At 36.9% G+C, this 72,089-nt stretch overlaps 1 protein-coding gene across 1 annotated transcript; it reads left to right on the top strand.

The window, feature by feature from the left end:
* The first annotated feature begins 25,032 nt into the window (after nt 1–25,032).
* On the top strand, nt 25,033–49,542 carry Dyro (Dpt-YFP repressor by overexpression). Its single transcript, XM_073980290.1, has 3 exons — nt 25,033–27,649; nt 38,782–38,850; nt 48,860–49,542. The coding sequence occupies exons 1-3, from the start codon at nt 26,303–26,305 to the stop codon at nt 49,460–49,462; spliced, it is 2,019 nt and encodes a 672-aa protein (XP_073836391.1). The 5' UTR covers nt 25,033–26,302; the 3' UTR covers nt 49,463–49,542.
* Nucleotides 49,543–72,089: the final 22,547 nt, after the last annotated feature.

The raw sequence follows: 72,089 nt of genomic DNA, 5'->3' as shown, positions 1-72,089 counted from the left end.
AAAAAGAGCTTCCACACAAAAAGCTTTTAAAGTTTTTTTCAGAACTTTTGAAAATTTTTTGAAGTCACTATAAGCAGATATTTCACTGAAGACAATGTATGGGGCTCACGACATAACCAAAATGACATAACCATTTGTTTCTCACTAATTTTATCATCGTTTTATAACATATTATATATAACTTTATTTTATATATCATAAAAATTAAAAGTGGTTTGTGCGGGACTTGTTTTAAAATTTAAATGGAATAAAAGTTTTTTTAGTCATTAGAAGGTAAAAGACCATACATTCGTGCAACAGGAAATAATTTATTGAGAAAAAAATATGAAATAAGAATTAAAAAAAAAAAATAAGTGGTTTGTGCGCTATGTACGTCCAATTTGAATAAAATTTGGAATGTGTGACGGAATTTGGTGTAGGAAGAAGTATGTCAAATTATATTGAAATCGATTGAGATTTGGATATAGCTCCCATATATATTTTCTGCCGATTTCATGTATTTGATGCACAAAACACACTATTCGTATCCAATTTGATTGAAATTTGTGCCGGAATTTGATGTAGAAATAAATTATATTGAAATCGGTTCAGATTTGGATATAGCTCCCATATATATTTTCGATCCATTTCATGTATTTGATGCACCAAACACAATTTCATTGATATTTGAAATGTGTGACTGAATTTGGTGTAGAAGTAAGTATGCCATAGTATATTGAAATCGGTTCAGATTTGGATATAGCTCCCATTGCTAAATCGCCTGAAAGTAACATTGGCTATATAAGTCTTTGAAATTCCACGTTGATCAGGAGATATAGCATCGGAATCGGAGGTATCTCCAAAAAAATTTTAAAGTGGTATGCGAATATCTATAGAACGGTAACAGATATAGTCTCCAAAATATTACGCGTGACGCGAAATGATTTGGAAATAAGTATGACAAATTATATTGAAATCGTTTCAGATTTTAATATTGCTCCCGAACATATTTTCGAGCGATTTTATGTATTTGATACCCCAAACACGCTACGTATGTCCAATTTCATTGAAATTTGAAATGTGTGACGGAATTTGGTGTAGAAGTAAGTATGCTATAGTATATTGAAATCGGTTCGGAGATATAGCATCGGAATCGGAGTTATCGCCAAAAAAATTTAAAAGTGGTATGCGAATATCTATAGAACGTATACAGATATAGTCTTATGTCAAATTTCAATAAAATTTTGAATATGTGACGGAATTTGCTGTAGAAATAAGTATGACAAATTATATTGAAATAGGTTCAGATTTGTATATAGCTCCCATATATATTATCGGCCGAGTTTATATATTTGATGCACCAAACATGCTTTGTATGTCCAATTTCATTGAAATTTGTATTGTAAGATGGAATGTGGTTTAGAAATATATTTGCCAAATTATATTGAAATCGGTTCAGATTTCGATATAGCTGTCATATATATTTTCGGCCGATTTCATGTATTTGATGCACCAAAACACTATATATGCCAAATTTCAATAAAATTTGGAATTTGTGACGGAATTTGTTGTGGAAATAAGTATGTCAAATTATATTGAAATCGGTTCAGATTTCACGTATTTGATGCATCAAACACGCTATGTATGTCCAATTTCATTGGAATGTGAGATTGAATGTGGTCTAGAAATATACTTTCCAAATTATATTAAAATCGGTCCAGATTTCGATATAGCTCCCATATATATTATCGGCCGATTTCATGTATTTGAAGCACCAAACACACTAACGGAATTTGGTGAAGAAGTAATTATGCCAAATTATATTGAAATCGGTTCAGATTTGGATATAGCTCCCATATATATGTTCGGCGGATTTCATGTGTTTGTTGCATTAAACACGCTATATACATATGTCCAATTTCATTGAAATTTGTTTGACGGAATTTGGTCTACAAATAAATTTGCTAAATTTTGTTGAAATCGGCTAAGATTTGGACTTTGCTCTCATATATACTTTCAGACGATTTCATGTATTTGATGCACTAAACACTTAACCGGATTTACCTAGTGGGTTTGGGTTTCAAATGTCAATTCCATAATGCAAACCTCAAATAAATCCTCATGAAGTGGGTTAACCCGACATAAAAATCTAATGTAACCGTACTATTATGGTCCTGACTTCAAGGATTATCGTCGACTACAGTCGCCGAAATGGCTGTAATGCCCATTTCGTGATGCGGAGATCCGAGCAATTGTTAAGTGTCAGAACTGGCTTAAAGCTTACTTGAAACCCACTACTGACAACATAAGATAATTACAGCTGTAATATCCAACCCAGTAAAATCAAGAACTATGTTTGATTGTAAACAGACAATTAACAGCTACTCTCAACATGGCTTAATTAACACTATTTGAGTTCCGTCAGACAGGGATTTAAGGGAATTATCGAGCGAACTTGCTAGCAAAAAAGCGCAACTAACGTGGCATGTTTTGGTTAAGTCCCAGTCAAAATAATTTACGTTGTTCATATGTGCAAATTTATGTAACTATCCATTTATCCATCAAAATGAAGCTTTCGAGCCAATTAACTTTTCCTGCAATACATTCCGTTCAAAAGATACGCATAGACAAGCAATTATATCTTTACATTATTTACATGTATTTAACATGCATTATTTATTTGATGCATTTTGACAGGATTTCCAATTAGATTCGTGATATGCAATTTAATAACAATGCAACTTTGTTGCATTCCTAGTTCCCTGATTAGCGAGAGTTACCTTCCATATGTAGCAGCACAACAAACAGTTGCAAAACCAACAAAAAATGTTTTTTCAAAGACCTCCATTGGTTGTTAATGCAACACATTTTTGTCACACCACATTACGTTCAATGGCTTGGAATGATCTGAGGGCTCATGTTACGAAACCGAATGGACGGAATGTTGAAAAATGCTGCCACAAAAGAAAACAAAAACTGTCACTCAACCAAAGTCAACGTCAACAACTTTGATAGGCAATGAATGGTGTTGATTGTGGTCGGCTCACTTTTACATGATTGTGATGCAAAAAGGGAGCGGCAAGGTTTGCTTGATTATACCGATTAGAAATACAGTACTTGTTGGATATTTTTGACCGGAATCAATCTCCTATAGTTAATATGATATGTGATAAATTGCACCACAATAATAATCTTTTTTCGGATCAAAATTTCTTTTAGGGTGGTACTAAAGTTATTCGACGCTAACTGAACCGAAATAATTAAATCGGGCTTTCGAAATCAATATATTTTTATAAATGTACATCGAATACTGTGTCCTACAGAATACTCAAAGACCTGGGCCAATAATATCGACATAATTTTATTAAATGATGAAAGTATTCAAAGAACTTTGACTAAATAATGTAAAGTTTTTTTTCGAATTCACAAAATGAAATCTTTAAGTAGTCAATAAAAGTCAAACAAGTAAAAAAGCCGAACGAACTTTTTATACCCTCCAACAAGAAATATTCTGAAATAAAATATAATTGGTTTTTTCTGTTACGAAAGTACCTAATTTGTGGTGGGGAAGTTTCCTGACCACTGGGAATAGGCCAGTTGATTTAAAAATAACTGTTGTGCGATTCTCTTACTCATTTTTCATGTTAACGACAAAAATCGGTAACATCAACAAGTGATCCAAGGCTTTAGTCGGGTCGGGGCCGACTATGTGATACCCTACACCACTACCACTGTGCATAAGCTTTTGACTGGTAAAATTCAAAATATTAAAATTGGGATAGCTTAGCGCCTTTGCTCCGAACGCCTCCATTAATACAGGTCAATTTTATTGAAACGCATTTAAGTGCATCGTCAAATAAAAAAGTAAGAAAAGACTATAGTCGGACGGGGCCGACTATTTGATACCCTACTTCACTACTTTTGCATGATCTTTTGGCGGATAAGAATACATTTGCATAACAATTTATAATGAACATATGGGCCGCCAAACATATATTTACTATTGAATAAAACCAAAAGTAGCATAAAAACGTTAAGACGCTGTAGATAAATGGAAATCTAGAATTTTCTCTGTCACGATTCAGACAATTTCTTTACCGTCATATAATGACAAATTGTCGGATGGAAAAAATATATATTTCTTTAACAAGTAAGAAAGCACTATAGACGGACGGGACTGACCATGTGATAACATATACAACTATATCTGGGCGCTATATCTCTGCGTAATTTCGTTTTCATGATTGCGACTTGTTGCTGCCGTCCGGTCATATATACATAGCATTTTGTACATTGTCATTACTAGAAGGTCCCAGAGCTAAATTGTGTATTCTACACAAATTATATGAAGATCGGTACCACCAAATGTGTGTCTGGATACAATATTTCGATGTGTTACATGATTTTTTTAACAAACTAATGCCCTCTACGCATTGTGGTGTAGGACATGATATATAATAAGAAATGGAATGAACTTTTCTCCCAAATTCAGGACTAAGAATTTACGAATGAGTTGTTTTATCCATGTGTGACAGTCGTAATCATTATAGTTTATAGTTTATATACATATATATTAATACGTTATATTTACCCGAAATATTAGGATCGCTATGCTTAAGGCACCAAAATTTCAAGATATAACATAATGTTTGAGCAAAATCAAAAATTATACAGAAATTTAAAGACCCTCAGCATCACCTAGATATTCCGATTTCTTTCAATGTTAAAGCGTGGAATTTCTCTGTCGTGGTTTCTGCACCATGATAGCGACAATTTCTTAGTAATGAAAGCGAAATAAAAATCTAGGTTTTTACACACAACAAAAAAACTGCGGAACCCACCTATATATTAGGGAGCAGTTCCGTTATCAAGCCGCTGCATTATTGCAATAAACAGAAAGTAAAATATCAAGAGTTAATTTTGTCTATATCAGCTAGTTGGTAGAAATATGTCTCCAGAAATTTAAATTTGGACTAAAACTTGAATTTTAATATTTTTCACACCAAAGTAATGGCCAATTTCACACGCTTAACACCATTCGATCATCATCCAAAATTATTGGTATTTTCATTGACCTAAACTCAAACCTCGTACAAAATTTTGTTACCATTGAACTATAACTACGACATTTTCGTGAATGTTACAAAGAATGTAAATTCCCCGGATGGTGTTATCATAGTAAAATTTATGTCGCCCTATGATAAAAACTTCTTTCTGAAGTCACTTTCAATCTTCAAGAAAGCCAACAAAAATAAACTTTTCTTGAATACCATTGGATTTTCGTCAACAGCTCAATTTTACGTCAACGAAAATCTCTCAAACACTAACTATATACTGCTTCAAGATGCTATTCATCTAAAAAAGAAGGGGATGATTCAATCAGCATATACATTTCGGGGCCTGGTTTACATCAAAGGTCCCAACTGCAATGATCCAATATGCGTGTATGATCCTAAAATACTTGATCAATTTCGTACAACAGAAACCTTGTCGACTATGGTGTCGCAAAATCAACAATAATGAAATCCTTACGCTATGGAAATGTTTTTATAGTTTTTATATTTTCTCTAATATTTTATTCATTCACAAATTTTCAATCTTATTATTAATTACATTTTTGCATAAAAGGTTTTATATATGTCAATGTTTATCCTCTTATTTTTCAACATTTTTAATTTCAAAAGTTTATTATGTATCTCCGCCTTTTCACTTATGTAGATCATTTTTATCACATTTCCCAGTTATACACAGTGCTGTTTTCTGCCCCTCCGGTTTATTTAATAACAATGCAATTGGGTAGATCAAGAAGTAATTCCAGAGACGTAAGTTATAACTTAGTTAGAATCCTAGCTAAGCAAAGAGAAGGATTAAAAATATGTCATTTTAATTCACAGAGTCTAGTCAATAAGACTGACGAATTTAAGTACATCTTTGAAAACTCAGGCATAGATATAGTGTGTGTTTCTGAAACTTGGCTCAGCTCTTCAATTCCTAATGCCCTAATCGGTTTAGATGGATATACTATGTTCCGTTCAGATAGAGAACGTCGTGGAGGAGGTGTAGCTATTCTCACCAAAAACAATGTTAATGCCAAATTTATTACTAAGTCCAATGATGGCGATAAAATTGAGCATGTGTTTATTGAAGTCAAATCTGAAAACAAAAAAATGTTAATTGGTTGTATATATCGCCCAAACAATAATATCAGCCTTACCATTCTCCAAGATACTCTCCGAGAGTTAACACTGGGTTATCACGATGTTGTAATCACAGGTGACTTCAACTCGAATATACTTGTAGATTCCACTTTGATCAACAATATGTCGGAATTAGGCTTATATACTGCGAATAAAACCACCCCTACCCATTTTTCCTCTACATCCAACACCCTCCTAGACTTATTCTTTACTAATAACCCCCCTAATATCCTCCTCTATGACCAAATTTCTGTACCTTGTTTTTCAAAACATGACCTAATTTTTCTCACCTACAACTTTGATACTCTCCCTTCTGAACAAATCTATTACTATCGTGACTATAATCGATTGGAATACACGGTGTTAGATAATAAATGGCATCAAATTAACTGGGATGAAATATATAACTTAAATTCAGTTGATCAAATGCTACAATTCATTCAACAAAGTATTATTTTTCTTTACAATGAGGCCATACCTGTAAAAACTAAACGTGTTGCAGCAAATAAGAAGTCCTGGTTCAACTCAGATATTAAAACTCATATTGCGGATAGAGATAGAGCATATTACAGGTGGAAACGTTATAAGACACCTGAACTCTATGAGGAATTTCGTTCAGCCCGTAAGAGAGTAAATTACCTCATTAACCTTGCCAAAACGGAATATTATTCAACTAGGTTCAATCGTGCATTAGATTCCAAGAGTAAATGGAAAATCATTAACGAAATTGGTATTGGTAAGAACAAGGCGTCTACTCCTTTCCAAGGTGATCCTGATGACCTCAACAAATCCTTCGTCAATATACGCACAATACCTGCCAATCCTTCTTTTTATAACACTCATAACACAATATCTGATGATAATATACTTGCCGATGGATCTTTTGAGTTCAGATGCGTTACCTTCGATGAAGTAATCCGCAGTGTTGGAAATGTCAGGTCTAATGCTATTGGCTCAGATGGCATTGATCCAAAGTTCATACGTCTACTACTACCTAACCTCTTACCTTACTTAACCTTTTTCTTCAATACTATTTTGACAACAAGCCATTTTCCCACCCTTTGGAAACATGCCAAAATTTTTCCTGTTCCAAAATCACCTAGTGAATACCGGCCTATTGCAATTTTGCCTTATTTATCTAAAGTTTTTGAGAAACTTCTACATATGCAAATATCTGAATATCTTCATAGAAATTCATTGTTATCTGATGTGCAGTCAGGATTTAGACCCAATCACAGTTGTATAAGCGCGTTACTAGAGGTATCGGAGTCAATAAGGAGTGATATCGACCAAAACAAGACATGCTTTCTTGTCCTATTAGACCATTCCAAAGCCTTTGATACAATCGACCACGGTAACCTCTATATTAAACTCCAGCGTTTTTTCAACTTTTCTAATACATCAACGAATCTTATAAAGTCGTATTTGTCTAACCGGTCGCAATCAGTTTACTCCAGAGGATCTATATCCAAACCTCTACCAGTACGCAGGGGTGTTCCACAAGGATCTATTTTGGGTCCTCTACTATTCAGTTTATATGTAAATGACCTCCCCAGTCAACTAGACCACAGCAATGTGCACATGTACGCAGATGATGTGCAAATTTTCCTAAGCACTAATGAGTACGATGTAGATCACACTATTCATAAACTGAATGGTGATCTTGACAAAGTCTGTAAGTGGGCCAGCGCAAATGGCCTTCTCCTTAACCCAAACAAATCAAAATGTCTAGTTATACATAAGAATAAAAAACAGCAAATGGAAAACTTTGATATACTTGTAAATCAAGAAAAAATTGAAATTGTTTCGAGTGCCAAAAACCTGGGTGTAATATTTAACTCTACGCTTAGCTGGTCAAATCACATTAATCAGGTGGTGGGACAAACATATTCAAAATTACGTGCCTTATGGCTAACGCACTCCTATACCCCCTTCCATATTCGACGACTCTTGGCTAAAACGTTTCTGGTACCTGGCTTGATATACGGCTCTGAACTTTATTCAAACTGTGATTCTGTTTGCAGACGTAAATTAAATGTGGCTTTCAATAGCATTATACGTTACGTCTATGGACTGAGAAGCACTCAGCATATGTCCCAGTACTCTCGTTCTCTTTACGGTATCAGTTTCAACTCCTTTCTCCATATGAAATCTTTATTATATCTTCACAAAATTATTGTTAAAAAAATACCATTATACCTTTTTAACCGAATACAATTTGCAAGATCCGATAGGGGAAAGATAATTACTCCTCTTATATGGAGAAGTAGACAATCACAGTGGCATTTCTTTATCAGAACAATCCGTCTCTGGAATACCCTACGCCATGATCTGCAGTGTATCAGCAGTGTGTATATCTTTAAGGAAAAGATTTATTGCTATTTTCAAAGATTGGATACAGTTACATAATATACTTTTTTCACTATCAATGTATTCATTTATATATAATTAATATTTTAAATTACCTTTTTATTTATATAAATTGCATTCAACTCAAATTAGATTTTGTATAAGTTTAAGCTGGATATGTATCTTTTTAATTGTAATCCTGCACTTTAATTTATAAGATATTTTTCTTGTTGTGCAGGAAGAAGAAATAAATAAATAAATAAATAAAAAAAAAAAAAAAAAAAAAAAAAAATAATACACTACGTACTGTGAGATCCCTTTATACATTAGGCTGTAACTGCACCATCTGAACACCTACGTCAACATAATTGCCATCAATGGAAAGGTCAAGAGTTCCTCTTCTAAATAACACTTACTGGACCGAACTGGGTCTTCAAAGAATAAAGATACAGGCTGTACATTAAACATTTTTACAATTTTCACACAAAAGTTTTGGTCCATTTAACCTGCTAAATATTTTTGGATCATCTTCTAAGATTGCAAGCTTCTGCTTTGTCATGAACTCAAACCTAATTTAAAATTTCCCTTCGATTGGACTATTATTGCGACCTACAGAGCAGCTACAAAAAGGGGTAAAAATTTTGTATTTGGTCCATTTCACCCGCTAAATATTTCACGATCATCACCAATTAAAATAGCGATATATTCTGATGTGAAACCGACCTCCATACCAAATTTCGTTACGATCAGTCCATAATTGCGGCCTGGAGTTTGATTACAATTTATAATGGACAGACGGACGGACACACATCGCTGTATCACTTTATTTCGCCGAGATATGAAAAATGGTATATAACATTGGGGGTCTACGACGAATATTTCGCGGTGTTACATAATTTTTTAGCAAAACAAACTTATAATACCCTTCCCACATTGTGGAGTAAGGTATAAAAATGGAAAAGTTAGATGTACGCCAACCATCAATAGGGTTCTTTCTCTGTGAGACCCCCATCAACCCCCAAAATTTCGTGAGGATCCGATCAAAATTCCGACCTGTAGTGTGATTGCACAAAAAATGGAAGGAGGGATGCATTACCGACTATTGCGATATCTCTGTTGTTTGACCACCTATGACAACCTACTTCACATCGTTGTAAAGGTGGTATTTTCTACTTTCCTTGCTTTCGATATACCTCTTACAGAAGAGAGATATTCGCTTTAAAATAAAACGTTGGCCTTTTCTCCAAATAAGTTTTTTTTTTCATATTCCGACCCCTGAAACATATCGGACCATTACCAAAATCAATAGGTCTTTTCCTCTGTGGGACCCCCATTAACAACCAAAATTTCGTGTCGATCCGATCAAAATTGCGACCTGCAGCGTGATTACAAAAAAAATGAAAAAATGGGATGTATTACCGCCTATTGCGATATCACCGTTATTTGCGCACCTACGCCAAACTACTTTGCATCATTGTAAAGATGGGATTTTGTTGGGTTTTATTTGCTGCTATTGCGATATCTTCGTTATTTGACCACCTACGAAAACCTACGTTACATCGTTGAAAATGTGATATTTTCTACTTTCATTAGGTTTTGCTTTTGATGTATGTCCGCAATTTTTTGTGGAGAAGAAATCCCTCATCATGAAATTCTGAATATTTATTACAACAGAGGCAATATTAAAACGTGGACCTACATCTACAATTCTCTCCAAAAATATTTTATACCCTTTACGAAGACTAAATACCAGATTGCAGCACTTTCAATTGGATATACCCCCCATAGAGCGGTACCATCCGATTTTCGGTATTTAAAACGTCGTGGCCTCAGTATCCCACCAAAATGGCTGAAATTTCGTATTTAATATTAGTTAGGGTATACGATTTTCCACCTGAAATTTGTTTGTATAAGTTAGGGATACGCAAAATCGATTTCGGTTAATCGATTATTAGCCGCAAAATTTCTAAAAGTCGTAGTCGACTATTGACTGTACGAAAACCGGATAATCGATTTTTCTTAATCGAATTTCGGAAGACGGAGTCAACTGTTATTCGTAGTCGACCATTAGTCGTAGTCTATTATTATTCGTAGTCGACTATTAATCGGGGACGACTATTAGTCGTAGTTGAATATTGGGTGTGCAAAAACCGCGTAGTGAACGGTACTTTTTTATACATGTGTATATACATCATGCAGTGCATCAACGAAAATGGTCGATTATATTCGATTATAATCGGTTTTCGGCGATTAACGAATAATCGAAAGTCGACTTTTAGTACACTCTCAAATAATCGACTAACCGAAAATCGAGTTTGAGTTTTTCACGAAAACCGTATAATCGAAAAACCTATTGCATTCCACTGTGTATCCCTAGTATAAGTCCATGTCTGCCTATTGCCCCATAGAGCGATACCTCCCGATTTTCGGTATTTTGAAGGCTGTGGCTTCAATATCCCACCGAAAAGGTGAAATTTGCTATTTAGTTTTCGTTGGAGGTATAAAACCCTCCGCCTGAAAGTTGTCGGCATAAGTCAACTCCTTCATATAGCCCCCATAGAACGGTATCTCCCGATTTTCGGCATTTTCAAGGTTGTGGCTTCAATATCCCACCGAAATGGCTGAAATTTGGTATTTAGTCTTCGTTGTGGTATAAAACCCTCCACCTGAAATTTGCCGGCATATATGCACGCCTTCATATAGCCCCCAATAGAAAGGTACCTCCCGATTTTCGGAATTTTAAAGGTTGTGGCCTCAATATCCCACCGAAATGGCTGAAATTTGGTATTTAATGTTCGTTGGGTGTATAAAACTTTCATCCTCAAATTTGTTGGTGTAACGTACCTCCCGATTTTCGCTATTTTGGAACTTTTAGCCGCATTATCTACGGGAACATGTAAAATTCCTGGTGTTGTCTTCGTTGGGGATATACAGCGCTCCTGCATATAGATATAGATCTTATAATATTTACCACCCTATTTGCGGTATTTTCAAGGTTTTAGGCGCATTATCCTACAGAAATAATATAACGGAATAAATTGTTGGAATACATATATATTGTAAGTCTCAAAACAAGTATACATACAAATTTGTAAAATATGAAATCGTATGGATGAATAAATGAATTGAATTGAATCCTACAGAAATGGGAAAATATAGTCCTCGTTAGGGATATACAGCATTCCTGTCAGGAGTTATCGGTATAAGTCTATGTTTTGATATAACCACGTTGAAGTTTTTTTTTTTTTTTTTTATTAAGTCTGTAGGTTATATAATCCTTACAGACTAAGTTACAACTAAATATTTACAACAAATATATGTTTCATTAGGTATTTAAATGTAATATAATTTTTCTTTTTCTTAAGTTGCCTCCCGATTTTCAAGATTTTGAAGTCACATTATCTAAGAGCTGTTGTTGATTTGGTATTTAGTCATCGTTGGGGATACAACATTTTCCCCTTTGAGAATGGTTCGTAAAGATCCATGTTTTGATATAGCACCTATAGAACGTAGCACCAGATGGGTATAAAGCACGTTTTATTATAGCTGCTATTGAAGAGATCTTGCGGACATATTGTACAATGATTTTTTCCGATTCTGAATGTGTATAAAATATCGTATAAAACATCGAAGACGTGGCTCAGAATTTTACACTTTCATAAACGATAGGAAAGTAATTGTTCCATTTGACTTGAATACAACTCATGGTGGAGGGTATAAAAAGTTCGGTCTAGCCGAACTTAAAGCCTTTCATACTTGTTTAATTTAAATTCTCCAACAAATTTGTCAAGGTAGACCCATCTTTGGGTACAGCTCTCATATAGCAAAATCGTCCGATTTTAAGTATTTGGAATGGGTCAGGACACATTTTCTCCAATCGAGTTGGCCCTATGTTGCCGCTTCGAATTTAGGTTTCCAAATAAAAATCATATTACAAAAACCTATTATAGTATACACTATTCATCAACTGATAAATTGTCTGAATGGCGTTTTAGGAACGTTTCACTGTTAAGTGGCTTCACTGAGTGCATTTGATATTCGCTGTGTTGCCATTTCTGTGCTTCTGTTGTTGTTGCTGTTGTTGTGATAACTGATGTTGCTGCTGTCACTATACATTGTTGCTCATAGAAATACTTAAATTTCCAAACCTACCACACAGAGAATCGAACCACTCTCCATGGTTGGTTGTATCGCTGCTGCGCTATATGTCAATGATGGGGGGACGCACCGGAGAAATTTGAAAAAATATATTTGTGTGTACCTATGAATGTTTGTACATACCACACAGAAAAGAAAGAAAACGAAGCAAGAAAAGAAAAATATCAAAAACAACTAGGTATAAGCGAAAACATGCGGCACAAAAATAAAAGATTGACAATTGCGCTGTTTTTTTTTTTTTTGTTTTGCGGGTTTTTCTTTTATAAATGACGACGATCAGTGGCGGCGTATGACTGGATGACGGCAATGCGACACGACGTGGTCGCAAACAATTTGCTCTTTCCATGAGACACAACAGTAACGTGCTCCCAGTATCAGCTTTATTTCATTCCTTCTATTCATTCTAAAATAAAAATAAATATAGCAATAAAGGCGTTAAGCTCTGCTGGGCCCAGATGTAGTTTCTTAGAAAAGGAAAAAAAAAACGAAAAGCATCGCTGCTGTTACATGATGTCCTCTTATATTACCCTCATTAAGCATTCAAGTTATTCAAAGTTATGGCTCTAGCGGTTCAATTTTTCCAAACAAAATACATAGGTATCGGTCATTACTCAAATACCTTTTTCGAGATAACAATGAGTTATGACACTCTTTGTGTAAAAAAGCTTTGTCCCTTCACATTTTTAATGGTAAAAGTGTAAAAGAGAAAACTCTCTCATGACCAGTAGGGTTAGGACATTTTTACATTTTTTCTCAAAAATGATTTCCTGTTGTTGTTGTTGTTGTTGTAACAGTGTTTGTTATTATGTTTGTATATTCGTTCTTCTGTTCAATCTGGCTCTGGGTCTATCTCCAGTTCCAGAAAAGTGGCTGCTTCGATGGGATGTAACCACAGATCCACTGGAGTTAAATGAGTAGGTTTGGCTAGGCGGTTGAAAAGGTGTTTTGTGTCGTGCGGGCCCATGCCGCATACTGGGCATATGTCTTGCACGGCGCGATCGATTTCCGCCCAATACGAATTTAGGCGACTGATATATCCCGAGCGTAGTTGAGCCAAAACTACTCTGGTTTGCGTCAGCTGCGATAGATGGAGGATGTACTCTGAGTACTTTATTCACACTATAATTGCTTAACGCCTTGGCGACTGCGTCCGTGTGAATGCTATTCAAACCTGCTTGATATGCTTGTTGATCTAGGGGTTCTCTCCTGTATCGTTGGAGCTCTCCCTCTAGAGCATGGATATCCTTCCTGATCTGCCTGAATGTGTCGGGCCTACCCACAAGATGGTGATTGGTATGGCCCAAACGGTAACATCCAAGCAGGTACTGCAACGAAAGCATCTCATTGTGTGGCTTTACTGGAAGAATCTTTGCCTCCCCATGTAGATGGTCCACTGTAGATTTGAGGAGGCACCCTGTTGCTGTTCTCAGGGCGATTTGCGGTCTGGCAAGTTTGAATCTTTTTCCAATTCGTATCACATTATCTCGGGGACCAGACTGGCGCCGCATAGCTTACCACAGACCGACCTATCGCGTTATATGTGGTCAACAAGGTTTCTTTATCTGCACCCAAGTGCTGCCGGCTAGGGACTTGAGGACCTTGTTCCTACTTTTCAGTTTGTCGCAGATAGCTGTGGCGTGCGCGCTCGACGTGAAAGTAGTGTCGAATGTGACCCCTAAGATTTTGGGGCAGTTTGTGGTCGGAATTCTGCTACCGTCAACCACGACATTCAATTATCTTCCAAACTGAGCTGTCCATGTGGTGAACAGAGTGGCTGTTGATTTTGTGGCGGAAATCTACATATTCCACGAATGGCAAAAGGTGGTAAGATCGTTTAATAGTTGTTCAGTCGCTCACAGATCTCATCAGGATAGGTACCTGATGCCAGGATCGTGTAATCATCCGCATACGTTACGATCTCGATGCAATCTGGAGGGGGCGGAATACAGGAGAGGTAGAGGCTAAACAGTTCCGGACATATCACCCCACCTCCCTGTTTCACTCTACGGGGTTTGGACTTCTTGTTCCTGAATTCCACGTACGACTGGCGTCCACACATTTAGTTAACTATCCAACGTTTCAAGCTTGGCCGGAGGGTTGTCTGCTCAATGTCCTCAAACAGCGTGGAGTGTCTGACTGTATTTTGGTTTTTGATAAGTCAAGCGCCACCATCACTGTTCTATCGCACGGCCGTCTCTGGTTGAGTCCTTGACAAATATGTGTGGTAATGGAGTGCAGCGCAGTTGTCGTGCTGTGCTGCTTACGGAATCCATGCTGATGATCGGCAACTTGATAGCTATTTCTGATACTGGGGAGGACTAAGGCCTCAAGGGTCTTTGCTACGGGCGACAAAAGCGAAATCGGCCTGTACGATTCACTTTTGCTGGCATCCTTGCCGGGCTTCCGTAGTCGGACCACCCTGCCCATTTTCCAGACTTCGGGAACAATGAGGGTAGATAGCGACAAGTTAAGAACTTAAGTGAGATACTCCACTCCCGGCTCATCCAACTGTTTCAGCATTACCATGGAGATTCCATCAGGGCCCTACGCTTTGGATGATTTAGCGTTCCTGATGGTATTGGCAACATCATCCATTGTATATGCTATTTCTGATACTGGGGAGGACTAAGGCCTCAAGGATCTTTGCTAGGGGCGACAAAAGCGAAATCGGCCTGTACGATTCACTTTTGCTGGCATCCTTGCCGGGCTTCCGTAGTCGGACCACCCTGCCCATTTTCCAGACTTCGGGAACAATGAGGGTAGATAGCGACAAGTTAAGAACTTAAGTGAGATACTCCACTCCCGGCTCATCAAGCTGTTTCAGCATTACCATGGAGATTCCATCAGGGCCCTACGCTTTGGATGATTTAGCGTTCCTGATGGTATTGGCAACATCATCCATTGTAAACTGTGGTGGTTCCTCCTCGTCAGGAAGAGATCTGATGCGACGTAATACTCTTCTCTTCGCCCTGTCACTCTCGGTGTGCTCGACAAATTGTCGACTGAAATAACTTGCGCACCTCTTCGGGTCAGTCAACGTAACGTCGCCAAACGTGACTGAGGTCCTATCTTCCCTTCTTCCAGAGTTCGAGAGTGACTTAACCGTTGCCCACAATTCACCTATACCGGCTCCAATGTTGCAACCCTTCAGACGATTTAACCACTTGTTCCGCTTATGCTCGCCGACCAGCCTGGTAACTTCCAGTGTCAGCTCCCTGACTCTGGGGTTATTGTGGTTGGTTCGGCGAAGCTCATCACGCTCGTTTGCTAATCCCCTCGCCTTTGCTGGGAAGTTTGGTCTTACTTCGGGTATTCGACCAGCAGGGATATGGCGAGCGGCTGCAGCAGTGATGATGTCTCGGAACGTCCTTTCCGCTACCCGAACATCAGAAGGATTGGGCAGTTCTCTGAAGCGGTGATTGGTGAACTCTCTGATTTCCTGTAGTGAGAATGAATGAAATTTTGCATATTAATGCTTAAAATAACAATCATTCCACTTTATTATAAAAAAAAAAGTTCCGCACAAACCACTTTGAAAAAAATTTATTTGAAAAATTCTATAAAATCAAGAAAAAAAAATTTCTCAAAAAATATTTCCTGTTGCATGAATGAATAATATTTTGCCTATTAATGACTAAAATAACTTTTATTCCATTTAAATTAAAAAAAAGATCCCGCACAAACCGCTTTTAGTTTTTATAATATATGAAATAAAGTTATATATAATAGAATATGATATATATGTTATAATACGATGATAAAATTAGTGAGAAACAAAAGGTTATGTCATTTTGGTTGGGTCGTGTGCCCCTATACCTTGTTTTCAGTTAAATATCTGCTTACTAGTCCGGTCAAAATAGACATGCGTATAAGGGGGAAATAGCAAAAATTCCCACAAAGCTGAATTTTGGTGGAGAGCTAGGGTTGGCCATTAGAAGCAACGTCCTAAAAGTCCCCATCGATCCCATGTGTGCAAAACAAGTTATTCGGGGTCAAAGGTAATTTTTGGAGGCATTATTCAGTTTTTTTTTAATTTTTTTCAAAAACGGTAAGACTTAGCAAAAGCCGGCTAAAGTAAGAGTTGTAGATTCAATAATTGTCTACAAGATTGGACTTTATGATTCTTAAAAAAGACTTATCATTTTCGAGATATCTCGATCCAAAGGTCAAATAAAAAATTAGCCGCGTAAGTACATTATGAGGCGAACCGACACTATGTGTTAGATACTTCCGTAAGCTTTCAAACGATATCCACTTTGCAACCGGTTTTTAAATTTGGCTTTTCGGGTCAAATAACCGGCTAACCGGATCCGCAACCGTTGAAAATTATACATTTCCGTAATCAGCGCAACAAACGCTATCTTCGGATAAAACTTGAAAAAAAAATCGGAGAGTTTTCGTTGGGGTCGTTCCCGTTGGGCTTTCGATTATACATGTGGGTTAAATGGGCTATGTTTGCATAAAATGACTCTAACATTGAATAACTCTACTAAACACATTCCGATTTTGTTGGAATTTTTTTAAAAGATAGCTATAAGTTCGCTCTTCAAGAAAATATATATTTTTTGGGGGACAGACCCGATTACTTCGCTTATTTTAGCCGGTTCATCTGAATATGTGCATATTTCCCTTTTAAGTGCATAAAAATCATGTGTTTTTTAGAACAGCAATATCTCAAGAATGGTTCCTTCTAAGAAAAAAATTATAAGAGTCAAACTTGTAGATAATTTTTCTGTCTACAATATTTACTTTAGTCACTATTGGATTAGATCAACCGTTTTCACAAAATAAATCCGAAAACCTAAAAACCCTTAAATTTTGACCTTTGACCCCGAATATTTTTTTTTTTTTGCACACATGGTCATAACCCTAATGATCAGTTTTATCAGAAAAGTAAAGGAACGAACAAATTTTAGATCTGGTAGCAAAGTCAAAAAGAAACATGCATATTCACTTTTCTTCTTTTATTTCTCAGTTTTTAATTTTGTTTTTTGTCAGAGTTCGCTTTTTTCTTCTGTTTTTGTTCATTTTTATCATCATTGCCTAATAATCGTCAAACAAATGTCGAAAAATAAGTTCTACCATTTTTTACCCCAAGAAATTTGTCTGGTAGCCTGCGGTACAAGAGAAAGACAGTTTTACTCGCTGTCCTCCCCTTCTATCTTAAAAATTGGTTCCAGTTTTACAACTTTTTGGGGTTAAGGAACGCTTTGCAAGTTAAAATGGTAAAAATGGTAACCTCAGGTAAGTAAAGGAACACAACTAAAGTCGTATGTTATAACCCAGCAAAAACTCCCATTACCAAATAAGGATTTTTTATAGTACATGATTTTTGGTAGTCGTAACTACATACAAATAAACCAACTAGCACATAATTTTAACAAGGGCAAGTCACCCGAAATTTGTTGTTTTATATGGCCGCTGAAATTCAAAAAATGAGCTGACCAAACATATGTATCTTTCAAGTCGCAAAAGAAATTGATTTGGAGGAAAATGCATTTTATGTAGTTGACTAAAACTTGACTACCCAACATATGCCATATTTTGTAACGATCTAACGAGATATCAGTGCTAAATTCGTGCACAGGATCAAGTATGGTTTGAAGTGTTTCAGGGGGAAGAGGCAAACAATTATTTTTGTCCTCGCCTTCATTCTTAGAGCAAACTATTACTCTATTTCGAGCATTTTGACTACCACTCTTCTTTTTAAACAAGGAGAACCCGCGAGCGCTCCCACATAAAACAAAAGTGTGGAAAGTAACCTCTTGTAAAACTCATACTCTTCGAGTACCCCCATTCTCGAGTAAAATCGAGGACATCGTAACTCTGGTTTTAGGGCTTCATTAACTAAATACATTTTTTGTTGGTTTATGCCAAACTCCAATAAATAAGCTGTAAATCATTGAGTTCTAGAAATATAAATTTGAAAATTCACAGAAAAAATATAATTTGGTAACCAACACGCCCATTATTTGAAACTAAAACACAAGCGATAATATTTATATACAACAGATCGCCAGTGCCTAACCTTTAACAATCGGATGCACAACTATTCCTCGGACTCAATAAAATACCTACATAGGTGTCATTCTACATCAGAAACAAACATTAAAGGATCACATACATTATGTTCGACATAAGGCTTTTAGATGTGGTAGAGCGTTATTTCTCCTACTAAATTGAAGATCTACTTACTATACTAAGAATAAAAGTATTCTATATAAATCCTGTATGCGATCAATAATGACGTATGGATGCCAAATACTGTCACCAAAATTACGCAGACGCATGGCAGGAAGCTTCAAATAATACAAAATTAAAATCTGAAAAATATCAATTGAGGATGAGGAAGCCGCATAAGAAAAGCGCAAGTACTTTTGCGTCTCTTGGACTTTAGAGAAGTAATGAACTCGAAAACTGCATTTATTGCCTCAAATTTCAAAATATATGCAAAAATTCCACAATTGTTTATACATTTCGCACCGTATCTCCAAAACCGTTAATTTTTTCTGAATATTTTCTTTTGAAAAAATATTCCCTGGAATGTAATGCACAACTCTTTAGAACATATCACTGTTGTAAAATGCCTCTATGCCGTTGTTTTCAGTACATTTTTCAACGACGATTTAATAAAAATGTCAATAATGTAGTGAAATCCGAAATGCGAGAATAAACTGTGGTGTGAACTGTGTTTGAAATACGTGTTGTAAAAGATATGATGCAAAATACCGCTGAAACAACATGAAGTAAGCATTTTAGAGTTTCAGAATGACCTAAAGAATTGTTGAGAACTTTATTTGGAAGATTTTTGCAAACGGTTACTTGGTTCAACTCCCAATAGTTTAGCCGATACTGACCAGAATTTCAGCAATTATGTAAAATTGTCTATATTTTATAGATTTTGATGCCCTAGATGGAGTTTTTCTTATGTGGTTCTCTTAAAAGATAAGTTCTACTAGTTTAGGGCTACAATATTGCCAAAGACAGCAAGGCCAAATTCCTATTCGTTTCTGAGATAAAGGCCTGATAAATGCAAAAAAGTGTAGATTAAGCCCGGTTTAGATGAGGCCATAAAATCCGAACTGGATCTGACAGGACAAAACCCTACTAGGATTCTTGTAGTCTAAATATGTACTTTCAAAAAATGCATACTAGAAGTTGTTTGCATTTTCAGTGTTGCATAGTGTATTAGGCTGTAACTCTGTTATCTGATCATGCACACCAACATAATTGGCATCAATTGAAAGGTCAAGCGTTCCACTTTCAAGTATATCTCACTTGTCCGGAACGTCACTTCCAGGTATTAAGATATAAGCTGTATATTAAAAATTGTCACAATTTTCACACAAAAGTTTTGGTCCATTTAACCCTCTAAATATTATCCGATCGCCATCTCAAATTGCAAGCTTCTCCTTTGTGATATACTCTTACCTTGTTTAAAATTACTCGTTGATCGGACTATTATTGAGACCTACAGAGCCGCTAGATAATTGGATAAATATTATGTTTTTTGTCCATTTCACCCGCTAAATATTTCACGATCATCACCAATAAGAATAGTGATCTATTCTGATCTGATCCCGACCTCCATACAAAATTTCGTGACGATCGGTCCATAATTGCGGCCTGGAGCGTGTTTACAATTTATAATGGACAGACGGACGGACGGACGGACAGACACACATCTCAAAATCGCTTTATCTCGTCGAGATATGAAGATTGGTATACCACATTGGGGGTCTCCGACGAATATTTCGCGGTGTTACATGAATTTTTACCAAAACAAACTTATAATACCCTTTTCCACATTGTGGTATAGGGTATAATAAATTATTGGAAAAACAAAATTTAGGGAAAACATAATGTAAATTTTGCCAGAAGTCGGCATGGGGTGAAAAAATGGGGTTTGTCAATTATTCTTAGCAGGAAATAGTTAAAATATATATTTATAAATTCCTCAAAGTCTAATTAATAAAAATAACTTCAATACAAAATTAGTTTTTATGCGATGTTAGGCTATATTGGGCCTAGTTTGAAGTGCGTCTTTGTTGTCTAAAACAAATGAAACTTATAACATTTCTTTACTAAAATACGATATGCCGACTACTGGAACATGTCATGCCGACAATTGGGAAATGGTGCCGACTATCACTATCTGACTAAATTCTAATTTTTCTCAACGTTAGAAGAAATAATTCCAAATTTTTCATTTCATCGAAAAGTAAACTAAATTCCGAGTAGATAAGCTTTAGTTCATAACAATTGGAAAAATATACTCGGAATGGTGAATGATTGAGCCCGCAAAATTAACTGGAAGCAGTGCAATGTAGACTAGTTCTTTCACGGCATGTTTTCATTCACTTCTAACGGAGTTGTGAAAAAGGCACTCCATTCCCCACATGTTGTGCTCATTCGGATGCGATCCAACGAATGACATCCCTTTCTCACATTTTAACAGCATCCGGATGCAGTTCAAACGGAGTCGTGAAAAAGGCACTCCATTCGTTACATTTTATTAGCAATTGCTAGAGGTCCGTACAAATACATAAGTCAGTTTGCACATCCCTACATGTACCGGCATCAATTTTTCCAAAAAAAAGAAAAGCGTGTTAACATATATTTTATAAAATAAAATAATTTGCGAACATTTTGCAGTAATTTATGATAAGAAAATTGTTTAATGGAGTGCTGTTGGAGAACATGTCGAAATCGTAACTGATGGGAAGACAATATAAATATAAAAACGCCTTTAACATAGGAAGCAAGAACAGCTTGGATTAAATGGAGAGAGGAGTAAACAAACACAGTTGCTATACGTACAAACCGCCCTAAGAACAGCAACAGTATGCCTCCTCATGACTCCAGTGGACAATCTAAATAAGGAGGCAAATATTCTTTCAGTACAGCGACACAATCACATGCTTTCGTTGCAGTACCTGCCATCGTATGGTGGATAGGCCCTGCCCATTCAGGCAGATCAAGGAGAATCTTTATGATCTAGAAGAAGAGGTCCATCGTTACAAGAGAGAACCTCCAGAAAGCATGTGCCCTGCATGCGGCACATGCCCACACAACACACGGCACCTTTTCAACAGTCCCGCAAAACATACTCAACTTACTCTAGTGAATCTGTGGTTACATCCCATCGAAGCAGCCACGTTCCAGGAACTGGAAATTGACTCAGAGCCAGATTAAGCAGAAGAAAGAATATACAAACATTAGAGTGGGGCGATTTGAACACCATCACGGGCGCCTGGAGTTTCTGATTCTTGGGATGGTACTGAGCAAAAAAGTCAACTAGACCATATGTCTACGGTGAAAATCGAGCCCCCGGATTTTGGCTTGAAGTTATTTTTCAAGGATTTTTGGATATTTTGGCATATAAGAACCAAACCACTGAGATTTTCGATCCAACACAAAGACAACAATTGTAGCCAAGACAATAATAAAGAACTCTCTAGTACATCGGAACGCTCCTTCAGGTAGTTATGGCCTCGAGAAGGTGCACATTTTTCGGAAAATATCGATAAATGACACTGTGCTACAAAATGGGACTCAAAGTCAGTGGGTGGAAAACTCCTTCTGGAGATGAAAGCCCTTGGTGAGTGTACTAAGAACCCAAAAGGAAATATTCAACATAGGTCAAGTTTCCGAGATATCGCGTGATTAATGGTTTAATTTTGGCCCCTTAATTTGTGAGAAAATAGCTTCATATCTCCTTAAAGCGTTATTGTAGCTTCATTTTGACATTACATTTCTACGGTCAAATCCAATGGTGAATCTTTTTGTAGAATATTTCATCCCTCTAACTCAATTCCTTTCATGTCCTTTTCGTCCTTTATTTTTTGAACCGTAGTAAAAGTAACACAAGACGAGATTTTACAGCATCCAAATATTCTACAAAAATGTTGTTCAGAAGATTTTAAGTACGGTTCTCATTGATGACCAATCGATATTTCCCCGTTTTCATGGTCCTTTTTGACATTTACCCGGTTTTTGTTCAGAAAACTATGTTTTGTTTTTATGTATATTCGTTATTGGTCTTTGGTGCTTCTGAAATACTTACCATAAATAGCTCTTGTAATGACGAACACGTTAATAACAAATTTTATTTGAGGATAGATTCGGTTATGTAAATTTTTGAACCGGATATTCTGATATTAAAACCGATTTTGGAACAAAAAAACAGATTTCTTAAACCGATTTTGATGTAAAATATAGGTCAGATAGGTCAAACTTCTGAACTATGGCGAGATGAATTTATGTTATGTTGTTTTTTTATCATGCACTTTCATCGCCAAAAAGAATTTTTCAACCAGTGATATTTTACATCAAAATCGGTTTAAGAAAGCTGTATTTTTTTCTAGCTACGGAACCAACAAAGTTGTAATAAGCTACTTGCTGTCATTTGATCGACCGTTATATTAGCTTTCTAATGATATACATATACTGTTAATCGGTTAGTTAAAACCGGTTTTAATATCAGAATATCCGATTCAAAAATATAGGTAACCGGATCTATCCTCAAATAAAATTTGTTATTAACGTGTTCGTCATTACAAGAGCTATTTATGGTAAGTATTTCAGAAGCACCACAGACCAATAACGAATATACATAAAAACAAAACATAGTTTTCTGAACAAAAACCGGGTAAATGTCAAAAAGGACCATGAAAACGGGGAAATATCGATTGGTCATCAATGAGAACCGTACCTAAAATCTTCTGAGCAACATTTTTGTAGAATATTTGGATGCTGTAAAATCTCGTCTTGTGTTACTTTTACTACGGTTCAAAAAATAAAGGACGAAAAGGACATGAAAGGAATTGAGTTAGAGGGATGAAATATTCTACAAAAAGATTCACCATTCGATTTGACCGAAGAAATTTAATGTCAAAATGAAGCTACAATAACGCTTTAGAGAGATATGAAGCTATTTTCTCACAAATTAAGGGGCCAAAATTAAACCATTAATCACGCGATATCTCGGAAACTTGACCTATGGTGAATATTTCCTTTTGGGTTCTTAGTACACTCACCAAGGGCTTTCATCTCCAAAAGGAATTTTCCACCCACTGACTTTGAGTCCCATTTTGTAGCACAGTGTCATTTGTCGATATTTTCCGAAAAATGTGCACCTTCTCGAGGCCATAACTACCTGAAGGAGCGTTCCAACGCTTTTGCGATGTACTAGAGAGTTATTTATTATTGTCTTGGCTACAATTGTTGTCTTTGTGTTGGATCGAAAATCTCAGTGGTTTGGTTCTTATATGCCAAAATATCCAAAAATCCTTGAAAAATAACTTCAAGTCAAAATCCGGGGGCTCGATTTTCACCGTAGACATATGGTCTTGTTGACTTTTTTGCTCAGTACAATCCCAAGAATCAGAAATTCCAGGCGCCCGATAACACTTTTTTCCTTCCATACAAATCGCCCCGGCCTAACAAACATACAATACAAAACACTGATACAACAACGACAGTTGCGATAGAATTTAATGAGACATTTTATAATTTGTGTTAATGTACATACATATGTACTGTTCCAGAACTGCAAGAATCTTCTAATTTTTACTATTTTTTCGATAACATAAAGGAAAAATTGTTATCGTAGTAAAAAATTGTAGATTCTTGCAGTTCTGGAACAGGCAGTTCGTAATATTTTTGTTTTACATATTTTGCAATGGCTTGCATTTTTATTGCATCTTTGAACTGCATAAAAACATATTTCGAAAAGTGCCTTTAAACCAGAAATGCTCGGCCTCATACACAAAAGTGTAAAAAATACATGAGTCTCTCGCAATTCGCCCACCATTGCTTTAAACTCCATCAAAACACATGCTTTGGACGCAAATTTGACTGCATCCTATTCTATCCTAAAGGGTTAGTTAAAATGTGATTCCAAAGGGATAGTTAAAATACAATGCCGAAGTGTTAGTTAAAATGCAGTGCCAAAGGGTTAGTTGAAATGCAGTGTCAAAGGATTAGTTAAAATGCAGTGCTATTGGAGTGCATCCCTCAGTATTCACGCTCTTGTAAAAAGTCATGAGTGAAAATGCATAATTTTATGCACTTCCAAATCATTAGTGCATATGATTTAACCGACTATTTGTGCATTTACCAATTTTAATCTTGGAAGCAAAGTGTGAATTTTCCATTTTTATTTTCGCATAAAATTTTTCAACCTGCGGGACTAGAGTATGTGAAATGGTACTGAATTGGCCGCGGGTGTTTTGAACATCACTGTATATGCACAGATGCAGTTTTTTTTATAGGCAAATCATACCTACACTAATCCCTCTGGTTTTACTTTGCAATGTGGTCATTCAAATTGATTTGGCGTGATTGTAATCGATTCGACCACTGTGCGGCATTAGTACTGGCAACGATTGGACTTGTTTTTATGTTAGTCAGTTTGGTGGGTCGATTGATCAGTTCGACTGCCGTTCGGTCGCACGTCACACCGTTAAGCAACAACCAGAGTAATAGCAACAAAATGCTGAAATGGAAGCAAACACACAATGCGAGTAATCGGGGGGCAACCACAACACGATGAATACGACGACAACCAAGCGACAACAAATAAGTTAGTATGGATCGCCTGGCACGTTGTTATTGTTTTCTTTTTTTCGTTTTGGAGACGACTATATAGCAGCCAGCAGCAACAACAACAAGCTCTACTACAATCGACAACGATGATGACAACAGTAACAACAACCACGGAGACGACGGCAATGGCAATGACGTTGGAGCATGCCACACATACTAAGGCCAGTCAGCCAACAAACCAGCCAGCCATCCAGTGAGCCAAACAACAGTCAACCAGTCAGCCCCAACAACAACGACAAGGAACCGCATCACACCACACCGCGCACCAGCCAACAGAGGCAGCAGCACACATACGGCACAACACAGTAACAACATTAGCAGGCACCACTACCACAAGCAGCGGCAGCAGCAACGTTGGCGGTGTGTTAAATAAAAAACATATGAAATTAGTACAATTCGTGATTTCAACGGTGAACGACGACGAAACGGTACGTATGTGCGCGCTCGAATGTGTTAAACAATCAAGTTGCGGCTGCTGCAAAACCAATAACAAACAACAAAAACAACCCACCAAACACAACCAACATACACCCCACCGCCAAACAGTCGACAACAACAGAGAAAACCCGAAATACAGCATCAGTCAGCCAGTCAGCATCATCATCGGACAGGCCACTACTGAAGAAAACCAAAACCAGTTAAGATCGACGTAAATTTTTTTTGGCCAACAGCCACCACCAGTAAGCAACAAGACAAAAATAAGAAGAAACAAATATCATCTGTTTTGTCCACCAACAGCCTGCAGCAGTCATAGCAAGGAGAAAAGCAAGGCACAACGTACAACAGGGAAGCAAGAAATTTTTCAAACACTTGTTGGGAGCCGACTGCCAACCTGTTGCTCACATGACAAGGCTAGGCCAAGAAAAACAACAAGCTGAATTCCACACAACGTCTTAACGCACCCCTTCCCTCCCTTTTCCCCTTCTGCTGCTGTTATCATCGCACAAGCAGCTAGAAGGCAACCCCCACACCTCTTATACGGCCATAAACGATCTCCTCCGCCCGTCAATATGTACAACAAAGGCAACAACAGCAATTCTAGTTCTTCCGCAACAGCAACTTCTACCTCCGCCACCAATGCTACTACGGCTGCCAGTTCCACTACCACTGTTCCTGCATCAAACAACAACAGCTCGCCAACAGGCCCTAATGATCGCATTGAATGGTCACGTGCCACCATTTTGGGTTTTATCGAAGACTATCGACGACAACGAGTACTCTGGGATCCCAACACCAAGGGCTATCACATCAAACAGACCAAATACGAGGCTCTCAAAGCTTTGGGTCAGAAATATGGTGCTGAAATTCGTTCTATTCGCTCCAAAATCAAAAGTTTACGATCCTCCTTTCATCGGGAGCATGGAAAGGTTATTAATGGCCGCCGCAAGGGTTTGAACTATCAGCCCATGTGGTTTGCCTACGATGCCATACGTTTCATTTTGGATGGTGAAACGGGTGACTCTGATGAGGCTGATGGAACACCCAAAAACGACAATCTGGATAGTACAAGTGAAAGCAACTTGAATAACAACAACAATAGTCTCACCACAAACAACAACAGCATTAACAGCCTATTGGGCTGGAGTGGTCATGCGACCGATGAGGAACAACTATTGGAGGAGCGTAAAATTTCTAGTCGTGACATTGAGCATTTTAATAATCATTTCTTGGCACTGGGCTTGCAAGCTCGTCATCCCATGGCAATGTTGGCGGCAGTAGAAGCCGCGGCGGCCGCCTCTGCTCTCTCTGCGGCAGCTCAAGAGAAACGCCAAGAGCAAGATTATGCTCTACTCAAGCAACAAAAGCAGCAGCAGCAACTGCTGCAACAACAAAAACACATGTCTGATAACGACGATGACAAAAGCGAAAACGGCCATAAACAACATGACAGCTCTTCTTCTCCATCACCGCTGAAAATTATCGAATTATCCACCATCAGCAATAATAACAACAATAGCAGCAGCAACAATGTCAACATTATGTCGTCTTCTACCAACGCCAATACCACCTCCTCCTCCTCCAACGCCATTACTGCAACGCTCAACCCAATTTCGAAACCCTTTGCAAGTCCAAAACCTTCGTCACCATCAGCTGGGGCTTCAACAACAACAAAAACCGCAATTGCCACGGCCACCACACCACCACCTCAAACCTTGCAGCCACCAGCGCAATCTCAACAACAACAACACCACCAGCCATCCTCAACTTTGTCGGTGACAGCGACAGAGGCCAATACGTGCTCCCCAGAAAATTATAATGTTTTACACGGATCACGTAGCTTAGATGAAAATTCTGCCATTGCTATTGGCAACAATGCTGCCGCGACTGCAATTTCCAGTCTTCCGATAACGGCTGTGGTAAGTAAAGCACACACATAAAACACACTCTGAATAGTCATAGTAAAAAAAAAATCAGCAACAACAACAACAGCAACACGAGAATATAGCACCAGCAATAAAGTTAAAAAATACAAAAAAGTCGTAGTATATTTGGTAGTCACTCTTGTCGTCGTCGTTATGGTCGTCATTGTCGTTTGTTTTGTTTTCCTTTTCATATCTTTTTTGTTTGGTCTGCCTTTTGACTACATATGATCAGTGTACACTCAAAGAAAAATTACGGTTTAAAATCGTTGCAAAACACGTTAAAACATTTGTAAAGGGGAAACTTATAGTACATTTACGAAATCGAGTGGATTTCAACTGTCAATTCCTTTGTGTATACGTGAAAAGAAATCTCATCTGAAATCCATTGGATTTCATTTGACGTTTAAGCAATGGAATTGAGAGTTGATATCGAGTGGATTTCGTAAATGTAAACCAAGCCTTACTTTGTTACAAAGACATAAAGTAATAAAGACCTGACAAAATGCATGCAACAAAAAAATGTTTACGAAACTTTGTATAGAAACATTACCCTTAACAGGTTGCAGTTAATTCAAAATCGCAACCAAGGAGGAACATTTCATGTAATGGTATCAGAAACGAAATATATGAATTCAAGGATCTATTCAAGAATAATTCCATGTCAATTGGATCGGTAAATTCGGTTAAATACGTAAAAATGTATAAAAGAAAAAAATGTTATATCACCATATCGTAACATAACATTATGTTAAATTCAAAAACCATTCACTGAAGAATGATAGCAAAAGAAATGTCTTATCTTGTTGTATTTATGTCTTTGTTTGTTATTTATATGTACTTTTTGAAATGAAATGTATGTGGGGAGTTCTGAGTGAGGTCGGACACTTTTGCAAAAAGTGGTTTTTCAGTACATTTTCAGATTTTTTGGCTAATTTTGAAATTGAAAACAAAAATAATTTATTTTGTATTTTTATCAGCTATCTAATACAAAATAGAAAACAAATTTGTACAGTGGAGTTGGATTGCAATTGCAATTTTCGCGATTTACATATTTCTTAGATTTTTTCTTGATTTTTTTATAAACTACGGTCGATTACAAACATTTTAGGACCCACAATTTTCCCTTTATCCAGTGTGAAACATTTGCTATTTTACCAAAACAAAAAAAAATAAAAAGTTGAATTTATTAACATTTGTTTTGTTGTTTTATTAAAACTTTCATCATTTTACGATTTTGAAAATGATTTAGCTATTATTGTACCAGCATTAGTGGGTATTACTGAATGAAGTTTTTGAGTGCCCGTCCGTGCTAGCCAGTTTGCCATTTTAGATATTAAATTTAAATCCTCTTTCGTATATTATGAGTATTTCTTTGCACTTTTTCAAAGTGCGATATCTCCGCAACCGTTAGCAAACAAATCTGAAAATGTACTGAAATGTTTGTCTGATGAGCAGCATCAACGCAGCAAAAAATAAAGGAAATCAAAAACCACTTTTTTCAAAAGTGTCCGATTTCACTCGGAAATCCCCATGTATATTTTGAAATACATACTCATTCTAGACGCCGCACAGTGATTCAGAATATTTTTTCATCTCATAAAAAAATCTAAAATTGAATAAAATGGAGTTTTGAGGCCCATTTTCTATATAGTGGTATGTTTAACCCCCTCACCAAAAATAGTCATAGTCCAACATAGGTATTTTACGTATTTCGAAGATTTTTACATGACATTCGATTAAAATCAGCAGCACTATAAATTATCAACGAATTTTTTTACCTAAATGCCAAATTACAGCCAATTGAATCCTAAATGCCAAATTACGATTACCACTTTGATCTCTAAATACAAAATACTATTCAATTTGGCCCGAAAACGTCAAATCGGTGGTATAGTTATATGGGGGCTATTCCAAAATATGGACTTACATATGTATTATTTTTAGTGAATAGGTTTGTTGACCACATTGAACCCTAAATGCCAAGTTGCATCCAATTTAAACCGTAAACTTTAATAGAAACCTCAAAATACCTAAAATCGGGCGGTACCGTTTTATAGGGACGTAAACCGGACTTGACCTGCCTGCATACGCATTAGTGCAAAATTTTAGTGTCCTATCTCAATTAGTGAGTATTCTAGCGTAATTACTACGGTACCACTCGATTTCAGCTATTTTGTCATTTTTACCTACAGTTTCGGTCAAAATTTGGTGTAATTTGCCATTTGAGTTTCAATGGTCAAAATTAAAATTATATGTCATTGGAGATTCAGAAGTTACTTCACAGATCAAAAACATAGTCCGATCGTAATATTTTGCAAAAGTTTAGAGTTCAGGACCATTAAGAGCCTACACGTTGGAGCTATAAACGACCATAACTTTTCTATGATAAATGTCGAAGAATGTTTTTCATGGACAATGAGTTCTAACGATGTAGTCTTCAAATGGAGCAGAAACATTTAATGTTACCATTGATTCCTTTGATGTATCCTATCACCTTTTTGTATCACAAGTTCGTTCATGTTTAGTGGCCCAATGAGATACACATAATGCCTCATTTTCGCACATTTCAAAAATACCTCCGCATAGCCGTGTAGAGAATGAAAAACTATTAAGAAATACGGTGTCATTTTTTCTCTATCGCGAAAAAGGTTTCCGCACCAAATGCATTAAAGTTCAGTAATGCATTATTTTATTTGTTATAATGACATATACGCTTTTCGTAATAATTTATTAATAGTTTTAATCTAATTTTAAATCAATATCAAACCATTCTGGACCAATTTGTTATCAAATCTCGATATTTCAGAGCATTTAATGCACCTTTGAAAATATTACAATTTTTTGTTTTTTCTTTATAAATTTATATGTTTATATTTATTGTACCTACCTTATTGTACCTACCGGACAAGAGAATATGTGGCCACTTGCAACGAATTCGCGAACGTGACAGACTGCTTTTAATGACTTTGCATTTGAGAATCGTATTGGTTTTCTATAAATATTTTTTTCAAACAAAGCAAATTTAAATCCTTAAATAGAAAAAATATCAAAAGGGCTTTAGTAATCGCAGTTGGTGCGGAAACTTTTTTCACCGAATCGTTGAAGATTCTGCGTAATCAAGCAATCCACATAATGCCTCTCTATTATTCGTTGCGCGCCTTTCAACGTCATTATGAAGTCATAAGGTGGCGTAAAACGCCAGCGTCGTGGTTTCAATTTGTCGATTTTTTTTGTTATTGTGAATAAATTGTATGAAAACGTAAACAAACATTTTGACATATTGAAAGATTTTCGGCCATAATGAGTTGTTGTTGCTTCAACATTAATTGCAACCAAAATTGTCAAGAGACATTCTTGTCTAACATTTTCTCCTCGTGCAGCACTGTATTAAGCGCTATTGCCGGCTTTGCATCTGTCAAAGGATGAAAGTATTAAATCCAAACTGAAGGCTGGTGGCGCACAGAAAACTTACATTTATAAGCCAACAAAATTGGGCGTTGTCGTATTTAATTTGGTCTTTGTGACCCACCTATATGGAAGTCATAAAGTGAAATTGTGCATTATTATCGTGATCATAGCGTCCAAAATTATTTTGGTCCAGTTATAAAAATTGTTATTAAAAAGGATATCTACGACATATTGATGATTATTACTGAATTAGAATGATGTGACGAACGTTATACTATACCATAGGTTGAATAGCTTATCTTGTACGAAATAATCAAAAATATGGGATTCATTACAGAGATGTTTAAGTTGGTGAGCTATAGTTTAATTCATATTTGGTGAGAGCACGTCCTCTTATTTTTGCTTAAACCTATACACAGCCCACAAAAAACCTACGCCCTGAGTGCAAACAAATCGATGGAAGAGGCTTCGCACAAAGGAAGTTAAATAGATGATGCATCATAACATCTATGGATATAGAAATATGGAGATTGTATATTATTTAAGTTCAAAGCAATATTAATACCGAGTGCCGATGTGTAACATGCATTTTCTCAAATTAAATCGGTCTGTTATCTTAGAGTTAGAGTGACAATAAAGTCTTTTTACATACATTTTTTTTAATTCTTTTCATTGAATACACAGATAATGAGGTTATTCTCGCATTTTCATAAATGTAACTGATGAAAAACACTTAAATGCTTATTAAATGCTTGAAAATGTATCCCTATAGACTACCGGGGGATATTTCTTTCTAAAATGTTCATTTCGTTCATAACGATTGGCGAAATTATAAACCAGATTGTTTTATATAATCCCAGCTTCTTGTTGCATTTACCTAACTTTTTGAAACGTAAACCCAAATATCTGAAACTATATCGAAGTGTTATTTGAATACAATTTAACTGACATTTTGTGTTTTCGGGAAGTATTTCTCATGCACATGGCCTCACTTTTACGGGTGTTTATTTTAATTTCCCATTCAGTACTAATTCAGTATAATGAAATATTTGTTAGTACATGTCATAACATTGCTTTTTCAGATATAGAAGATTTGTGTGCATCAGCATCAACGAAACATTGCATTGCGACAACTTTCCCAGCAAAATTACATGGAAGTGGTTCCTCGCGATGCCATGATTTTATTGGATCTTTTGCATTGGTTCCAATGAAGTGACTCCAATGAAAGATCCGATCTTTTCTTCAGCATTTGAACGAATTCCATGAATGACAAATAGAGCTAGTGAAACATCCGATCTTTTCTTCCGTATTAGAACCAATTCCATCAATTCTGAGTACAATTCGTGAAACATCGGATCTTTTCTTCAACATTTGCACCAATTCGATGAATGCTAAATACAATTTTAATAAGAATATCTTTGTTGTTTTTATTTATTTATCATAGTGAAGATGACATTTTTAGAATCTTAAAATGAATTGCGTCTTTTGGGGGTCACACTCCTGAAAACAGAATGAGTGAAAATGCTAACAAATGGCATTCCACATAACTTACTGCCATGCTTGAAAAGCATCTTTGGCATTGGGGATAGGTATGTCGACTTTCGATTCGTCGACTTTTTGTAGTCAAAAGTCTAAAAATCGATGTCGAGTTTTGACTGGAGGGAAAATCGCATAATCGATTATTTTGTGATCGATTTTAGTTGACTTTGGCTGTTCCCCAGCTTTCTGATAGCTACAAAATATCTGTGCAAAGGATCAGAAGAAAACTCGAAAATCGACAAATAGTCGATTATAATCGATTTTATGCGTTTATCATAAAGTCGAAAATCGAGTTTTAGGACAATTGAAATAATCGCTAGACCGAAAAATCGCATTTTTAGTTTTAGACCAAAATCGAAAAGGCTATTATTGCTTTTCATTGCCTACCAGTGAGTGGCATTTTCTAAATGTCTAATTTTGACACATTATTAAGGGGATTATTTCTCCTTAAATGCAATATATCGCAACTGTTCAATGACGAATCATAAAGTCGAGTTTTAGGACAATTGAAATAATCGTCAGACCGAAAAATCGCATTTTAGTTTTAGACCAAAATCGAAAAGTCGATTATTGCTTTTCATTACCTACCAGTGAGTGGCATTTTCTAAATGTCTAATTTTGACACATTATTAAGGGGAATTATTTCTCCTTAAATGCAATATATCGCACCTGTACAATGATGAATGAGTAGACGTAATAATGGTGACAGTGAGTGGAGTTGATCATTATGTATCTTAATAGAAAGTCAAAATTTCTAAAGTTTTCAGTTACCGCCCTTTTTTGAACAGGTGCGATATGTAAACATTTTGGTACGGGGAATGCTACAAAAATATGTAAGATAAAGTTCCTGTTAAGAACCAAAACGAAGCGATTTCTTCGGCTGTTGGGCATGGCCTTTAATGTACGTAATGTTGCAAGAACCAAGCATCACAATCAAACCATTTTTCATATTTCAGTTTAGTCTTCAAAAGAATTGATTTGTATTATTTTTCGAGTGTATCTACCGTGTATTATATATGCTTTGTACACTTAGAAAGCACAATCTTGTACAAACATAAGCTAGCGTAGCATATAGCCACTGGCTGGATTGTTTTTGTTGCACTGTATTTACTCATTTGCAACTCAAACCGTGGAACGAAACACAGTCAGTGAAATAAAGTTGTTTGTCTAGTTTCTCTCCCTCTTGCTCTGTTTGTTTTGCGTTTTCATTTCTGGTCCGTCCGTCCGCTGTCGTTGAATTGTGTTAATTTGGCCTTTGTATATTTTGTTTCGAAGATACATTGACAGTTGCTGCTGCACACATATTAAGATCGTCGTCAATTGTTGTTGTTGTAGTCGACAGTGGAACGACAAGTGGCATGTGATGTGCTATTAAACTTTGCAACTGTTAATCGATAAGGTTTAAACTTAAAGCCAAGGTAACGTCTAAGCTTTGATTATTGGTTTTATGACTTTTCGATGTAGACCCTATTTTCGAGGTTTATATAGGTACGTATGTAGTTATGTGTAGAATTGCTTTGGCGTTTTGATATATCGATGGGTACAAAACATCCTCGGTATACATTCAGTGAGCGCCAAAATAAACTCTACACTATTTACCCATTTTAAAGTTGCACTATCATACTTAAGGGGAGTACACACCATCATTCAAAACTGACAATCAACGGGCTTTTACGACAGTTTTCGGGCAAATAAACAATTTTGTTTGGCTAAAAATGTTTGAAATACAATTGGCCTGTTCCAGTACTGCAAGAATCTACTAATTTTTATTATTTGTTTCGATAACATAAAGGAAAAAATGGCATCGTAGTAAAAAGTAGTAGCTTCTTGCAGGTTCTGGAACAGAGCAAAAATGTCAAGTATTATTTAGAGATTTAAACGCATTTTACATTTAACATGTTTTAGAAAACATGCATCATTTAAGTTGTCAATTCCATATAATATCTGTTAAATAAATGACGTAAACTCCCAGAGCACATGTTTTAACTTAAAACTTTTATGCCCTCTAACAACATCGAACTTATCATCTGAGGCCCTATAAAGTATATATATTCTTGATCAGGGTAAAATTCTAAGTCGACATAACCATGTCCGTCTGTTTGCTGAAATCAAGATACAGCTCGCAATTTTTATGATAGAGCTTCGTAATTTGGTATAGAAGTTTCTAATAATCCTAGGATTTTTGTCTGAAACTGGGTACTTAGTCTTCGTTGGGGGTATAAAACATTCCCCCAGAAATTTGTCGGTATAGGTCCACGCCTTCATATTGCCCCCATAGAACGGTACCTCCCGAATTTCGGTATTTTGAAGGTTGTGGCCACAACAACCCACCGAAGTGGCTGAAATTTGGTATTTAGTCATTGTTGGAGGTAAATGCCTTTCCGACTGAAATTCATCGGTATTGGTCCACGTTTCGATATAGCCCCTATAGGACGGTACCTTTCGATTTTCGTAATTCTGAAGGTTATGACGTCAATATCGCACCGAAATTCTGAAATTTGTTATTTAGTCTTCCATGGGGTTATAAAATATTTCCGAAGAGAATTATCAGTATAGGTCTGCGGGTTCCTATATCCCTCATAGAATCGTACCTCTTAATATTCGGTATTTTAAAGGTTTTACCGAAATACCGGAAATTTGGTATTTAGTCTAAAAACTGTCCGCCAGAAATTTGTAGGTATAGATTGACGTTTTGATATAGCCCCCATGGAACGTTGCCTCCCGAATTTCGGTATTTTGAAGGTTAGCCACATTGTTTTACCGAACTTGCTGAAATTTGGTATTTAGTCTTCTTCATAAACGAAAGGAAACTAATTGTGTCATTTTACTTTAATATAACAAGTTTGACCTGGCCGAACTTAACGCCGTTCTTACTTGTTTTTATTCTACAGATGAAACTAGCGCGTGTTCTTTTTTAAAAAGTTCAGGCAATTATAGTTGTGTTCCAGAACCTGCAAAACAGTACTATTTAGTACTATTTATTCGAATTTTGTGCTAGAAAATCGTCTTCCAAAAAGTAGCAAAACTTGCACTTCTCTTTCAACAAAAATAACACTGAATAGCATTGTCTTTAGAAACTTTTTACACGACAGATTTTTGGCGTTGAACCACAATTGTCGTCTTCTGTTTGGCTGACACGCCGTATTTGACGTTTCTTCTACTATTCCGTTCCTGTACTTTTTGAAAAACTAAATACCGTTCGTTCTTTAATCGCTAACGAACCATATCGACTGAGCTAGTTCATACGCTCTTGTTACATCCCCAAACTTTGGAGTTTGTTCAGCTCACCTTAAATAACGCTTAAGGGGTTACACCTACTTAAATAAAATAATTTTTAACTTAGTTTGAAGTACAGATGTTTTAAAATTCTCTTTCGATTAAAGATAACATAAAAGAAGATGGATCCATTCGTTTTCGAGTTATCGTTGGCACCGCAACACTTTTCACAGGTAGTCCCTAGCCTAGGAATTTACTTGTGAACAATTTCGTCCGATCATTTTCACAACTTTCGACGTGGATAATCACGGCAAGAGTGCATCGATTAAATCAAATCTTTGTATGTCGATAAAGGGCCACTATGAAAAACTGGTATAATGAATTCAATCGTGGCCGACACTCTATAAAAAATGAATTTCGTGCGGGTGCTCAAAAAAGGGTCGTTGTGCCAGAAAAAAATTTGGAAATTTATTCCACCAATTAACATTTGATATTGTATGAACACTCGACGACAAAAATGTGTTTTTTCTTGTTGGATCCAGTGTTGATAGGTGTAAGAAATTTCAAAAAATGGGATCGCGGTGCTTCCAATGGCGTTAAAAATATAGATCTGGGTGAAGAATCATGGAACAATGCGTGTGAGCCTGAAAATGCCAGCAATCGCCATAAATCGCCGCAAACTTTTCTACTTCCCCTCGTACAAAACTATGCAATATTTTTCAGGAACAAAAATTTTGACGTGTAGTCTTATGATCGCTTATGATGAATAATAAGGTGGCGTAAAGAGAACAGCTGGTTTTCCCAATTTGACAAATTCGTGGTCATTGTGAATTAATTAGGTATACATAAACGTAAACAAACATTTTGACAGCTATAAGGATTACTACTCAAAAGTGATTTGTGGACCAGCTATTTTAATGGAATGCCAGTTGCACATTTTCTGAACAGTTTCTGAATCTAATACCTATTATTTGTTGCACTTTATTTTACCTCATACCTCCTTATGCGAGTCCATAACCTATTTTACTTGTCTGAACTGTATGGTAACGGTATTTCTAATTGTTGCATAATTATGTATGCTCCACTGTATCATTTAAAGTGAGAGATTCTATTGAGATTGTCGTTAGCTTGTTTTTTTTTTTGTTCAAGCTACTAATGCGACGTATTTTTTCCTTACACACTTTTGTTGTTGTTGCTATTATTGGTGGTGCCGCGTTACTGTCACTGGGATGGTGTTGTTGTTGCTGCTGCTCTCTGTGTTAATTTTATATCAATACACGTGAAACAGTCCAGTCCACAGTCAGCCAAGTTAGTCAGACATTTAGACAGCCAGTCAGTCAATTCACCAGCCACTCATTAAATGAGGCACTCTGCTGCTATATCTGCATACACGCACACACATAGCACCTTCACATGGATGCACGTACGAAATGCGGTACGAAACGATGAATTGTGCTGGTGTTAATGTTTTTGTGAGCTTTTTTATTATTATTATTTACCCTGTTGTTGTCGTTATTGGCGTTGCTGCTGCAGGCAGCACACCGTTCGTTGGGCAGTATTGTGTATGCGTGTGTTTTGTGGTTGGTTTTCACCACAACATGCTGCTTCACAACTGATAAGCTTTACGAAATCGTAAATGTGTCGCATTACTTTTGCTCTTCAAAAAAAACGAACTCATACTTATTTTCCTACCCCTCCTCTCCACCTAATACCGCAATTGACCATCAAACTTCCTGCATGAAATTGAGCTTACGTTGCATCAGCTCCATTTCTACTTCTTTTGGCCTGCTGCTTACTTGTTTGTGCCGCCAACAATGGGACCTTGAAACACTGCATAGAAAACAATGTTTGGTAATTTATTCAACAATATCAATCTACTACAATCAATTAATAGAGCTTTAAAGTCACTAAGTCCCGGGCCACACTAAGGGTAATTTCACTGAAATTTTGACATTTAACTAATTGCCGAAATTATTAATTATAGTTTACCGATGACTAGCAGAATCGTACCATTGAAGATAATCGTCGATAACAATCGAAATATTGGATATATAAAATCAAAATAAAACACCGGGGTTTTAATGACTTTCAGCCGAAATAACAAATAGAATATAAGGATAAAACAATACTATAAGGAGCTTAAAAGAAATGATTAATCCCTTCTGCCCGACGTTGCCAGTTCCAATTTGTAGTTATAATTTTTTTAAATTTGAAATTTGCTTGTGGGCAGCATTGGGCCATTGTGATAATAAAGTGGTTACTTTAGAGAAAGAACACCATAATTTACCCCAAAAGAGGCTAATTTGGAAATTTATACATATATAAAATTATACGATCTCATCAGTTTCATAGCTTCCAAAATCATAAGTCAAATCACGGATGGATTGGTGATTCAAACAATTATAAAATAATATGCCCTTTATTCTTAAAATAGTTGTGGTTATCGACGATTGATCAACAAATAGCTTTTCTACGAGTACTATAAGCTTAGTTTTAGGACAATAAGCTCGAGTATTTCGGATAATAAAACTACAAACTATCAATATTTTCATGTCTGCCAACAAGACTACCTTTGAAACCACTGTGCCAATGAACATTCAAATCTATGTGCAATAATTTCCCAATCTTTTTCAGTTTTGTTTTAGGTTTAGTTCGTTTATGCAGCGCGTTGCTGTAGAGCGTATGCAACAAACACAGTTTTTTTTTGTTTGAAAGCAGGGCAATGCGATAACCACAGCATAGACTTAAAATGTTTCGTTGGATTGGGGTTTAAGTTGAATTTTTAAAATTTGGATGTACACCAGTGTCATATTGCTGCTGTAGTTGTTGTTGTTGCATTAGCTGCCATCAACTGACGACTGACTGACTCACTCTCCTCCATTTAGTGATACTGCCACAAGCCACAAACCAACATTCATTAATGCATTTCACTTTTTCTCTCTCTCCTGTCTTTTCTTTTACAGACACGTACCTCCGATTTCGATGGCAGCGAATACTGCAACATCAGTGCTGAGGATGTTAAAACTGAAATTGTAAGTTTCTTCTATTTTGTTGTAGCTTGAATTCGACTTCTACTACGTTTTTGTGTGACGTTGTTGCTATTGTTGCTGAATTTAAAGTTTATAGCTATAGCTGTCGTTGGCCATTAAGTAAAGTTTTATGGTCTTGTAAACATGCATTTATATGTTGTCCATGTTGTATGGCGTACTAATGACTTCAAACCACCACCACCATCATCATCCTAGGTACCAGCAGCAACAAATTTGGCTTTTAGAGATTAGGCCCACATTATGTTTTATTGTATCAATCAAACGGGCCCAAAATCAGAATAACTTTCTATTTTCTTTATTTTGGGTATCAAAGAAATTTTGTGACTCTTCATCATCGTTTTATGATGAAATACGTTGAAAATGTGTTTGCATTTGTAATTACTTTTATATTGAACGTGCCACAGAATCAGAGACCACTGATTGGTGACTAAGTGATCACTTTTTTATTACCTCCATCATAGTAAGGAAGGTATATTGAGTTTTTCCGTTTGTAACGCATTGAAATAATGATTTGCAACCCTATAGTTATATATATCTGATCAGGGTAAAATTCTGAGTCTATCTATGGATGTCCGTCCGTCTGTGGTAATCACACTAGCATCCGCAAAAAATTGAGATATAAAATTTTGGGAAGATGCGTCTTTTGTTTGCAGCCAGGTCTCGTTCGAAGATGGGCTATAATTTGAAATATAGGATTTCTAGTGACCAGAAAACGTTTCTAACAAAAATTGTGGACATAGGTTCATGTTTTGGTCTACCGCACGCTATCCCGTATTTGCAAGTTAATATCGAAATTTTAGTTTTGATGTTTGGGGTTCCCAGTGGTCAACAAACGTCTCCATTAAAATTGTGGGCATAAGTCCACGTTGTGGTAAAGCCCCCATTTCAGGTATTTTTAAGTTTTTCGATCCAGTTATCGAAAACTTCTCCACCTAAGATTGTGGGCATTGGTACTTTCGTAACAGAAAGAAAATTAATTTTCCGTATAAGTTCAGAATACAGTGGAGGTTATAAAAAGTTCGGCCAGGGCAAACTTAACGCTTTTTTACATGCTATTTTTTAACCAACCTCCATATCCTCCTTATACAACTACTTTCGACTTTTAGTAGCTACTTAATTATACACTCCACCATAATATGGGGGTATAATTAACATTGTAATTCGTTTTGTAACGCATCTAAATATTCGTCGGAGACACTCATAAAATTCTAAGTCTGTCCGACCGTCTGTTGAAGTCAAGATACAGCTCGCAATATTTAAGATAGAGCTTTATAATTTGGTATTAAAAATAGCTTTGTCGGTCCACGTATCTATGTATACCTTTAGCACGGTACCTTCATGAGTTTCGGTATTGTGAAGGCTTCAGCCACATTATCTCTTCAAAATGGCTTAAATTTAGTCTTCTTTTTTGATGTTACCAAACTTTTCTCCCGAAATTTGTCAGTATAGGTCAACGTCTCGTTATAACCTCCTGATTTTCGACATTTTGAATGTTTTAGGCAAATTATTTTACTGAAATGGCTGACATTTGGTTTTTTCTCTTTGTGGATACAAAACGTTTTCCCAGAACTTTTGCGAACGGTACCGCCTAATTTTCGGGATTTTAAAGGGTTTAGCCGCATTATCCTACAGAAATGCGTAAAATTCGGTATATCGTTTTTCTTGGTTTTGTTATAGCCCCCATATAACGATACCTGCGAATTTTCGGCATTTTCAAGATTTTAGCCGCATTATCCTACAGGAATGGGCAAAATTCGTCTTGGTTGGGAATATACACTCTAAACTTTTTCTGTTGAATAGGCAACAAGATGCGACACAAAAATGCGTAATTTTCAACCGCTTTGTTGTTGTAAGATTTTACGCAAAATGTGTTTAAAAATTACACATTTTCGGTTGCGATTTTAGACACAATTTATTGTTATTTTACGCACTTTTTATATAAATGTTTGCATACATATTACCCAAACAATTTCTGAATGTATTTAAGAAAACTACGTTTTGAATACGGAGAAAAAATTGTTTTATTTATATAAAACAAGCAAGAAAGTATCAGTCAGCTGAGCCGACAGAGATATACCCTCAGCCACGTACCCGAAGAAAAAAGTTAACACAATACTTCTGTAGGTTTCTTAGCTGTTAGGAAATTTTTCCAGGATGGAAAGGGCAGCAAAAAACTACATGTTGCAACAATATTCAGAATGATCCAAGACGAGTGCATTTTTTCCAAACTTTGGGTAGGGTGTACCCATAGGAGTGATCCGATGTAGTACATATTCGGACCTAATACAAATCTGTAGGAAATATTTTTTTCTTTATTAGTCTATGGGTCATTATTATATGTGTTCTTTTACTATCTGATGGCTTTGAAAACGCAAAATAAACTAATTCGGAGACATTAAAAATATAATTTTTTTCATTGAAAGTTAATGCCAAGAAGCTCCTGCTTGAAATTCAATAATCACTTTCAACTTTAAGTTAACCGAAACGCTATAAATCTGTTCGGTAAATCCAAACTATAACAAAAGAAGACTTATAATAACGGGGGTATGGATATTTTCCTTACAGACTATATAGTTAAATATGTTGTACTTAATTTTCTGAATTTAAATATACTACAATTTTACTTTTCAATTTACAAAGTTTGAGCTAAATCGATTTCACTCTTAAAGGGTCATTTTACACATTAGCCAGCTTAGGTGGTGCCGGTAGGATTTTCTGGACCTTTTTGGGTCATTATCTAAGGAAGTATGGACTTTCCCGCGAAAAAAAAATTCCAACGTCGTAACAGGGGCCGCAAGTGCAACCTGCTGCGTCACAAATTAATAAGATCAGAGAGGAGTTGTTAAACTATACTTTTTCCAAATTTTGTGTGGGAGGTACTCAAATGAGTGGACCGATATAGTCCATATTAGAACTCGATCTATGCCTGAAAGTAATATTACCAATAGCAAAGTTTGGCTCAATTCGGTTATTCCCTCCTATAGTTATCATGCCCACAATCTTGGCGAAAAATGTTGAACCTTTGTGGGGGAGGTACCGGAAGGAGTGGACCGATATGGTCTATCTTCGAATTTAAACTAAGTTTGGACAAAATATTGAAAGACCCAAAATTTTGTGTGGGAGGTACCCGAAAGAGTGAACCAATAGGGTCCATATTGGAACCTCATCTATGTCTGGTAGAAATGTCACGATGTGCAAAGTATTGACTAATTCGGTTATACCCTTCAAGAGTTATCGTGCGGACAATTTTTCTGAACATTTTTGAACTTTTGTTGGGGAGGTACCTGAAGGAGTGGACCGATATGGCCCATCTTCGAACTTAAATCAAATCTGGACAAAATATTTCGATACCCAAAATTTGAACCGAATCGATTGATCCGTTCGAGAGTTATAGTGCGCACCAGCCAGACAGACGGACAGACAGACAGACGGACGGACATTGCTAGATCGACTCAAAATTGTCTGAAACGGATATCGTACAAACATACTTGGGGTCTAAAACCATTATTTCGGTGAGGCACATTTTTGGCCGTATCAAAGTGTAAATACCCTCTTTAGCCTAAAGGCTGAGGGTATAAACATAACATATTTCATTTATGTAATTAAAAATACTAATGAAAGTAAAAAACTGTATATATTCAATTATAAATAAAATCTGGTTAAAGATTTTTACACATTAATTAAAATTATTTATGACACTAAAAATATTTTACACTTTAATGCACAACTTTTTCGGCTTTAATTTCAGGCACTTCCTGTTGCAATAACAGTTTTTGCAACTCTTTATGTTTGAAATCAAGCAGCTTATGTTTAATTTCAAGCATATTCTGTTGAAACCACTGTTTTTGCAATAATTTGTGTTTGAAATTACACTTTTCCATAAAGTGCACTATAATTTGTTAATTATTATGCACCTCCTAAAAAGTCAACAAAAATCACTGTGATTTTCATTGCAATTTTCAACAAATAATTTAGAGTGTACAACACTCCTGCAGAGAATTGTCGGTATAGGTCCACGTTTTGATATAGCCGCCATAGATAGCTACATCCCGATTTTTGGAATTTTGATGTTGTTGTATAGCAAAGATCTCGTCCTTCATACGACGTCAACACAGATTTGCCCGTAGATCATTTGAAGAATGCCCGTAGCAGTGCTTTTTGTTTGATGATGTTTATGGCAGTGCCGTGGCAGACGAAGTCTTTTACTACCTCAAAATTATAGGAACCAACTTCCACAGTTAGTCCGAGCTCCATAACGAATTGCGCGTCGACACCATCAACTTGGTCTTGTCGCCGTTTACCGCAAGACCCACTTTAGTAGATTCTCCTTTCACCTTCTTAAAGGTATCAGTTATTTCTTTAACTGATCGGCCCTTGATGTCTGTATCGTTAGAATAAGCAAGTAACATGTGGCTATTGGTGTATATTGTGTTATTTGTCGCGATTTGCATCTCGTATAAGCTTTTCCAGCAGAAGAGATCGCACGAAAGGTTGTCTCCTTCTCTGAAACCTCTTTTGTCACTGAATTGTTCGCAAAGGTTCTTTCCTATTTTAACTGAGGACCGGGTATCAGTTAAAGCCGAATGAGCTTTGCAGGGCTACCAAATTCAGATAAGGCTTGGAATACCTTTGAACGTATTGGGCTGTCGAAGGCTGCTCTATAATCAACAAAAACATGGTATATGTCGATCTGCATCTCTTGGGTCTTTTCCAGGACTTGCCGCAGAGTAAATATCTGGTTAATGGTGGATTTTCCAGGTCTGAAGCGGCATTGGCTTGGCCCAGTTATTTCGTTGACCATAGGATTTAGTCGTTCGCACAATATCCCTGACATTATCTTGTAAGCAATAGGGAGAAGACTTATGTCCCCATAGTTAGAGCTCCTGCTACCTTATTATTCTTTAGTCGATTTGGCCGGACGGTATACATTCTATACCATTTTCAGGGATACGATATGTGGTACCTTCTTCGTCTTCGCTACTATTGGATACCTACGGTTTGGAAAAATGCTCTTTCCATATTCTCATTCTTTTTCCTGCGGAAAACACTTTTCTCCTCTCTCCACGACACTCCAGGTCATATCATGGGTTCCTTGGTAGAGGTCTCTGGTATCCAAGTATGGATTTTGCGGCTGCTTGCATGGAGTGGCCAATACTTTTCCACTGTGCTGATATTTTAACGAGACGAGAAATGCTTTGATTAAGCATTTGGGTCAGTTGATTGGAATATGCTGCGGCTATCTGTTGTGACTACAGCTTACCGATGTCTAACTTCCGTGTTGTGTCTTTTCTACGTTTAATCGGCTGCGTACATTTGCTGCAACAAGATGGTTGTCCGGGTCTATGTTTGCTCCTCGGAACGAACGTATTTACATCCAACACGCTCGATGAATGTCATACACCTATCGCAACGTGATCAATTGGATTTCTTGTTTTCTGATCTGGAGACAGCCTCTTACGGATGTTGATACGTTTAAATCTAGAATTGCTAATTACCCACGGTGTGCCTGAACTAACTTTAAATGAAAGGTGCTTACAGCTGGGAAGCTTATGGGGATTGTGCAACTACAATGTTCATAGATGAGAAAAATCAAAAAAGAACAAGTAAGAAAGTATCAGTCAGCTGAGCCGACAGAGATATACCCTCAGCCACGTACCCGAAGAAAAAAGTTAACACAATACTTCTGTAGGTTTTTTAGCTGTTGGGAAAATTTTCCAGGATGGAAAGGGCCGCAAAAAACTACATGTTGCAACAAAATTCAGAATGATCCAAGACGAGTGCATTTTTTCCAAACTTTGGGTAGGATGTACCCATAGGAGTGATCCGATGTAGTACATATTCGGACCTAATACAAATCTGTAGGAAATATTGTTTTTTTCTTTATTAGTCTATGGATATTTTTCTTACAGACTATATAATTAAATATGTTGTACTTAATTTTCTGAATTTAAATATATTACAATTTTACTTTTCAATTTACAAAGTTTGAGCTAAATCGATTTCTCTCTTAAAGGGTTATTTTACACATTAGCCAGTTTAGGTGGTGCCGGTAGGATTTTCTCGACCTTTTTGGGTCATTATCTCAGGAAGTATGGACTTTCCCACGAAAAAAAATTACAACGTCGTAACAGGGGCCGCAAGTGCAACCTGCTGCGTCACAAATTAATAAGATCAGAGAGGAGTTGTTAAACTATACTTTTTCCAAATTTTTTGGGGGAGGTACTCAAATGAGTGGACCGATATAGTCCATATTGGAAATCGATCTATGCCTGAAAGTAAGATTACCAATAGCAAAGTTTGGCTCAATTCGGTTATTTCCTCCTAGAGTTATCATGCCCACAATCTTGGCGAAAAATTTTGAACCTTTGTGGGGGAGGTACCGGAAGGAGCGGACCGATATGGTCTATCTTCGAATTTAAACTAAGTTTGGACAAATTATTGAAAGACCCAACATTTTAGCCAAATATATTGATCCGTTCGAGAGTTATCGTGCACTCCAACTACGACACATGGTATTATATGGGTTGTTTGCAGTTTTCGTGCTGATTTCTGAGGATATATGGACTTGCTCCTGAAAAAAATTATATCGTCGTAATGGAGGTAGTGAATACAAGTGGCTGGAACAAAAATCAAAGCGATTCGAGAGCAGGCCTTAAACTGCACTTAAGCAAAATTTTGTGTGGGAAGTACCCGAAAGAGTGAACCAATAGGGTCCATATTGGAACCTCATATATGTCTGGTAGAAATGTCACGATGTGCAAAGTATGGACTAATTCGGTTACTCCCCTCAAGAGTTATCGAGCGGACAATTTTTCCGAACATTTTTGAACTTTTGTGGGGGAGGTACCTGAAGGAGTGGACCGATATGGCCCATCTTCGAACTTAAATCAAATATGGACAAAATATTTCGATACCCAAAATTTGAACCGAATCGATTCATCCGTTCGAGAGTTATCGTGCGCACCAGCCAGCCAGACAGACGGACAGACAGGCAGACAGACAGACAGACGGACGGACATTGCTAGATCGACTCAAAATTGTCTGAAACGGATATCGTACAAACATACTTGGGGTCTAAAACCATTATTTCGATGGGGCACATTTTTGGCCGTATCAAAGTGTAAATACCCTCTTTAGCCTAAAGGCTGAGGGTATAAAAATTCGCTTTTTAATTCACATTTTTAAAGCTTTTTTTTTTTTGTTTTCAAAAAAAAATGGGGTCGCATGTCCTATGGAAATGTTTTCAGGATTTTGCTTGAAAACGACAAGTCCTATCGAAATGGGACTAAAGAAAATGTTGTAGGAAAATTTCACTGCTACAACATTTTCGTTAGTCCCATATCAAAAACATAAAAAAACCTAAAAATGTGAACTTTGAACGCGACATATTTAAAAATCCCTCCAGCGATTTTTCTTGTTTTTTTTTTTAATTTTTCTCATCTATGAAATATCACAAAGGTCAACTTGTAGAAATGTTCACTGGTACAACATTTTCTTTAGTCCCATATCCATAGGACTTACGGTTTCCAATTTAATACCTCCTCTCGAATCGTTTTGATTTTTGTTGTATCAATTTGTATTCGCTACCACCATTACGACGGTATAGGTATTTTCAGGGGCAAGTCCATATTTCCTGAGAAAATGGCCCGAAAGTTGTGTAGTGGACGGGGCGCAAAATTTGGCAGTCGTAATATTTTGCTCAAACCTAAATCAAGTTTTAAATTCGGTCATATCGGTACACTCCTTTAGTTACCTCCCCCACAAAAGTTCAAAACTTTTCGCTAAAATGGTGCGCACGATAATTTTTAAAGGCAGTACCCGATTTGGTTCAAACTTTCCACATCGTAATATTTCTACGAGACATATATCCGTCTAGAAAATGGACTATATATCAATTCCTACGGGTACCTCCCCCACAACATTTCGGAAAAGTGCAGTTTAGGACATCCTCTCGAATCTTTTTGATTTTTTTACAACAGGTTGCACTCAAGGCCCCTTTTACGATGGTACAAATTTTTTTGAGTGGCAAATTCACACTTCTTGAGAAAAATGAACCGAAAGCTGTAAAACACTGCTACGCCCAGCACGACATCTCTGGAACCGAGCACTGCGTTGGTCCACACTTTGTATATCGAAATCAAAGATGTAAATACATTAAGATTGGAAAACTCCATTGTTAACATTTGGCAATAGATGGAGTTGATCTCTGTTGTTACTATATCATAACAACATTCTGTTCAGTAGTTAACAATTTCAGGCGTTTTTAACCGCTTAGTTCATATTCAATGAACTGGAAACTGCTATGAAATACAATCCTGAGTCCAACGTTTTGCTTTCCTACAATTCGTATAAGTCGAAATGCGCTTTAATGGGGTGTTTAACATTAACATACCCCTGTTGTTGATAAAATGTTTATATACTTTGTTTCATAAACATATTTGCATTATGCATATATTCCAGACATTACAATTCTATGTCTTTGTCGAAATATTTCTTCGAATATTAGATGAAATTCGAAGGTGGTGCTTATAGGTCCACTCCGTATGGTACCTTCCCCACAAAAGTTCAAAAATATTCGCTAAAATGGTCATTAACGGAGCAACCGATTTGCTGTAAACTTTGGATCTCGAAATATTTTGTTCAAGGGTCTGTTCGAGGATCCTTTGGAAATTTTTACCGAAGGCATTCATAGTGGCCCTGTTTACAGCGATATTATGTATTTCGTGCGCAAGTCCAAGTTTCCTGATATAAGGGTCAAAAGCTATAAACTATGTGGTGACAAACTGAAATGATTGGTGTGCGCGATATCTATCGAAAGGAATGACTCAAAAATAAGAGCCACCTCCAAAATGGACTATGTCGGTTTATACCTTTAGCTACCTACCACGCAAAACTTTTGAGCTTTAATCCAAATCCATATTTTTGTCGACAAGTTCATACGCCAAAAAATCAGAAACCCCCTAAATGCATAAGTGTTTTAGGGAAAAAAGTTGTTCAATTTACACAGGCTGACGGTATATCTCCGTCGACAAAGCCGACTTGTTGAAGGGATGTGTTACTAACCTAACCCATGTGTTTAACGTTCTTATGGGTACACGCGAGGTACATTTTAGCTCACTACGTTTAACAGGTGTTAAAGGCAGCCCCTCTTTTCAGCCTAACCTAGTTTAAATGTGGTATAAAAATGTTTGCTGGTAAGAAAATTGCCACACAACAACTTGCATAAAAAGATCCAGGTTTTGTCATAACCCCCATACAACTTTACCTCCCATGAATTTTAAATATTTATGTATTTGAATTGTTGTACCGAATGATCTGTAGTTTGCCACTTCGGTTTCTCCAATGGTTAGAACTATATAATTGTTAATTTTGTATTTAAGAGTATGGGCACGATTTGTCCATATATAATTGTTCCTTTTGTATTTTAGATTATCGCGAAAATGTTCACATTCAAGAATATTTCGGCGTTTTCAATGGTGGAAGATGAAGAAATTTCGACCCGGTCGATCTTAAAGCCTTGTTTTACTTGCTACGGTTGCTTTTGTCTTGTCTCATTTCCATCCTCCTTCTTTGCAATTTAACGTGGATTTAGAAAAAAACATAAATTAAATTGCTGCATAAATCGAGTCGATGCATTTCCCCCTGCCAAATAATAACAGCCAGCAGTGACTTGTAATTTTGTTCGCTTTATTTTGTGCTGTAATGAAAGATGTGATGGTGAAAACTAAGTGATATTTATGATTTCTTGAATTTCAGCACGTAATCTAAAATGCAATTTCCATTTTTATGAAAATCCCTTCTCAGCAGATATTTGCGATGCAAAATCATGATAATGTTTGCTATATGTTATGAGTTTCTTTACACAATCCTGTATAGATTTCATTCCTCTGCTAAAAAATTATAATTTTCTTAAGTGCTTTTTTTCTCTCCCACGTTTTTATTCTATCACAATTGAAAAATATTTTTTTCTTCTTTTTAATCTATTCAACAGTTTGAAAGTGATTCCACCGAGTTGGCTATGCTTGAAAGCACACGCACTTCCACTCCGGTACCACTGAATTATCACAAAAATGCCACTGACTTGACAATACAACGCAATGGCAACAGTTCCAACAACGGCAATCCCCTAGGTGGTGGTGTCGTCAGTGGCAGTAACACCAGCAGCAGCAGTCGCAAACGTAAAGCTCAACAAATCCATTCGAATGCAAATCACGGCATGGATGGTGTTGATGCACCATCTCCCTCTAAATTACTCCAACAACATTCCAATGCTATACAACACTCCAGACAATGTGATTATTTAAACAACAGCATAAATGGCGGAGCAGGATTCTCGGCCAACGGCAACACCGCATCCAACAACACGGGCGCTTCAAATTCATTGGCAAGCGGTTCAAAATCAAGCAGCACACCCATTGACGAATATGGTGTATTCGGTGAATATGTGGCCATAACTATACGAAAACTGAAAACGTCTAAAGCCAAAATCGTTGTCAAACATTTGATCAACAACCTCCTGTATGAGGCTGAATTGGGCAAATATGATCAGGGTATACCAGCATGTAAAGAACCACCAGAACTCTATAAAATGTGATATGTAAGAGAAAGAAGTAGAAAAGAATTGTTTTTAAAACATGAAATGAAAGACAAAATTGTATTTTGACAAAAAATAAATTGAGGTTTTTCACAACTCCAAAGGGGTGATATTTTTTAGTTTCGAAATTCGTACAAACATATTATTTTGGCTATCTTCCTCAATAGATATACATTGTGGAAAACCTCTCCAGACACAGACATACATACATATGTATCTATGCATATCTCCACCTCATTAAAATTGAAAAAAATCAAACAATTATTACCTTGCTTAAACAAATGTTACCTTGAACACTAGTCAATTTGTGTTTCAAATTATAATCAGGGATAAAAAATAAAAATAATAATTAAAATAAGAAACATAAAAACAACTTTGAAAATCTAAAAAAATGCTGTTTATGAATTATTTTTGTTTTCAATTTTAAATTTTAAAACAAACTAGAAGAGTAAAGAATTACTTTAATTTATTTTTTATTATAATTTCTTTTTTTTTTTTGTTATATTACTACCATACATAAATATACATATTAAATATATATTATAAAAACTATCGAATAGTGTTGGGTAAATTTATTCGCCCAAGGAATATTTGGTAATCAACACTCAACGCTATTCATACAACTCAGGTGCCTTTTTTGTTAGTCATTTAAGTTTTTTTGTTAAAACTCTTCCTGCTAAATGAAATTCACGGGGAGAGATTGAAATATAAGTACCTTTTGTTATGAATAATTAAATATACCTACCTTGTTTAAGAATACAAAAAATGAATATAACATTTTTTATTTTCTTCTTAACTTTTCCAATATTTAATGTTCTTCACTTTCTATTCATATTCGGATCTTATATTCTCTATAATATATTATTAACACTTAAAATATGAATATTATTAATAAATATTTAGCTATATGTAATTGTTACTTAATCTTTAATAAAAACAAAATATTTGTTTAAAAGGACAATGAATTATTTTTAAATATTGGTGTGAAGTTTGTAAGTATATGTATAGTCACTATGTTACAGTGTGCAACGGAAGAAATAAGTACAAACCAAGTGAAAACGGGCCTCCACTATAAATTTTATTAAAACCAGATTTCAGCCATTTCGGTTGGATAATATGGCTAAAAGTTTAGAAATACCGAAAATCGGACGAAAGGGGCTATAAAAACGTGGACCTATACCCACATTTCTGAGCAGGAACATTTTATAGCTCTCCCGGAGACTAAATATCACATTTTAGGCATGGATAATACCTTCAAAATATCGAAAATCGGGAGATACAGTTCTATGGTTGGGGGGGGTTTCATCAAAACGTGGACCTGTACCGACCATTCTCTGCGGAAATCTTTTAATCTTAATACCAAATTTCAGCTATTTCGGTTGGATAACGCGGTGTTGGGAAACGTGTTTAAGTCTTTGAAATGACCGAAAATCGGGCAGTACCGTTCTATGGAGGCTATAACCAAAAGTGGACCTACACAGACCATCCTCTGTGGCAATATTATAATACCCAACGATGATCAAATACCAAACTTCAGCTATGAGGCTAAAACCTTGAAAATGACCCCATTCGAGGCCGCGAAAACAGAATAGTTCTTGCCGCTTAGCCCGCTCACCTTATTTTTGTATAAATAAGGTTCCTGGACTAGGGCGATATCGATATCTTAAGTCGAGAGGGTTTTCAGTAGTTCAGCAGCAGCAGCTTTGCAATGGTGCTTCGGTGGGATTCGGAAACATAATCGTCCTAATCCAAAGTTCAGCACCCCTCCTCGACTCCTTAAAAAGTCTTCTCCGGACTTGTCAGTGGCGAATTTGATGACCAGTCCGTCGTTCTTCTTAAAGGAAGAGAGAATCCTCCAATTCCCCATCTGGAGACCGACGTTCTGCTTCTCAATCAACTTCAGTATTCGTCCTAGCTCCATTGAAGGAGGAGGGACCCATACTGAGATTACCATCCCACATGATATATCAGACAAAGGTACAACCGCCAGATTGCTACTTTCCCAAAGAGAGCCAATGTCACTAACTGTTTTAAGAAGGAAATCTGCCGATTCCTTGTTTTCACAGCTAATTACCTTGACTCCTTTGTAAAGAGCGGACTGGCCTAGCCGCACATTGGTCTGGTCAACCACGTCCGAGATGAGGATGTCCCGAAGACGACCCTCAACTAGCAACCAATGACAGTCGCTGATACGCCCATTGGGATCAACCCTGTCTATGATCGCCAGCCGGATCTCACCCGGGACAATCCGTCGAGCAGCGATGTCATCCTGCTTCGGATTTGACGAGCAGGGAATCTGCAGAACGCTAGGACCTGCACTGTCCTTACTCGCCTTCACAGACGAGCTTGGAGTCTGTAAAACACTAGTTTCCGCGTTGTCCCTACTCGCCTTCGTGGACGAGCAGGGAGTCTGCAGAGCACTAGGTATTGCGTTGTCCTTACTCGCCTTTACAGAGGTACAAGGCTTCAGAGAAGAAGCACATGATGAAGAGGTTTTAACCCTTTCAACAGTGTTCCTCTCACTAGTAATAGAAACGTCTGTACCAAATTATCAATCTCTATTTTAAATATTTCGAGCTGTATCTTGATTTCAAGAGACGGACAGACTGGGTCGGCTTAGAATTTTATGTTGACCAAGAATACATATACTTTATAGGGTCTCCGACCAATATTTCTATGTGTAACACACAGAATGGTAAAGCTTCATATTATGGTGGTTACAGTAGGATTTTTGGAGCTTTTGTGTCATTATGTTAGAAATCATGGATTTGCCATCAAAAATAACTATATCGTTGTAATCAGGACTTCTTGTACGTTTACGATGTGCAAAGATTGGACCAATATCTTTACCCAAACTTTGGATGTGTTTTCAGCTTAACACATTACTTACGACGGGTGTGCTATAAAAACATTTGTCGTGAATGAGAAAAAAGCTCAACACTGTAAAAAACAACTTGTTTTTGAAAAATTTTAAATTCGATGACATAGAAGCCAGCCCACAGCCGATATGTCTGATGAGCTGCTACCAAGCGAAACATGTCACATAACGGTGGTTGTGTGGCTTTAAATCTTCGGGTTTCCTTTTTCACTTGCAAAAAATCATCGATTATCACGCTAGACTCTAACGATAAATTAATGAAAAATTAATATTAAACAAGTTAAAAAGTATCAGTCGGCTTTGTCGACAGAGATATACCCTCAGCCTATGTCGGTACATTTTTTGGTTGGATGTTGATGGGGGTCTCGGAGGGGAAGAAACCTATTGATTTTAGTTGGATAATCTTCAGGGGTCGGAACGGGAAAAAGTCAACGTTTTATTCCAAAGCGATTATCTCCGCTTCTATAAGGGGTACACCAAAAGCAAAACCTGGCAATGAAAGTATAAAATATCACCTTTACAATGATGTAAGATAGGTTAGCGTAGGTTGTCAAACAATAGTGATATAGCAATAGTCGCTAATCCAGCCCAATTTTTTATTTTTGTTATTTTAATTGTAATGACGAATTTCGCAGCCTTGGGTGGGAACATTCCAAACGCAAACCCTAGCAATGAAAGTAAAAATCCCACATTTTCAATGTTTCAATTTCCAAGTAGGTTGGCGTAGATGGTCAAACAACGGAGATATCGCGATAGTCTCTAATACGTCCCATTTCACTCTACACATTGCAATATTGATCGGAACGGGGTTAATTGGGGTCCCAGAGACAAAGAAGCCTATTTATTGATTTATGGGCTAAAACTTATGTGGAGAAAATTCAACGTTTCATTCTTATGTTAACTATTTATGGTCCGATGTTGCCTGTGTATGCGTATTTCCCACAACGTTTGAGATATTCATATATAAGAATAAGAATAAAAAATTGAAATTATTTTTAAATAAATAGATAGATTGGCGAAGTTATGCTTGATTAAGTAGAAGTAGTTGAGCACAAATTTGGACATTAAATATTTTAGTGATTTTATAAAATGCCGTTGAATGTAAAACGAATTGAATAATTGCAGCCAACATTTTTTGAGAAATCTTATTGAGATGTTGATCTAACGAAATAACAAAACAAACATACAATTTACAGTTCCAATCAGTAGTAATGAATTTTTGAAATTTGGAAGTTGGGACATTGTGGTAATAAAGTGGTTACATTAGTGAAAGTCGAAAATGCTGGTTAGTGGCATTTAATGAAATACAAAGGATCACTGAGACATTCGGACTTGTGAAAAATGTTGTATTTATAATATTATTCGAAGATTGAACTTGAATTAAGAGGAGATTGACACATTTTTTAGTGAATATACATATTACATATTAGGAATTTGTAAGATATCAAGAGAATATCTGTTGAATATCGATGATGATATTTTGTTATGTATTGGATGAAGGCCAATATTATCAGGATTAGAGTCCGCATACAAAATAGAAAATATTTTTCAAACGCTTCACTCTGAAAAATGTCAATATGAGCATTTCAAGTTATATGAACACCACCATATACGTCAAAATTGGCTAATTTGTGAACTATATATGATAAATATAGACCAATTTTCCATTCAATTTCCATCAATTTTCCTATAGAATTTAACAAACTCACCAGTTTATGCTTTTCCACATCATGAATAATAAAAAATGTAACGATAATACAAAGACTTAAGAAACAAACTTTGTTCATTTTTATTACCACAATGGCTCGATTTGGTACCTCCCTAACCGCAAGGAATTGATACGATTTTTTTTGCATAAAGGACTTATTTTTGTTACTACTAATCATAATAAATATGAAAAATATTTTTATCTCTACGGAAAAAATCGGGGTTGAAAGGGTTAATATAACTGCTGTAGTTGAATACAATGTTTGCGTAGCAAAAAGGAAAGGTTTAGGTTAGGTTAGGTTAGGTTAGGTTGATAAGAGGGGTGATACTAGATCACCACATGCCCATGTGGACATACACTTAAGCCATAAGTAGGCCTGTTGTGCGCTCTAATTTTGGGTTATGGAAGGATTATTCTTTTTTTTTTGACTTAGTCTAGGATCTCTGTCCTATTTACATAGTCTCTGATCTTTTTGAACTCGGTTGTCCTAATTTGGTCGAGTCCTGGTATAATGTCATTCCCTAGTAACTGGGTTCTCAGATTTGTGAAGGCTTGACAATGGCAGAGGTAATGTTCCAACGTTTCGTTGTCCTCTCCGCATGCTCTGCATTCACTGTTTTCTGCACAACCTATTTTGTGCAGGTGCGCTTTTAGACCTAGGTGACCTGTAAGGATTCCTGTCAGTCTACTAATATCTTTTTTACTTAGTAAAAGTAATTCTTTTGTTTTGTCCTCGTCTGGGTTTCCCCATAGGATTTTTGTGTTTTTTCCCTTCTCTCCACTACTCCAGAGGGATACATGTGCATTTTTTGCCCATGTCTTTAGTTCTAGTCGCGTAGCTTTAAACGGCTTAGCGTTTTCTAGACTTACCGTTGGTTGCTCCTTGGCTTGTTTTGCCAAGGAGTTTGCTATTTCATTACCCCTAATCCCGGTATGCCCTGGTACCCATATAATGTTTACCTTACCGTGTTGGGAGTAATTATTTATAGATTTAATACATTCCAAGACAGTTCTAGATTTCACTGTCTTGGTTGATATAGCTCTAATGGCTGCTTTGCTATCCGTAAGGATATTTACAGTGGTAGGCCTTGTGTGTGTATCAAACCAAAGCAGACACTCTGTTATCGCCCGGAGTTCCGCCTGCAGGATCGTGTTATGATCCGGCAGACGGAGGGAGATTTCCGTTTCCGGTTCCATTATATAAAGACCCAGTCCGGTTCTCCCCCCTAGCACAGCCCCATCCGTAAACCCACAGCTTCCAGCGGGAATCTGTGCTAGAGCTCCCTCGATCCACATGTCTCTGTCAGGTATTGACACTTCACACAAGGCTACTTCACTAGTTTCAGGTATACGGTCCGATACTACCTGATTTATAGATTCACCCGTTGTGACCTTTAATATGTTTTGGTGGTATGTTTGGTGGCTCTTTTCGATCCACTCGCTCATCGACTTTAGCCTTACAGCTGCGATGGCTGCCTCATACCTTACCTGAATCTCTATTGGGTGTACAAACAAAATTGTTTCTAGAGCCCTAGTCGGTGTGGTCCTCATTGCTCCGCTAATGCTTAGGCAGCATGTTCTTTGGACCTTTTGCAATATTTCCACATTGCATTTTTTGTCCATGGCTGTCCACCATACCACAGACGCGTAGGTTAGAATTGGTCTAATTACGCTTCTGTATAGCCAGTGTATCATCCTAGGATTGAACCCCCATTTTGAGCCTATCGCCCTTCTGCAGGTTGACCAACATATTTGGGCCTTGTTGGCCCTTTCTTGTATATGGTCTTTCCATTTAAGTTTCCTATCCAGAATTACTCCTAGATATTTAACTGTACAAGAGATATTTATTGTCTTATCTAGAAAAACTGGTTCCTCGTAGTGCCCCATTTTCGTTTTCCTAGTGAATAGACATAATTCTGTTTTTTCTGGGTTGACGTTCAGACCTCTCGGCCTGGCCCAGTTAAAAGCAATTTTTAGAGCCGTTTCTGCTCTACGACAGAGTTGATTCGGATTCTTTCCCCTCAGAAGTATTATAACGTCGTCTGCGTAGCAGACTGGGTCAAATCCTTCTTCGGTTAGGGTCCTCAAGAGACTGTTTATGGTGGTAACCCACAACAGAGGTGAAAGTATCCCTCCCTGTGGCGTTCCTTGTCCAACTTTGTCTCTTATTTTCACGTCGTATAGCCCGCAGCTTATCCATCTATTCCTTAGCATGTGGTTTATCCAGTTCCTTAAGGCCCTGTCTACCTGAAACTCGTCTAAGGAGTGGATAAGTGTCTCGGTGCTTACGTTATTGAAAGCGCCTTCGATGTCGATGCATACAGCAAGTGTGTACATTTTCATTTCGAAGGTTCTTTCTATGTGATGTACTACCTCATGCAATGCGGTTTCCACTGATCTGCCTTTAACGTATGCATGTTGTTTGAATTTAAGCATATCGTTGGGGATCTTACTCTTTATCATGGTGTCGACTGTCCGTTCCATTGTTTTGAGTAAGAATGAAGTTAAACTTATCGGTCGATAAGATTTTGGTGTTGCATAACTTGCCTTGCCAGGTTTGGGTATAAAGACTACCCTTGCCTCCTGCCAGGCTATAGGAGTGTATGCAAGTTTTAAGCATGCATTGAAGATCCCGACCAGTTTGGACGCAATAAAGTCCACTTCCCTCTGTAATAAAGCCGGGAAGATCTGGTCTGGTCCAGCTGCTTTATATGGTGAAAAGCTTAAAATGGCTTGTTGGACCATTAAGCTGTCGATCTTTGGTGCTTCTTCCGATGAGTTAATACATTCCGTCGATGCCTCAGTGTTAACCATGGTATTCTGCGGGAAGTGCGTTTTCATCAGAAGGCCTAGAGTTTCTTCTGTTGTTTCAATCCTTTTTCCATTTCCATCGACCAATTGCTCGGTCTGTGTATGGGTTTTAGATAGAAACTTTTTAATCTTTGAAACGTCATTTACACTATCCACCTGTTCGCAGAAAAGCTTCCAGGAGTTTCGTTTGGCGTTTCTTGTTATTTTGTTGTATTCCTTTAATTTTGCCTGATAGTTGTCCCAGAATACAGCTGCTTTTTTTACGTTTGGCCCTATTATAAAGTCTGCGGACCTCCTTGCCTTTATTTCGAATTTCCCCTGTCATCCAGGGTTTTTCGTAGGCGGATTTCCTCTCTCGAAGGGGACAACTTTCCTCGAAAGACTTTACTAGTGCCTCAGTTAACTTTAGGACATCTCTCTCTATGTCCTCCTTACTTAGGCATTCCTCATCTGGTTGCCCAAGTTTTTCTTTTACTCGTTTTCCGAACTTTGTCCAATTTGTTTTGGATTTGTTTCGGAAGGTTATCGGGTTAGGCGATGGCCTAGCTATTTTAAATCTAATATACTTATGGTCTGAGAAGGAGTGTTCCTCCAGGACCCTCCACTCGTGTACCTCGTTTATTAAATTTTCTGAACATATCGTTATATCTAGTACTTCCTCCCTAATTCTATTAACAAAGGTTGGCGTATTCCCGGTGTTAAGTGTAATTAGGTCGTTAGTATTTAAGTAATCTATAAGGGCTTGTCCCCTTTTGTTAATGTTAGTACTACCCCACGAGATGTGGTGAGAGTTAGCATCGCTACCTACTAGTACTTCGTTACCTGTTTGCTTTATCCTTCTCACCAGTTGCTGCAATTCCGACGAAGGTGGTAATGTCGGGGAGTCGAACGGCAGGTATAATGATGCTAGGTATATGTTACCATTCCCCTGCTTCAATACTGTAACGTCCGACGATGACAACTCTGGAGAAAAAAGAAAGCATAAGTTTTTGTGGCATATAATGCAGGTCCTCGGTCGGGATCCCGTATTAGCGTAAAAAAGTTGATAATTTATATGGTTAAGTCCAGAAACCTTGTTTTTTATGGTCCAAGGTTCTTGGATTAAACCAATATGTATATTACCTTTAGTTATTTTGTCCATCAGGGCTAGTGTTGCCGTTTCGCTCCGATGGAGGTTGATCTGGATGACCTCAATCATTGGTCCTCCAGAAGGTTGGCTTCTTGGGAGTCGCTAATTTCGTCTGCTCCTCCCTCCTGAAAGCCTTTTGGTAGGTTGACCTCTTGGTTATTTGGTTTGGCAATCTCCTCCTCACCAACTCTTGCCTTTCCAACTTTGAAGTAGACCGAGTTCGAGACGAAGAATGCCTTGCCCTTGGTTTTGACGAGCCCGGCTAGCGAGAGATCGTCGATCCCCATCACAAGGAGAGTGCCGTCTTCCTTCTCCTCCCTGTGGAAGACCTCCCATCTTTCCACCTTTAGGGCCTCGTTTTGTACGCCAAAGACCTCGAGCATGCGCTCCGTCTCGAGCTTGCAGCCATACCCCTTGACGTACACCGATGCTTTGGTTAGGTGAGGAATTTCGTCTTTCCTCACCAGTTTTAGTCTGCCACCTTCCCATGGAGTTGCTATACTGCTGACTACCTCCCCGAGAGCTGCAGAGTTTGCGTGTGAGTCCAGGTGGTACAATAGGAGGTCCCCCCTTGGCTCACAGCAGTTTATTTTTATTGAGACTCGTCCTTGCAGGATTTGTTCCAATATTTTATCGTTGATCGATTTCTCGATCTCCGGTAAGTACTCTTTGTGTAGCCTTCCAGATCCTTTACTAGTATCGATTACTGCGTAGCACAGCTCGTCCTTGTAGTATCTCTTGGCTACCTTGGCGTAAGTCGATGGCAGCTCCGTTCCGGTTTCAGCGTCCATCTTCCTCTTCTGGGTGGTAGTAGGCTTCTTTACTGAGTCCTTGGCCACCGCAGAAGATTCCGACGTCGCGCTCACCTTCTTTTTGTCAGAACTCGCCTCTTCAGTATCATTTGAAGGATCCTTTTGGCAGTCTCCTTGGCTTTTGTCCTGACGAGGTTTGTTCTGGGCAATTGAAGGTGGGAAGCCCTTTTTCTTCTTACTGGGTTTTGCCACGTTCTGCTCCTCAGGAGACCTTGTCCTCTTCGCCGCTTCCGAAGAAGTGGAGGGACTTTCTGTGGTAACCTTTGAAGCAGCCAGCTGTTTTTCCTTCTTTAGTTTTGCCTGGTTCCTCTTAAATTTCTTCCTTTGGGCCCCAGACCACTGCACTCTTTTCGTCGTGAGCTTTGCGATGCTCTCGCTCACTTCTTCTACCATCTTGTGGACTTCCTCTTTCATGGGATTTTCCACAACGGTGGTGTTTGTTTTGCCGCAGCTATCGGATTCGGAATCAGGGTCGCTACCATCATCAGATAGTTGGGTCAAGTTAATCCTCCCCCTGTGCTGCCCTTTATCCTCCTCCGTTTTTACACTAGGTTTTACACTAGGTTGTGTGCTTGTAAAGGAAAGGTTTAGCCACCAAATGAAAATAAATAAAAACAAAATAAATTTTCAGCAGTATTTTGTCCAATAGAAATATTGGCGATTTATTTAAGTATGTATATTGTTGTAAACACTATTTACCTTTTTCAACAAGAGAGTTAAAATCACTGTTAAGTGGACGAAATTCAGAAAAAGATCCCCTTTACATTCATGCAAAGAAGGTTGGCGTTGGTGGTCAAACAACGGAGATATCGCAATAGTCGTTAATGCATCCCATTCTTTCTGTTTTTCTAATCACGCTACAGGTCGCAATTTTGATTGGATCCAATATTGGGGGTGCCACAGAGGAAAAAGCCTATTAAGTTTGCTTATGGTCGGATAGCACTCAGGGGTCGGAATTGGAAAAAAAACTTAAGTAGAGACAATTCAATGTTTTATTCTTATGCGAATATCTTCGCTTCTACTAGTGGTATTCCAAAATAAAAGCCTGTCAATGAAAAATGATGATCTTTACAATGATGCCAAATAGGTTCGAGTACATCCCACTTTTCCATTTTTATACCCTCCACCATATGGAGGGTATAATTAAATTTGTCATTCCGTTTGTAACACATCTAAATATTCGTCGGAGACCCTATAAAGTATATATATTATTGATCAGCATAAAATTCTATGTCGATTTGACCATGTCCGTCTGTCCGTCCGTCTGTCTGTTGAAATCAAGATACAGGTCGCAATTTTAAAGATAGAGAGTCAAAATTTGGTACAGAAGTTTTTATTACTTGCAGGATGGTTGGTATTGAAAATGGGATATATCGGTCCACGTTTTGATATAGCCCCCATAGAACGGTACCTCCCGATTTTCGGTATTTTGAAGGTTTTAGCTTCATTATCCTACCAAAATAGCTAAAAATTGGTACGTAGTCTTCTTTAGGGGTATAAAACTTTCCCCCAGAACTTTGTTGGTATCGGTCCATGCGTTCATATAGCCCCCATAGAACGGTACCTCCCGATTTTCGGTATTTTGATCGTTGTGGCCTCAATATTCCACCGACATGGCTGAAATTTGGTATTTAGACTTCGTTGGGGGTACTCAAACTTCCCCTTTAAATTTGTATAGGTATAGGTCCACGCCTTCATATAGCCCCCATGGAAAGGTACCTCCCGATTTTTCGTATTTTGAAGGTTGTGTCTTCAATATTCCACTAAAAATGGCTGAAATTTGGTATTTAGTCTTCAATGTGATATAAAACTGTTCGCCAGAAATATGTCTGTACAGGTCCACGCTTTCATATTGCCCCATTTCTGACTAAAATTCGTCGGTATAGGTCCACGTTTCGATATAGCCCCCATAGAACGGTACCTCCCGATTTTCGTAATACTGAAGATAGTGACGTCAATATCCAACCGAAATGGCTGAAATTCGTTATTTCGTCTTCCAAGAGTTATAAAATATTCCAGAATAGTATTATCAGTATAGGTCCACGTCTTCCTATATCCCCATAGAAGCGTACTTCTTGATTTTCGGTATTTTTAAGTTTTAGTCACATTCTCTTTCCGAAATATAGGAAATTTGGTATTTAGTCTTCTTTGAGCCTAAAAACTTTCCGTCAGAAATTTGTCGGTATAGATCGACGTTTTGAAATAGCACCCATAGAATGGTGCCTCACATTGTTTTTGCCGGAATTGCTGAAATTTAGTATTAAGTCTTCTTTATACACGAAAGGAAACTAATTATTCCATTTTACTTCAATACAACTTGTGGTGGAGGGTATAACAAGTTCGGCCCGACCGAACTTAACGCCGTTCTTACTTGTTTGGTTTCAATTGTTTTGATGAATATTCCAGGTTTGGTTGGGAGCGTTTCAACATAAGTTACCTATATTAATGAAGGTATTCTTAGTTTTAAATTGGTAGCAATTGTGTTACTAAAAGTCGTCAAATACTAGAGATATAGAAAAAAAACGCACAGCTACTACAATTTCCAATTTGTGTAATTTTATTTCCGTTGCTTCTGTTGGACATATTTCAAGCGAAGAATCTGAATGTAGACCGTCTTAGCTTTAAATTAATACAAACTGTGTTGGCATCGATTGTAAAGTATCGGAGTTATTGCAAAATGCTATCTCAATTTTAATAATTTGAAGTATTTATTTTAAAGACAAATTTTCGTCGGTGTCATGCTTAAGTGTTCCATACGCCATTTTGGACTTTTTGAGATACAGGTGGTTTCTAAGGTTTTCCGGTATGCTCTTTCTGAATTTCTAGTCGACTTTCTCCTATCTGCTCTAGTTTCCGAGATATCCACGCCTCGACGGAAAAGCACCAACTTTTTTCAGTTATAAAATTAGTATTTTAAAAATTTACAAGTTTAAAAACACATTTCAAAAATCAGAATTTTAATTTTCGATTTAGAAGTATTTAATTTATTGAGGCAAAAATGGAAAATTTTTTTGTCACTTTGTTCCATGTGATTTACAATATTTCACTTTTGTGTCATAAGTGGGGATATGGAACAAATCGACAAAAATTCTTTTTTTAAAAAAAATCTCTATAACTTTAATATTCCAATACATATTCCTCTAAATTTTTGCAAATACTTTCTATGTACTATTATTAATATTTCAAGTCAAAAATATAAATATTTGATTTAGCCAGCTCCACACAGTTGTGACGCAAAACATTAAAATGCGATTATCTCAAAACAGGCAAATGGCGTATGGAACACTTAAGCATGACACCGACGAAATACCTCTGCTTCTCTTCGGTAAAGCTTTCAACCAGTACCAAGTAAGTTGTTGACGTTAGGCAAATATAAAATTATTAATTATTTTGGTTCTGTTAACTTATTTTGGTATAAAAGCCAGGGTGGGCTAAAACTTTAGAGTCCCCCTTAAGGAAATGTTTCCCAGTGAAAAGCTTTTGAACAGGGGTAGTGGTGTAGGGTATCATATAGTCGGTACCGTCCCGACTATAGCCGTTGCTCACTTTTTTTGCAAAGTTAAGTCAATGTAAACAACACTACACATGATCGTATGTCAAACTGTCCTGAGTACGTTTTGGCTAAAAACTGTCAAATTTTCAAAAAAAGCACGCAGTGTTGCCTAGGCCAGAAAGTTATTGAGTAGCCATCGTATCTGTACTCTTGTTGGGTGAGTTCGTGCTATTTTCGGACAATCAGGTATCGTTGAGCTGGTAAGCGTGAACCCAGTCGCTTCCATTATTGTCTTTCCCTTAGATGGGTGGATGCCATTGGCACCAGCAAGTTTGTGGCAGCTTGTACAAGCTCTTTTCGTCTTCGCACATCCATTCGTTGTTTCCCTTGGTGATGCCAAACCGTTCGTTCAATAAATCAACGTTTTGTTTCTTTCTGCAGTGCTCGTACTCTTCCAGAAGTTTTGGCAGTTTTGCACAAATTGGTTGATCACATGTATGCGGCAACTTCAATGTTTTGCTACATAGAGTTTTAAGCATTGTATAATTATTTGTGATAATCAATAAAGATCGTACACGTTTTAACTACTTTTTTCACTAAAATATAATTTTGAAGGGGTTAATGCGTGACCTTTCTCAATATATTGAATGAATAAACCTACGACAAGGTCAGTTTTATAGAGCGATTTTACTGCTACAATATTTTTTTATTCCCACTTCGATAGGACTTGCGTTTCCAAGCAAAATCCTGAAAACCTAAAAATATGAACTTTGACCGTAATTTATTTAAAAAAGCACATCGACAATTTTTTCTTGTTTGTGGATTTGATTGTTTTGGATTTATGAACATCGTTGTTTCAGAATTAAAGTTTATTAAGGCGCACCGTGCATGACATTGTTTTAGAAGGAGGCGATACGGTCAGTGTATTGTCCCAATTTTAACTTGTATATCTCAAAAATGGTAAAACCTACGAAAATAATATAAAGTCTTGTAAAGAAAAAAATTCTTGTACACGGTGCGACTGAATGATAAATCCCTCGAAAATACCATAAAGGCCAGTCTTGTAGAGAATTTTCACATTTATTTTAGTCCTATTTCGATAGAACTTGAGGTTTTCAAGCAAAATCGTGAAGACCTAAAAAACCATAAACATGTGAACTTTGACCACTCCGGCGATTTTTTGTTTTTGTTTTCTATGAATATTGCAGTTTCAGAATCCGCAAAAACTTCCCAGATGTAAACATTTAAAGTTAGTTCAGGCACACCGTGAGTAATCATATCACTCATTTACTTAAAGAGTGTCTTAACTCAATAAAGTCAATTTTACCGAAAAATGTTTTAAGTTGTCTATTTCGACTTTATAACTTAAAGTCGAGGCTACAACAACACCAAACAGAGATATAGAGCTATTTTTCCAGGTAGTATAGGGAAAAAATTCAAAAACTTTATCTCGCGATATCTTAGAAACTTGACGTATGGCGAAAATTTCCCTTTGGGTTATTTATATACTCACCAAAGGCTTTCATTTCCAAAAGGAATTTTCAAACCATTTTCATTTTCAAAAAAATGCTGCTTATTAATAAATATTTAAATAAATGCAAAGTTTACATTTTGCATAGGGCTAACCAGAGATCTAAATTAATAGGCAAGATCCAACAATGTCTTTGTGGTTCATAAATTAAACCAGTAAGGAAAGGATCAAAGTCGGGCGGTGCCGACTTTATGATACCATACACCACTTTGAATAATATCGATATAATTTTGCAAAATATTTTTAGATCAAATTCCGTCACACATTTTAAATTTGATCAAAATTGTACACATGTAGGGTGTTTGGTGCATCAAATCGCCCGAAAATGTATATGGGAGCTATATCCAAATCTTATCCGATTTCTATGAAATTCGGTATTGGGATAAGGAAAAGGTTTTGCAAATTCGTACTTATGTGTACAAAATGGTACGAAATTTGCTACAATTTGGATTTGGGAAAACGGGGTCTATATCCAAATCTGCACCGATTTCGATATATTTAGACACATTTATTTCTTGACCAAGTTCCGTCAAACATTCCAAATTCCATTTAAATTGGACGGACGAAAGGTGTTTAGTGCAGGAAATAAGTGAAATCGGCCAAAAAAATATATATAGGAGCTATATCACAATCCGAACCGATTTCGATATATTTTGGCACATTTTTTTATATGTCGAATTCAGTCACACATTTCAAATTTCATCAAAATCGGTCATATATAGCGTGTTTGGTGCAGCAAATACATGAAATCGGCCGAAAATATATGTGGGAGCTATATCGATATCTGAACCAAAGCAACAGTGTTCTTCCTATGGATAAAAAAAATGATATTCCCCAGCTGAATCGGACAATAAATGCGACCTAGACGATGCGAGTTGACGGACGGACATGCATAAATGGACTCAGGAAGTGATTCTATGTATATTCCCAAAAGAAGCTATGGGCCTATCTCGTTTCCTTATGCATGTTACATACAAATGCACAAAGACATAATACCACTCACCACAGTGTGGTGTATGTTATAAAAAGATCAATTTTGAGGAAATATTCATGTTACACTGAATTTAATCTGGGGCAATGTATTGTCATAACAAATGCATTATCGTTCATTTCAGTAGCTCAAATATACATACATATGTATGTGTGGTCATAAATATGCCAATAAACTAAAGAACTACATTGACAAATACAGCTTATCCTTTATTTGTCCACACCTTTTGTGTTTAAAAAACAAAAACTAAATTTTATATTCACCTCGTTCTAAATGCTTCAGTTTGAATTATGTTCTCATAAAAGTTTATGCAGCAGCTTTAAATGTAAATTACAATATTTCAAATTTGCTTTCTATGTAACTGAAATTATGACTGCACCAGCATATCATTGATCCATGCATTCATACTTACGCTCTGAATTGATTGCACAACCTCCACTAAATGCAATAATAAATATTTTTAGTATTTTGCTATTCCATTTCCATTCTCATTTCGGATTTTAAATTTTTATCTCAAATTTTCATTATGCCGTAAAACTGTTTTGGTTTATTACCTTATTGTAGGTCAAGAAAATGCTAATATGTGTGTACGAACGTATTGACTTGAGTACACCAGAAACACACATCAATGCTGATTACCGAATGCAATGACAGAAAATAAGTAGCTGTAAGACCCCACACAAACCTGTATGAATAATAAAAATAATTTTTAATATTTTTAGTTGTATTTTTACAGCTGCCATAAAAATCGTTGCATATGTTTGGTTTTTTGTTTCCTTTTTAACAAATTTCGAACTTCAAAGCGTAGAATGTCATTTGCATAATAATTCTCCAAGTAAAATCATAAAATTCTACATATGGACTTACGAGGATGGTGGAATCAGTTCAATTTGTACAATTAATTCTTCTGATGCTGTGTTTAAAAGCAAAGCCACATCTCGTCAAAGAAAAATAACGCTTAACAAAACACTGATACTACCCGTGCCAATGTATGTTTCCGAAGCCTGGGTACTTGAGTACAGGAGACAAGGCACTGCATGGTTTGTTTTAGAGATAAATTCTACCAAAGGTCTAAGGACCAATTTGAATATCAACGTCATATGGACCACGAGCTGTATCTGCTATAAAACGACGGACGAAAGGTGTTTAGTGCAGGGAATACGTGAAATCGGCCAAAAAATATATATAGGAGCTATATCCCAATCCGAACCGATTTCGATATATTCGGTATAGATATATAGTATAGATCGAGATGCAACGACTGCATTGGCTAGGCCATATCATAGGAATGAGCGATGATGAACCCGCTAAAAAGGCGTATAAGTAGGGGCCACATGGCGGTACACGCGGAACAAGGCTTTGATGGCGCGAACAAGTGGAAAAAGAAATCAAAAAACGCGGTATTTCAAAAAGCAAAGCAACAAACAAATAGAAATTGAGATATTTTCTAAGTTCGGCTTATGGAACAAATGTTCTGTAATGGGCCAGCTAAGTAAGTAAGTCGTGTGAGTTATTTAATACTGGACACGGTGCGTATCAACTTACTTTAAATAAAAGGTGCTTTCACCTGGAAAGTTTTTGCGGATTTTGAAACTACAATGTTCATATATGAGAAAAATCAAAAAACGAAAACAAATCACGGGAGGATTTTCAAATAAATCGCGGTCAAAGTTCACATTTTTAGGGGTTTTTAAGGTTTTCACGTTTTTGCATGCAAACCGCAAGTCCTATCTAAATGACTTGAAAATATTGTTGTTGTGAAAATTCTCTACAATATCGACCTCTATGATATTTTCGTCGGTTTTACCATTTTTGAGAAATAGAAGTTCAAAGTGGGACAATGTACTGACTGTATCGCCTCCTTATAAAACAATGTCAAGTACAGTGCCCTTAACTAACTTTAAATGAAAACCGCTTACACCTGGGAAGTTTTTTGCGGATTCTGAAACAGCAATGTTCATAGATAAGAAAAATCCGAAAACAAGAAAAAATCGCTGCAGGGATTTTTGAAATAAATCGCGGTCAAAGTTTACATTTTTATGTTTATTTTAGATGTTCGCGATTTTGCTTGGAAACGGCAATTCCTATCAAAATGGGATTAAAGAAAATGTTATAGCGCTCTCTACAACATTTTCTTTAGTCCCATTTCGATAGGACTTGCCGTTTTCAAGCAAAATCTTAAAAACCTAAAATAAACCTAAAAATTTAAACTTTGACCACTATTTATTTAAAAATCCCTTCAGTCACTTTTTTGGTTTTTGGATTTTTCTTATCATTCCGACATCGGAATGAGGCTGATCGCAAAGAAACATCTTTATGAGCCGCTCCAGATTCCAACACCTCGACATATGCGAGGCCACGTGGATATCCCTAGATGGGAAAACAAGAAACTCGATTGATCATGTTGTGAAAGACGGAAGACACTCGTCTAGTGTATCCGATCGATTCGAGGAGCGAACATCGATTCGGGACATTTTCATGTAGCAGCAAAGGTACACACTCATCTTAATGTTGAGGCAAAAGTGCGATCTAACACGGAACGGAAGCTAGATGTCGAGAACCTACAAACACAATAGTTATCACAAGCTTATTTCGCTCAACTGGTCCACATGCTGGAAAACGACACTCCTTGTCCCGATAATGTGGAAGCGCAGTGGCAAAGAATAAGCCCACTTACTTCAAACAGCCGCAAAATTCGTGCTTGATCAGCAGAAACCACCACCTAAAAATCTTTGGTACGATCAGGAGTGTCCTAAAGCTACTGAAGCAAAGAACGCGGCATACAGAGCAACCCTGCATTCAGTAGCAACACGAAGCGCGAAAGAAACATATCGGGAGAAGGGGAGAGAGGAGAAGCGTATTTTCGGAAGAAAAAAGAAAGAGCAAGAAACACGTGAGCGTGAGAAACTCAAGATGTTCTGGGGTCAGAATGAAGTCCGAAAATGTTACCAGAGTGAAGGGTATGGTGCAGGCACATTTTCCTGCAAAGATGATAAAGGGAATCTGGTAACTGATACATCCGCAGTACGCTGGATCTGGAAGGAGCATTTCATTAAGCTCTTATTATCGAATGTGGGCGGCAAGCAAGATACCCCAGAACCAATCACAAACGACGACGTTGAATGTCCACCACCTAGCCAAAGCGAGATCATGACAGCAATTAATCGGCCGAAAAACAATAAAGCAGCAGGAGTTGATAGGCTATCGGCGGCCAGCTTAATTCGGTGGCGAAATGCTGATAACAAAGAAAAAATATTTCATGAATTTTGACATACTTTCATGCGTGGTGTAGTTTTTTCATATTGTACAAGACTGTACTTACATAAGATACTTTCCTATTTTTTCCCTACATTCCCATTATTTGCTCTCATACATCCACTCTTGTTTGGTGAATGCTCTCAACTTTGTTCTCTTTTTCTTTGAATGGTCTCATCATCTCACCAACACATTGACACTGTATCAACAAACCACAACACAACAACCTGACTGAAATACTGCTTAACGCTTTACGCTAAACGACCACCGTCGCAACTACTAACAAACCAAACACCTACAGAAGAAACCAGTATTTCTTGCTTTATGAAAGGCTTTCATGAAATGCAGAAATTTTAACCTTGGCAAGACTGTATGAAACAATTTCTAAAATGCAGTAACTTTGTTTCTGTGAAGGAGTATGCATCAGTTAATTACAGAAATTTGTCAGGAAGAAAGGATACCCAATGAGTGGAACCTCAGCCTCCTATGTCCCGTACACAAGAAAAGGGACAAACTACAGAGGCATATCAGGAAAAATGTATAAAATTGTCTTTTCCATTTCAAAAAAATCAAAAAAAAAAAAAAATTTGATACTACATCAATGATTTTTGGTACATAGATTAAGAAAAAATCAGCATTCCAAATCTGTTTTCGTTACTAAATTTAATCGTTGCGCGCAAAAGATATGACCGTTTTAATTATGATAATTACAAAAAATTCTAAAAAAATCGCGGCTTAATATAGTTAGCTGTTATATCCTATTATCGTGAACTGAATTCGTACCCTTTGCGATGATGCAAAAAATAATCGCAAAGTCGCAATGGATTCGCGAAAAATCAAATTTGTTAAATAATTTCTCGTATTTTCAAACATATTTTTGAAACAATAGCGCTCATAGTTACGAAAAATATATAAAAAAATTATAACAGCATCCAGACATTTTGAGGAATAAAATGAAACCTAAGTTGTGAAGGTTGGAGCTATAGTATTCATGTTATTTGCAAAAATACGAAGAAAATATTACGAAAAAATTAAAATCATATTATTCTAATTTTATTTTTTTATGGTTTTATAGGAAAAGTTGGAGAAAAAATTTTTGAGGTCTTCGGCATTTTCGTCAAAATTTCACGCAATAATGATGATATTCCGTTGTAACAAATTCTTCGCTTATAGTTTTCCTATTGGATAATATTATTAGAACCTTATATTAATTCACAACGAATTCCAATTGTGGCGTAACGTTAAAATAATGTTATATTGAATATTACAATATTTGAGACGCATATAAACCGCGTAATTATGAAAATGACATGATGCGCATCCGATTTTCCAACACAGCGAATCAATCCCTCTTTTTTGATGTACAGTTTGTCAAATTCTATTTGGCGGCCACGATGTAGCATCTGCTGCATATTAGGGTGCAAAATACAGTAAAATGGTCATAATTTCCGCGAAGTTCATTTACATTTTATGCGCATCCGATTTCAATAATCACCATTAAAAAATACATCATTCTATGCCGTTTCAATGCGATCCATCAAGAACCGTGGATGTAGCATCGCACTCAATTTTTAGAAAAAATCTATTATATCTCTGGATTTACGAGAGTTTTTAAATATCTGTTTTCGCGCAGTTTAAACACGCGTATCGATCTATTTATTTAAGTAGAACTGACACATCCAAAACGCGTTTTAATATGCGATATTTTCAAAATAATTTTTTGCAAATTTTCGAAATTTGAGGGGTATCATATCCGCCGATCTAGTGGGTGGATTTTTACGCATCATGGCTTGTTAGATTCAGAACGTAAAAAAACGGGTTTCCACGGAAATCGAATGACGTTTGTAAATTTTAAACCAAAAAAATAGGTTTTTGAGAAAAATTTACGCACAAAAATTTCGTGTTTGGGCGCAGATTACTGTGATCCTGTGAGGGCTACACCCTCATGTTATACATTAAAAAATGCGAAATCGCGAGTACTACAATCAAATAATAAGCTTTTAAGGAAATCCAGCTGCGCGTCCCGATTAGAGGAAAAATTTAAAAAACCCCATTTTTCAGGTTTCAAAATGTCAGCATCCGTTTGAGGTAGATACAGTGGATATATTAAAAAATCATACATTAGACACTTCAACTCTGAAGTGTACTCTTTAACTTCTCCTTTGAGCATTAAGCTCTACATTGTGTTGTAAAACCACTAATTGGAAAATAACATAATGAAACTCGTTTAATTCAACGATTTTTTCCGATTTTGTTACATTAGTACGACCACAGCTTCCGCTCAAATTATTACTTTAAGAAACCCCTCGGTGAATCGGGCTAAAACAGTTTATTTTACCGAAATGCGGTCAAAAGTTATGGTATAGTGAAACTGATCGCGAGTTACAATACCCCATACCTCAGTTTCAACATAAGTTAATTTTCTACAAAAAGCTTGATATGTCTGCTACCAATCGCATATAAAGTGCTGTGTGAACGTCTAAAACCTATGGTCAATAAAATAATCGGATCATACCAATGCGATTTTAGACCAGGTAAGTCGACAATTGGTCAAATCAGTGCTCCAAATAATGGAGAAGACCCACGAAAGACAGGGAACCTGTTCGTCGGGTATAAGGCCGCCTTCGACAGCGCAATTCCATCAAATGTGTTTCAAGCCATGTCTGGGTTTGGCATCCCTGCAAAACGTATACTATTATGCAGGATAACATTGGCTAACGCGAGATCAGCTGTTTAAATAGGAAATAACCTCTCCGAACCTTTTAAAACAAAATGTGTTTTCGGGCAAGGTGACAGTCTATCGTGTGAGCTATTTAACATTCTACTGGAAAAGATCAAACGAGAAGCGAATGTATATACGGATGGACATAAAAATAGCACTGTATACAATAAAGATATAATGTTACTGGCCTACGCAGACTATATTGACATTATAGGTCGATCAACTCGATCAGTAACAGCCACCTTTGCAAAAATTTAATAGGAGTCTGCCAAAGTGGGTCTGGCAGTCAACGGCGATAAGAAGAAGTTTATGGCATCAACACGCAAAATGTCCAGTAGACTCGGACCAACTGTGGATGTTCTGAATTACAATTTTGAGGTATGTAGTTCATGACTTTATTTACCACCGCACTGCACTAAATAAAACTAACAACATCAATTATGAAATCAAAGGAAAAATAATATTGGCCAACAGATGCTATTTGCGTCTATGTAAACAGGTCAGACCAAACTTACACTCTACTAGACGTTGATACTACCCGTACTTATGTATGAATCTGAAGCATAGGTACTTGTGAAAACAGATGAGGCAGAAATTGTTGTGTTTGAGAGAAAAATTCTTCGAAAGATTTATGGACCAATATGCGTTCACGGTCAGTATGAACTACGAGCTTTACCAGCCGACAGAAATCGATATAGGAAAACATATCGAGCTACAAATTTCTAGGGGAAAGTTGTAGCCCCAACGAAAACATAATACCAAATTTCAGCCATTTCGGTATGATAATGCGGCTAAAACCTTCGGGAAGTACAGTTCTATGGGGTCTATATGAAGACGTGGACTCTTGAATAGATAGGCGGTTTCTGGGGAAAAGACCTGCTGTTCCAAGGAAGGCTAACTGAAATTTTTCAGCTATTTTGGTAACAACTAGCCAAATATGGAAAATCGAGGTACCATTCTATGGAGCCTATATCAACACGTGGGCTAATGACAAGTTTCTGGGGGAAAGTTTTGTAGCTCCAAAGAAGACTAAATACCCAATTTCAGACATTTCAGCGAGAGAATGTGGCTAAACCCTTCAAAATACCGACAACCGAGAGTACCGTTCTTTGGGGGCTATATCAAACTGTGGATCGAACTATGGGTCAATCTCGTATCCTTTCGCATGTTACACACAAATCACGTTGCGCCTGAACTAACTTTAAATGAAAGGTGCTTACACCTGGGAAGTTACTCCGGATTCTACAATGTTCATAGATGAGAAAATCTAAAACAAAAAATTGCCGGGGGTTTTCAA

This window comes from Musca autumnalis, unplaced genomic scaffold (genome assembly GCF_047663935.1).
Source record: "Musca autumnalis isolate F117 unplaced genomic scaffold, ASM4766393v1 scaffold_4, whole genome shotgun sequence".
Lineage (NCBI taxonomy): Eukaryota > Metazoa > Arthropoda > Insecta > Diptera > Muscidae > Musca > Musca autumnalis.
Note: the sequence above shows the minus strand (reverse complement) of the source record. Positions and strands in the feature narration are given on the sequence as shown.

What these genes read in the sequence shown, in the direction of transcription:
- Dyro (XM_073980290.1), top strand. Translation starts at nt 26,303, where the DNA reads ATGTACAACAAAGGCAACAACAGCAATTCTAGTTCTTCCGCAACAGCA. An exon ending in GTCTTCCGATAACGGCTGTG is followed by an intron (nt 27,650 to 38,781) that starts GTAAGTAAAGCA and finishes TTTCTTTTACAG; the next exon opens with ACACGTACCTCCGATTTCGA. An exon ending in AGGATGTTAAAACTGAAATT is followed by an intron (nt 38,851 to 48,859) that starts GTAAGTTTCTTC and finishes TCTATTCAACAG; the next exon opens with TTTGAAAGTGATTCCACCGA.